The sequence below is a fragment of the Haliotis cracherodii genome, unplaced genomic scaffold, assembly GCF_022045235.1.
Source record: "Haliotis cracherodii isolate W230 unplaced genomic scaffold, xgHalCrac1.p SCAF_1, whole genome shotgun sequence".
Lineage (NCBI taxonomy): Eukaryota > Metazoa > Mollusca > Gastropoda > Lepetellida > Haliotidae > Haliotis > Haliotis cracherodii.
Genome location: NW_027266264.1, coordinates 41,657,404 through 41,727,623, shown reverse-complemented (window position 1 = coordinate 41,727,623; position 70,220 = coordinate 41,657,404). Strand labels below are relative to the sequence as shown.

At 38.2% G+C, this 70,220-nt stretch overlaps 3 long non-coding RNA genes across 3 annotated transcripts; 2 read left to right on the top strand and 1 right to left on the bottom strand.

Annotated features, from left to right (window-relative positions):
• Positions 1–13,267: 13,267 nt before the first annotated feature.
• Positions 13,268–33,668, bottom strand: LOC139464552 (uncharacterized). The gene is made up of 3 exons (XR_011653116.1): positions 33,579–33,668; positions 33,047–33,105; positions 13,268–13,339 (listed from the first exon to the last, which is right to left on the bottom strand). It is a non-coding gene; the product is annotated as an uncharacterized lncRNA (long non-coding RNA).
• On the top strand, positions 28,943–31,827 carry LOC139464544 (uncharacterized). Its single transcript, XR_011653113.1, has 3 exons — positions 28,943–29,025; positions 29,983–30,179; positions 31,738–31,827. It is a non-coding gene; the product is annotated as an uncharacterized lncRNA (long non-coding RNA).
• Positions 33,669–34,040: 372 nt separating the features above from the next.
• LOC139464537 (uncharacterized) lies at positions 34,041–47,679 on the top strand. The gene is made up of 3 exons (XR_011653112.1): positions 34,041–34,168; positions 34,423–34,504; positions 47,435–47,679. It is a non-coding gene; the product is annotated as an uncharacterized lncRNA (long non-coding RNA).
• Positions 47,680–70,220: the final 22,541 nt, after the last annotated feature.

The following is a 70,220-nucleotide window of genomic DNA, read 5'->3' as shown; positions in this document are numbered from 1 at the left end:
CAAAGCAATCTAATGTGATATTCCACAATGCCCCAGAGACTCAGCAATATACTGTGATATTCCACAATGCCAAGAACACACAGCAATATACTGTCATATTCCACAATGCCCCGGCCCCAGAGACTTAGTAATATACCGTAATATTCAACAATGTCCCATAAACTTGGCAATATACTGTGATATTCCACAATGCCCCAGAGACCCTAGCAAAATACTGTGATATTCCACAAAGCCCCAGAGACTTAGCAAAATACTGTGCTATTCCACAAAGTCCCAGAGACTTAGCAATATATTGTGATATTCTACAATGTCCCAGATACTTAGCAATATACTGTAATATTCCACAATGCCCCAGAGACTCAGCAATATACTGTGATATTCCATAATGCCCCAGAGACTCAGCAATATACTGTGATATCCCACAATGCCCCAGAGACTTAGCGAAATACTGTGATATTCCACAATGCCCCAGAGACCCTAGCAAAATACTGTGATATTCCACAATGCCCCAGAGACTTAGCAAAATACTGTGATATTCCACAATGCCCTACAAACTTGGCAAAATACTGTGACATTCCACAAAGTCCCAGAGACTCAGCAATATACTGTGATATTCCACAATGCCCAGAACACACAGCAATATACTGTCATATTCCACAATGCCCCGGCCCCAGAGACTTAGTAATATACTGTAATATTCAACAATGCCCATGAAAATCAGCAATATACTGTAATATTCCACAATGCCCAGAGACTTAGCAATATACTTTGATATCCTACAATGCCCCGGGGTCTTAGCAATATACTTTGATATTCAACAATGTCCCATAGACTTGGCAAAATAGTGTGATATTCCACAATGCCCAGAAGACAAAGCAATCTAATGTGATATTCCACAATGCCCCAGAGACCTAGAAATATACTGTGAAATCCCACAATGCCCCAGAAGACAAAGCAATCTAATGTGATATTCCACAATGCCACAGAGACTCAGCAGAATCCTTTCATTTTTCACAATGCCCCAGAGACTAAGCAATATACTGTGATATTTAACAATGCCCAAAGGACTTAGCAGTATACTTTCATATTCCACAACGCCCCAGAGACTTAGCACAATACTGTGGTATTCCACAATGCCCCAGAGACTTAGCAAAATACTGTGCTATTCCACATTGCCCAAGAGACTTAGCGATATACTGTGATATTCCACAATGTCCCAGAGACTCAGCAATATACTGTGATATTCCGCAAAGTCCCAGAGACAGCAATATACTGTGATATTCCACAATGTCCCAGATACTTAGCAAAATACTGTGATATTCCACAAGGCCCCAGAGACTTAGCAATATACTGTGCTATTCCACAATGTCCCAGAGACTCAGCAATATACTGTGATATTCCAAAAGGCACCATAGACTTAGCAATAGACTGTGATATTCCACAATGCCAAAGAGACTCAGCAATATTCTATGATATTCCACAATGCCGAAGAGACTCAGCAATACAATGTGATCTTCTACAATGCCCCAGAGACTAAGTAAAATACTGTGATATTCCACAATGCCCCAGAGGCGTAGCAGAATACTGTGATATTCCACAATGCCCCAGAGACTAGTAATATACTGTGATATTCCACTATGCCCAGAAGACATACCAATCTACTGTGATATTCCACAATGCCCCAGAGACTTAGCAATATATTGTGAAATCCCACAATGCCCCAGAGACTTAGCAATATACTTTGATATTCCTCAATCCCCTAGACAATTAGCAATATACTGTAATATTCCACAATGCCCGATAGACTTGGCAATATACTGTGATATTCCACAATGTCCCAGAGACTTAGCAATATACTGTAATATTCCACAATGTCCCATAGACTTGGCAATATACTGTGATATTCCACAATGCCCTAGAGACTCAGCAATATTATGGCATTTTCCACAAAGTCCCAGAGACTTAGCAAAATAATGTGATATTCCACAATGTCCCAGAGACTTAGCAAAATACTGTGATATTCCACAATACACCCGAGAGCTAGCAAAATACTTTGATATTCCACAATGCACCCGAGAACTAGCAAAATACTGTGATATTCCACAATGCCCAGAGACTTAGCAATATACTTTGATATCCTACAAAGCCCCGGGGTCTTAGCAATATACTTTGATATTCCACAATGTCCCATAGACTTGGCAATATACTGTGATATTCCACAATGCCCAGAAGACATAGAAATCTAATGTGATATTCCACAATGCCCCAGAGACCTAGTAATATACTGTGATATACCACAATGCCTCAGACACACGAAAAGACTGTGATATTCTACAATACCCCAGAGACTTAGCAAAATACTGTGATATTCCACAATGCCCCAGAGACTTAGCAAAACACTGTGATATTCCAAAAGGCACCATAGACTTAGCAATATACTGTGATATTCCACAATGCCAAAGAGACTCAGCAATATTCTATGATATTCCACAATGCCGAAGAGACTCAGCAATACAATGTGATCTTCTACAATGCCCCAGAGACTAAGTAAAATACTGTGATATTCCACAATGCCCCAGAGGCGTAGCAGAATACTGTGATATTCCACAATGCCCCAGAGACTAGTAATATACTGTGATATTCCACTATGCCCAGAAGACATACCAATCTACTGTGATATTCCACAATGCCCCAGAGACTTAGCAATATATTGTGAAATCCCACAATGCCCCAGAGACTTAGCAATATACTTTGATATTCCTCAATCCCCTAGACAATTAGCAATATACTGTAATATTCCACAATGCCCGATAGACTTGGCAATATACTGTGATATTCCACAATGTCCCAGAGACTTAGCAATATACTGTAATATTCCACAATGTCCCATAGACTTGGCAATATACTGTGATATTCCACAATGCCCTAGAGACTCAGCAATATTATGGCATTTTCCACAAAGTCCCAGAGACTTAGCAAAATAATGTGATATTCCACAATGTCCCAGAGACCCTAGCAAAATACTGTGATATTCCACAAAGCCCCAGAGACTTAGCAAAATACTGTGCTATTCCACAAAGTCCCAGAGACTTAGCAATATATTGTGATATTCTACAATGTCCCAGATACTTAGCAATATACTGTAATATTCCACAATGCCCCAGAGACTCAGCAATATACTGTGATATTCCATAATGCCAAAGAGACTCAGCAATATACTGTGATATCCCACAATGCCCCAGAGACTTAGCGAAATACTGTGATATTCCACAATGCCCCAGAGACCCTAGCAAAATACTGTGATATTCCACAATGCCCCAGAAACTTAGCAAAATACTGTGATATTCCACAATGCCCTACAAACTTGGCAAAATACTGTGACATTCCACAAAGTCCCAGAGACTCAGCAATATACTGTGATATTCCACAATGCCCAGAACACACAGCAATATACTGTCATATTCCACAATGCCCCGGCCCCAGAGACTTAGTAATATACTGTAATATTCAACAATGCCCATGAAAATCAGCAATATACTGTAATATTCCACAATGCCCAGAGACTTAGCAATATACTTTGATATCCTACAATGCCCCGGGGTCTTAGCAATATACTTTGATATTCAACAATGTCCCATAGACTTGGCAAAATAGTGTGATATTCCACAATGCCCAGAAGACAAAGCAATCTAATGTGATATTCCACAATGCCCCAGAGACTCAGCAATATACTGTGATATTCCACAATGCCAAGAACACACAGCAATATACTGTCATATTCCACAATGCCCCGGCCCCAGAGACTTAGTAATATACCGTAATATTCAACAATGTCCCATAAACTTGGCAATATACTGTGATATTCCACAATGCCCCAGAGACCCTAGCAAAATACTGTGATATTCCACAAAGCCCCAGAGACTTAGCAAAATACTGTGCTATTCCACAAAGTCCCAGAGACTTAGCAATATATTGTGATATTCTACAATGTCCCAGATACTTAGCAATATACTGTAATATTCCACAATGCCCCAGAGACTCAGCAATATACTGTGATATTCCATAATGCCCCAGAGACTCAGCAATATACTGTGATATCCCACAATGCCCCAGAGACTTAGCGAAATACTGTGATATTCCACAATGCCCCAGAGACCCTAGCAAAATACTGTGATATTCCACAATGCCCCAGAGACTTAGCAAAATACTGTGATATTCCACAATGCCCTACAAACTTGGCAAAATACTGTGACATTCCACAAAGTCCCAGAGACTCAGCAATATACTGTGATATTCCACAATGCCCAGAACACACAGCAATATACTGTCATATTCCACAATGCCCCGGCCCCAGAGACTTAGTAATATACTGTAATATTCAACAATGCCCATGAAAATCAGCAATATACTGTAATATTCCACAATGCCCAGAGACTTAGCAATATACTTTGATATCCTACAATGCCCCGGGGTCTTAGCAATATACTTTGATATTCAACAATGTCCCATAGACTTGGCAAAATAGTGTGATATTCCACAATGCCCAGAAGACAAAGCAATCTAATGTGATATTCCACAATGCCCCAGAGACCTAGAAATATACCGTGAAATCCCACAATGCCCCAGAAGACAAAGCAATCTAATGTGATATTCCACAATGCCACAGAGACTCAGCAGAATCCTTTCATTTTTCACAATGCCCCAGAGACTAAGCAATATACTGTGATATTTAACAATGCCCAAAGGACTTAGCAGTATACTTTCATATTCCACAACGCCCCAGAGACTTAGCACAATACTGTGGTATTCCACAATGCCCCAGAGACTTAGCAAAATACTGTGCTATTCCACATTGCCCAAGAGACTTAGCGATATACTGTGATATTCCACAATGTCCCAGAGACTCAGCAATATACTGTGATATTCCGCAAAGTCCCAGAGACAGCAATATACTGTGATATTCCACAATGTCCCAGATACTTAGCAAAATACTGTGATATTCCACAAGGCCCCAGAGACTTAGCAATATACTGTGCTATTCCACAATGTCCCAGAGACTCAGCAATATACTGTGATATTCCAAAAGGCACCATAGACTTAGCAATAGACTGTGATATTCCACAATGCCAAAGAGACTCAGCAATATTCTATGATATTCCACAATGCCGAAGAGACTCAGCAATACAATGTGATCTTCTACAATGCCCCAGAGACTAAGTAAAATACTGTGATATTCCACAATGCCCCAGAGGCGTAGCAGAATACTGTGATATTCCACAATGCCCCAGAGACTAGTAATATACTGTGATATTCCACTATGCCCAGAAGACATACCAATCTACTGTGATATTCCACAATGCCCCAGAGACTTAGCAATATATTGTGAAATCCCACAATGCCCCAGAGACTTAGCAATATACTTTGATATTCCTCAATCCCCTAGACAATTAGCAATATACTGTAATATTCCACAATGCCCGATAGACTTGGCAATATACTGTGATATTCCACAATGTCCCAGAGACTTAGCAATATACTGTAATATTCCACAATGTCCCATAGACTTGGCAATATACTGTGATATTCCACAATGCCCTAGAGACTCAGCAATATTATGGCATTTTCCACAAAGTCCCAGAGACTTAGCAAAATAATGTGATATTCCACAATGTCCCAGAGACTTAGCAAAATACTGTGATATTCCACAATACACCCGAGAGCTAGCAAAATACTTTGATATTCCACAATGCACCCGAGAACTAGCAAAATACTGTGATATTCCACAATGCCCAGAGACTTAGCAATATACTTTGATATCCTACAAAGCCCCGGGGTCTTAGCAATATACTTTGATATTCCACAATGTCCCATAGACTTGGCAATATACTGTGATATTCCACAATGCCCAGAAGACATAGAAATCTAATGTGATATTCCACAATGCCCCAGAGACCTAGTAATATACTGTGATATACCACAATGCCTCAGACACACGAAAAGACTGTGATATTCTACAATACCCCAGAGACTTAGCAAAATACTGTGATATTCCACAATGCCCCAGAGACTTAGCAAAACACTGTGATATTCCACAATGCCCCATAGACTTAGCAATGTACTGTCATATTCAACAATGCCCTAGAGATTTATCAATATACTGTAATATTGCACAATGTGCCATAGACTTGGCAATATACTGTGATATTCCACAATGTCCCAGAGACTTATCAATATTATGTCATTTTCCACAAAGTCCCAGAGACTTAGCACAATACCGTGATATTCCAGAAAGTCCCAGAGACTTAGCAAAATACCGTGATATTCCACAAAGTCCCAGAGACTTAGCAAAATACCGTGATATTCCACAATGTCCCAGAGACATAGCAGAATACTGTCATATTCCACAATGCCCAGAACACATAGAAATATAGTGTCATATTTCACAATGCCCCCGAGACTTAGTAATATACTGTTATATTCCACAATGCCCCAGAGACTTAATAATATACTGTTATATTCCACAATGCCCCAGAGACTTAGTAATATACTGTTATATACCACAATGCCCCAGAGACTTAGCAAAATACTGTCATTTTCCACATTGCCAAGAACACAGTCATATTCCACAATACCCAAGAGACTTAGTAATATTCTGTAATATCCAACAATGTCTCATAGACTTGGCAATATACTATGATATTCCACAATGCCCCAGAGACGTAGCAATATACTGTGATATTCTACAATGCCCAGAACACATAGCAATATACTGTCATATTCCACAATGCCCCAGAGACTTAGTAATATACTGTTATATTCAAGTGAGTGAGTGAGTTGGGTTTAACGCCGCTTTTAACATTTTTCCAGTTATATCACGGCGTGTCAGCTTAATGTGGGAGGAAAGCCCGAAGTGATGCAGGTCTCAGACGTTTACCACTTCGATGAAACCCACGAGCACGGGTATGGTGCTGACAAACCTAGAAACATAATCGGGGCGAACCGGGATTCGAACCCACAATCATAGGTTTCTGGCGTGCCCAAGGGACGCGACTCTGCACAGCGAATCACGGCGCCTTAGACGACTGGGCCACCAGTGCCCCCTGTTATATTCAACAATACCCAAGAGACTTAGCAAAATACTGTCATTTTCCACAATGCCAAGAACACAGTCATATTCCACAATACCCCAGAGACTTAGTAATATACTGTTATATTCCACAATGCCCCAGAGACTTAGCAATGTACATTGATATTCCACAATGCCCTAGAGATTAAGCAATATACTGTAATTTTCCACAATGTCCCATAGACTTGACAATATACTCTGATATTCAACAATGTCCCTGAAACTTTGAAATATACTGTGATATTCCACAAAGTCCCAGTGACTCAGCAATATACTGTGATGTTCCACAATGCCAAAGAGACTCAGCAATATACTGTGATATTCCACAATGCCCTAGAGACTCAGCAATATACTGTAATATTCCACAATGCCCATGAGAATCAGCAATATACTGTGATATTCCACAATGGCCCAGAAACTTAGGAATATACTGTGATATTCCACAATGCCCCAGAGACTCCGCAATATACTGTGATATTCCACAATGCCCAGAACACACAGCAATATACTGTCATATTCCACAATGCCCCGGCCCCAGAGACTTAGTAATATACCGTAATATTCAACAATGTCAAAGAGACTTGGCAATATACTGTGATATTCCACAATGCCCCAGAGACTTAGCAATATACTGTGATATTCTACAATGTCCCAGATACTTAGCAATATACTGTAATATTCCACAATGCCCCAGAGACTCAGCAATATACTGTGATATTCCACAATGCCAAAGAGACTCAGCAATATACTGTGATATCCCACAATGCCCCAGAGACTTAGCGAAATACTGTGATATTCCACAATGCCCCAGAGACCCTAGCAAAATACTGTGATATTCCACAATGCCCTAGAAACTTGGCAAAATACTGTGACATTCCACAAAGTCCCAGAGACTCAGCAATATACTGTGATATTCCACAATGCCCAGAACACACAGCAATATACTGTCATATTCCACAATGCCCCGGCCCCAGAGACTTAGTAATATACTGTAATATTCAACAATGCCCATGAGAATCAGCAATATACTGTGATATTCCACAATGTCAAAGAGACTTAGCAAAATACTGTCATATTCCACAATGCCCAGAACACATAGCAATATACTGTCATATTCCAGAATGCCCCAGAGATTTAGTAATATATTGTAATATTCCACAATGCCCTAGAGATTTAGCAATATACTGTAATATTCCACAATGTCCCATAGACTTGGCAATATACTGTGATATTCCACAATGCCCCAGAGACTTAGCAATATACTGTGATATTCCACTATGCCCAGAAGACATAGCAATCTACTGTGATAATCCACAATGCCACAGAGACTGAGCAATATATCGTGATTTTCCAAAGTGCCCCAGAGACTTAGCAATATACTGTGATATTCAAAACTGCCCCAGAGACTTAGGAATATACTGTAATATTCCACAATGCCCCAGAGACTCAGCAATATACTGTGATATTCCACAATGCCAAAGAGACTCAGCAATATACTGTGATATCCCACAATGCCCCAGAGACTTAGCGAAATACTGTGATATTCCACAATGCCCCAGAGACCCTAGCAAAATACTGTGATATTCCACAAGGCCCCAGAGACTTAGAAAATACTGTGATATTCCACAATGCCCCAGAGACTTAGCAATATACTGTGATATTCCACTATGCCCAGAAGACATAGCAATCTACTGTGATAATCCACAATGCCACAGAGACTGAGCAATATATCGTGATTTTCCAAAGTGCCCCAGAGACTTGGCAATATACTGTGATATTCAAAACTGCCCAAGGGACTTAGCAATATACTGTGATATTCAACAATGCCCCAGAGACTTAGGAATATACTGTGATATTCCACTATGTCCAAAAGACATAGCAATCTAGTATGATATTCCACAATGCCCCAGAGACCTAGTAACATACTGTAAAATCCCACAATGCCCCAGAGACTTAGCAATATACTGTCATATTCCTCAATCCCCTAGAAAATTAGCACTATACTGTAATATTCCACAATGCCCCAGAGACTTCGCAATATATTGTGATTTTCCAAATTGCCCAAGGGACTTAGCAATATACTGTCATATTCCACAATGCCCAGGGACTTAGAAATATACTGTGTTATCCTACAATGCTGCAGGGACTTAGCAATATACTGTGATATTCCACAATGCCCAGAAGACATAGCAATCTACTCTGATATTCCACAATGCCAAAGAGACTTAGCAATATACTGTCATATTCCACAATGGCCCAGAAACTTAGGAATATACTGTGATATTCCACAATGCCCCAGAGACCCTAGCAAAATACTGTGATATTCCACAAAGCCCCAGAGACTTAGCAAAATACTGTGCTATTCCACAAAGTCCCAGAGACTTAGCAATATACTGTGATATTCCACAATGCCCCAGAGACTCAGCAATATACTGTGATATTCCACAATGCCCAGAACACACAGCAATATACTGTGATATTCCACAATGCCCCGGCCCCAGAGACTTAGTAATATACTGTAATATTCAACAATGTCCCATAGACTTGGCAATATACTGTGATATTCCACAATGCCCCAGAGACGTAGCAATATACTGTGATAATCCACAATGCCCAAGAGACCCTAGCAAAATACTGTGATATTCCACAATGCCCCAGAGACTTAGCAAAATGCTGTGATATTCCACAATGCCCCAGAGACTTAGCAAAATACTGTGATATTCCACAATGCCCCAGAAACTTAGCAAAATACTGTGATATTCCACAAAGTCTCAGAGACTCAGCAATATACTGTGATATTCCACAATGCCAAAGAGACTCAGCAATATACTGTGATATTCCACAATGCCCCAGAGATCTAGCATAATACTGTGATATTCCACAATGCCCCAGAAACTTACCAATGTACTGTGATATTCCACAATGCCCATGAGACTCAGCAATATACTGTGACATTCCACGATGCCAAAGAGACTTAGCCAAATACTGTCATATTCCACAATGCCCTAGTGGCTTAGTAATATATTGTAATATTCGACAATGCCCTAGATATTTAGCAATATACTGTAATGTTCTGCAATGTCCCATAGACTTGGCAATATACTGTGATAGTCCACAAAGTCCCAGAGACTCAGCAATATACTGTGATATTCCACAATGCCCCAGAGACCCTAGCAAAATACTGTGATATTCGACAATGCCAAAGAGACTCAGCAATATACTCTGATATTCCACAATGCCCCAGAGACTTAGTAATATATTGTAATATTCCACAATGCCCTAGAGATTTAGCAATATACTGTAATATTCCACAATGTCCCAGAGTCTTAGCAAAATACTGTGATATTCCATAATGCCCGAGAAACTTAGCAATATACTGTGATTTTCCACAATGCCAAAGAGACTCAGCAATATACTGTGATATTCCACAATGCCCAGAACACATAGCAATATACTGTCATATTCCACAATGCCCCAGAGATTTAGTAATATATTGTAATATTCCACAATGTACAGCAAAAAAAGTGTAGGTTTCCGTCTTCCGGAAACCTTCCGGATACCTTCCCATTTTGGATCCGGCCCAGATACCTTCCGGAAACCTTCCAAAAAAATGTCTAAATTTGGGGGGTGCATTCTGTTCACTTAAAACTGTGAAAAAAATTAACTTGAAAATACCAAGCAATTTGAAGGTTGCTGAAGGCATCTGGAAGGTTTCCGGAAGGTATCCGGATGCAAATTTTCTTCATGACTTGCTTCTGGTAAAAAATGTTAGCCTGTGCATTACAGGTAGCTGTTGTAATAGTCTGGGTTACTTTAATGGTAAATATCCTTCTAAAACATTTTTGGAGAAGACAATTGTTCAATTTCATATAATATCCTTTTCAGATGTTCATGGTATTTAATGAACAAACATTAGTTCTCGTATAATGATATCCTTAAATTTCATGTCCAGACTTCCAGTTTGTACTGAGAAAAAGAAAGTGTCATTGACAATGTGCTCACATGGGCCTTTGGTCCTAGTGAGATGATAATAAGACTATTTGTAACGGTACATGTACAGTAAGCTCTTCCTCAGTTACTGTGAATTCTTTTATTAAAAGGGATTGAGAGTTAATTTGACACTGGAGTTGTAACCACTGCACAAATATAGATGTGTATTCAAATAATATAACAACTATGTGCTTAATACTTCACAAATATCTCCAGAAATAGGCATTTTAGTTATAATTGCAGAAATACTTTATGAATGACCCCTTCACTATTGCCTTGATCTTACACTTCAACCCTTCATGAGTTATCACTTTTGAGTGTGAATTTGACCTTCAATATCAGTGATAAATATTTCAAAAACATTTCAAAGAGCTATCCAGCACATAAACCAAATATGCAGTCCTTTGGTAGAATTCAACATATCATTGACCAAAATATGGAAGTAATGTAACCAGTATATGTATAAGAGTTACTAAGACTTCTGCAGAAAAGGCAATTTAGGGGAAAATGTAGTATATATAGATCACACACGACCTTTTTCCAACTTCGACCCCAGCCCAAAGGAAGAGTTGTGACTTTGACCTTTGACATAACAGATCAATGTGTCATCAGACGTTTTCAGAGCAAAGGAAACATGTGTTATTTATCTTGAGATGCCCAAGCAATGCATGCTTTCATAAGATAAGTGTGGCTATTAAACTGAGGCAAAATCATGAAACATCCCCATTTACACAGCTGGCAAATGAAACATAAGCAACAATCAAGTTATCAATTTCTTTTATTCATATGCCTATAGTATATCGCACATTGAACAGTGTTCACATGATGGTTCCTGATGCAGTATGCAATTTCATCCTATTCTTCAATACTCATAACAGAGTGTGATAACTGTTCGCTTGACAGTACCTACGGATTATGTTCACCCGTTCAGAGAACTTACTTTCCCTCAATCCTCCTTTCTTTCTATATTGCCATGGATGAACAGGAACCAGACTCTATCTCTGCTGCATTGTGTTAGTAGAATTGTGAACTTTCCATTTGGTGTTTGGGTCCACATTTAAAGACAATAAGTCTCATTTATCATTCCTTTCAAGTGTTTACCATATGGTTCAAGACAAGGATTTCCTAAATGTCCTGGAAGAATTCCACTCCAGCTTGGCATTGGTTGGTCTTCTCACATTAGCCAGAGCAGCCTTTGTGAGTGTGTCCCAGTACCATTTGGCATACAACTTCTCGGGCGGTCTCCATTGAAATAACAGGACCCTCGTCATCGCTGTCTGCAAATCACCTCTGATATCTGAAGGGGTGCAGCCTCTGTTTAGGACTCCCTTTTCTGGTCCTTCCAGACTGTCAACCTGGAGTACTCATCCAGGGATCTATAGCAGGACTTCAGTTTCTGCAGCATTATGTAAAAAGATTTTAGCAATCAAAAAGAATTGTTGCCACATGTACTTACAGATAGAAGGCAGCAAAATCACTTAAGTTGTCATATGTGAGTCTTGTTATATGCTAAACATTTAAGATAATCACATCTCAAATCTCAACCAGACAAACCAGTGACTAATGTTATGAACTCGGTCCAGACAAACCGATGATAACTATCATGGACAATATCCCACATCACTGTGGTATGATTACATGCGATCAATGAGCCTACTCAATCACTACCTTATCTATTAATTAGGCTTGGAATGCTGGGAATCTTTTTAAGAGATGTCATTTAGTGATTGTTTCAACTCACCAACATGGAAAAATATATATTTACAATCCTTGTCATATAGCCAAACTATTGCTGGATGCAATGTTAAATAAATGAGTTGGCTTTAACACTGCTTTGAACAGTATTCCAGATATATCACCGCATGTTAGCTTGATGTGGGAAGAAAGCCCTAAGTGATGCAGGTCTTTGATGAATCCCACGAGCATGTGTATAATGCTGACAAACCTAGCAACATAATCGTGGAGAACCAGGATTTGAACCCATGACTGTAGGTTTCTGCCAAGCCCAAGAGATGCAACTCTGCACAGAAAATTGTAGTGCCTTAGATAATAGGACATCCGTGCCCACAGTGATAAGGAACAAACTGAAGACATATTTGCAAAATAACCATATGAACCAAACATAATAATTTCAAAATATTTACCACTCACTGTTGCTCTTCTATGGTCTTTCTTTGCATTGAGTCTGCACGGATGGCTGTCTCTTTTATTCATCCGGACATTCTATAAACATAAGTAGCATTCACATCACAGAAATGTCCAAACTGTACATGTTGTACATTTGATCAAAAGAAAAGACCCTGGTTGTGATTACGACTTAGAACTACCCTATCATAATAATTCATGTCAAACATTCAGAGATGACATTTATCCCCACATTTAACAAATGTCAAAACAATATTTTGACAACAAAGTCAGGGTCATTCAACACATACATTACATAGGAAATAACTTGTTCGACAATGCAGAGAGATCCTCACCGAGATGAATATCATTCCATGAATTATTGCCAAATTTTCTTGAAATGCAGATTAATGCAATGCAGTATTTACTTTTATTTCTAGGCTATTTGTTTGGCTTTTCCATGGCACTGTTTTGACAGAGATCTAACCTTGATATGACACTTTGTTCATAAATGATATAAATAAGAGAATACTTTATTATTCCCAAGAAAATTTGGGTTATATTGTAAAAGCACAGAGACACAAGTATAAGATTCACGATTTAAGTTAAATACACTCGACCCGTGAAGATTCCGGGGTAGAATAGGTCTTCAGCAACCCATGCTTGCCGTAAAAGGCCATTATGCTTGTCGTAAAAGGCGATTAACGGGATCGGGTGGTCAGGCTCGCTGACTTGGTTGATGCATGTCATTGATCTCAATTCCGGGGCTCGATGCTCATGTTATCAATCACTGGGTTGTCTGGTCCAGACTCAATTATTTACAGACCGCCATCATATAGCTGAGTGCGCCGTTAAACAACAAACCAACCTAAATACACTCAAACATACACACACAAACACAACATCCAAACACCATGGTTAGAAATTGGCACTAGTCATTTTGACATTTTAAAGGTTTTGCTATATGCTATCATATTAGGACTAGTGGACTGAAAGTGTTAGTTTCAACCGCTGCAAAACTAATGAATTGAGTGGTCAGACTAGGTTGTCATCATACTCTGAGGGCATGGATCTTTGCTGATAATAACAATCACTAGATTGCCTGGTCCATGTTCAATTATTTACAGGCTGCCATCACAGAGCTGGACTATTGTGATTGTGGTGTTTCACATTGCATTGAAATATACCATGATGAATACATGTAGTTTGTATTTATCACAAACAAAAATAGTAGTATAGGTAATGGGGGTTCTGGACCACTTCCACTGGAGCCGGATTTATTACCTATACTGCTACTACAGGTGGCATTTTTTATGCCAAAATGATGATGCGATTCAACGATAGTTAAGAGATTAAGTTAAATTGGCCCTAGCTCACCAATACCTGGGGCCAATCATTGCTTTAGATGAGCCTAAATGGTAATAAAAATATTCTTCATTATTTTCATCGATAAAGCGATATTCAACATTTTTATTAAGTTCTTCGTTCATTTTACTAGGAGACCAGACTATATAACTACACTCTTCTTGTAAATTGATAAGAAACAATTGATAACCGTATTTGGTTGGTTTGACATCACTGATATAATAAAAACCTTGTGGTAATTCTCTCCATTTAATAGTTTTTTCGATCTCCATTATTATATATATTTATGTAAGCATTTGTCTAAATGCGATCAAACGATAGTAGGCAATCTATTTTTAATCTCCAACCAGTTCTTTGGTTTTGGCACGGAATAATTGACGCGCTTGTTGCCTCCCCTGTTCTATGAACTTTTTTTTCTCATCCTCACTATTACCACTGGTCTTACAAGATTTTGATCGAATCTCCTGCTTCATTTCGTTGTATTTGGTGAGTTCCGACAGCACTAAACGAAACTCATCCTCGGATATCTTACAATCGACCATTGCTGTCGAAATATGATCCTCAATGCTGTTCAACATTGCTTCGGCGAGTATCCGAATACTATCGTGTTTTAATGCTTTCTTTTGTAACCTACGAGAAATGAATTTTATCGCTATTCCTGCCAGTCCCGAGACTCCGGCGGCTATTTCCATGCCGAGCACGATAGGCGCGGCGATTATAGTTGATAGTAAACCGACACCAGCTACACCGAGTCCCATGCCAGCCGCTACAAGAGCGGTGTCAACTCCGTCCAGAGCATTCAATGCTCTGCGATACTTTTTATACAATCCAAGTCTCAACTCCCTATCCTTCTCTATTCGATGCTTATTTGATGTAATCGAAATCCATCAACAGTTTCCATCTTTTCAATTGCTTCATCGAGCGCTGGATATAAACTCATAGTGTATATTACGAATATATAATAGTCTTTAATTGGTCTTGCTTAAATGTTTTGAGAGTATACATCAACCTTATCAATTGTATATTATACGGCAAGAATATCTTAGAAAGAGAAATACTACCACTTTTAATAATTTGAACCCCCTCGAAGGTTGCAACGGGCGATGCTCCGATATGAATAATACTGCAACGTTGACGCTCATGTGTCTTGGGCCATTTAATCGATAGACCTGGTAATATTTTGAAGGCATCTACCGGTACATCTCCGAACAAGACTTCAATAATAAGAGTAGAAATATTAGGTATTGCACTCAAGTTAACTTTAATATCATCGAATTCAGCAACCAAATTTAAACTAACATTTTGGACTGCCGGACGACTATATAACATATGACCTGGTTTTTCTGGCAGGGGAGTGACTAACACACTTTTTCGTTTTGATGGGATATAGGCCGCGAGTACGATACCACTATCTATTATCTTAGTTAAATTATGTCCCTTACCCATCATCAGATCATAACATAACGTGGGGTAATGATATTCAATAGCCACTCGATGTTTGCTTCGACCAAAGTCCATTTATTCTCACTGTTGAGAATAATATTGTACGGAGTGTTTTTAAGGAGTCTACTAACGTCGACATCGCTTAAATCTTCTAGATTTTCCGGGAATGTAACTTCTTTCCGCTTGTATACATTATCGTGTAAGTGTAAAGCGTATAACTTACCATTGGTACCGGGTTTACCGAATCCTTCTGTGTCTCCGAGATCGTAAAGCGCAATTGTATTACATTGTCTGAGCGTTCCAGGGCCTGATGCATCAACCATTATTTATAATATGGAGTGTTACACTTAAGTATCCTATATGTACAGGTTGGTGTTTTACATCTAATACAGAAATTTTGAGGTCTGAAATAATACCACGCTTTAATTTTTTATATTGTAATGATGAGAAAGATTCCGTTCTACCGCTATTGTATTTTTCATTTTACTCTCTCTCTCTCTCTCTTCTGAGCAGAGTTGAAGGACTTTCTAGTTGAATATTATACGTCGTACTGATTTGATCAAGATGGATGAACAACTCTTTATAGGGAACTAAATCAGGTAATTTAACCTCCTGATCTGGTAACTTGTGTATTGTGCCAATTAAGCATGTAAATCCAAGTGTAGCTGATCGGTCCAATAAAATCATATTTGTTTCTTTATTGTCGAATTTCACTGTCCTAGTCGCCTCATTTTGTGTTAGACTAACTCCATTAGGCTTAAAAATTTCATCATTGAGTGAGCTTACGCTGTAATACCCATCAGGTATAGTAATGGATTTGCTATTACCATATGGGGATAATAGTACTATCCTATTATTTATCTTTTGCAACATTTATATTGGTCCACCCCGGGTAATATGTTACATCGCATAGAGCGACTTCGAGTTGTCCATCCGAGTTATCGATAGTACGAAGCAGTTGAATAGACTGACTATTTGTTATTCCCAGGAGTGTAACATACATATCAAATATACAATGATACTATATCATAACTTAAATATGGAATGAACCATTATTTATAATATGGAGTGTTACACTTAAGTATCCTATATGCACAGGTTGGTGTTTTACATCTAATACAGACATTTTGAGGTCTGAAGTAATACCCCGCTTTAATTTTTTATATTGTAATGTTGAGAAAGATTCCGTTCTACCGCTTTTGTATTTTTCATCTTTCACTGGAACACTTCTGAGTAGAGTTGAAGGACATTCTTGTTGAATATTATCCGTCATACTGATTTGATCAAGAAGGATGCACAACTCTTTATAGGGAACTAAATCGGGTAAATCGAGTCCCTGATCTGATGTCTTGAGTACTGTTATTTCTCCTTTCCATCCAAGTGTGTATGCTAAGTTCTCGTAAAGCTTTACATCCTTTTTTCCCGCGTTTAAAATCAGTAACCCATTCGACTCATTTTGTGTTAGACTAATTCCATTAGGCGTAAATAATTCATCATTGAGTGAGCATACGCTGTAATACCCATCAGGTATAATGTATTTTTTACCATTTATTTCTGTCTCATTATTACAACCCCTCGCAGCATTTATATTGGTCCACCGTGAGTAATACGTTACATCACAGATAGCTACTTCGAGTTGTCCATCCGAGTTATCGATAGTATGAAGCAGTTCAATAGACTGACCATTTGTTATTCCAGGGAGTGTAACATACATATTAAATATACAACGATACTATATCATAACTTAAATATGAAATCGAGACACATTACTAATCAATCGATTATAGTAACTGCCTCTGGTGCTGAAGTTTTCGTTAAATTCCCCGATATCTTTGAAAAGTACAGGGTCACGGCAACTAGCGATAAAATGGTGCACGATTGGTTTCACAATCCGATGCAATTTTGGCAGAATCAGTTAAACTTTGCCGTATGGTGTGCCACAACGGGATGTGGCGTATCTCTTTATGCTCCAGGATTTGAACTGAATAAGTCTGTTATAACATTTCACGTGTACTATCAGATTAGACGTATACTTAAAGAAATTAGTGCTCCATTGCCGCAGGATCGAGCAAGGAATTCCACAAATAATAATTATGATAGGTCCGCGTATGAGCGTATTTGTCAGGAATTTAATGTTTCTACGAGTAAAGATTGGCGTATTAAAGGAGCAAACCATGGTCTAGGTGTTCCTTACACAGAGGAAAAAATATCCGTCAAAGAAGAAAGCGATTATGTATATAAAGAACTTAATAAACTAAATGTTAATTTTGGTAAGTTGTATAGTACCAGCAAACTTTACGCAAGAATATATGATCATTGGCATAAAACCGGTGATTGGTATAAAGGCTGGGAACTTTATAGTAACGATTGGAGAGGGGATATTATGAGTTTTAAGAGTGGTTTAATTTATATTGCTACAAAATTTATACAAATGAACGATACCGCAAAAGCTTGGAATGAATTTCTTAATGATAAAACGGAAAATAATTTTACTAACCCCGGATTTGTAAGAGTTAATGAATCAATAAGAACTTTTGTATGGGCAATTCTCGGAGCACAATCGCAAACTCGAACGCCCATTATCGGTTCTGGGACGGCGCTCGGTGCGCAAAAACAGTTTGTCTCAAACGTGGAGGGCGCCATTAATTCACCAGTTGACATACCATCGTCTATAAAGCGTTTTCAAGATGCATTACAGTACGCTCAATCTAAAGTGGACTTCGTTTATGCGCCGGGACTATACATGTCTCCGAGTAATATGGAACTTAAGATCGGTCAAGTGATAGGTTATAATAATAAAATTGTTATCGCTACCGATCAACAAAAACCAGGCATAAATTCAGATATTAATGTCGAATTAATAACACAAACGATCACGGGCGAAAAGGGAATAGTCAAGCCACAAACACCAACTATCGCTCAACCATCTACTGATGCACAAGTACCACCGCATATTGCGGCTAAAAATCAACAACATATCGATGAAAAATCAGTGCTTGTAGTAGGTGGAGTCGCGGCTGGTTTACTCATGATTTGGTTAAATAGTTCTTAACGAATACGTACAACAGCCCTGCGATTGCTACGATCAGCCCCCACAAGTTTTGACTAAGTCAAGTGGTGGTCTTAGCTAATAAATTCAATAGCCAGGAAACAACACTCCCTATCATACCAGGAAGTGACGCCGCGGCTTTTTCAGCGAGCTTTCCCAGTGCTGAACCTAATGCTTTTAAATCCACTCTTTTATACCACCCCTATCATTAGGCTGTGTACCACCACCTGTACCACCTGTGTCGATATAATAAATCCCAACGCGGTTAAAATACTGGCAATTGTTATTCCCTGTTCTCTGAACAATGTTTTAATTTTATCGGCCAGTGCAGTGTCATCGTTGAGGACTTGATCGATAGTTTCTCGAATTCGACTGATTTGCGAACGAAGTGCCTTTCTATTACTGGAAGCTGCTTCGAGACGGGCCTATCTTTCATCTTCTAAGTTACGCAATCTTTCTGCAACGAGGCGTCTACTGATCTCATCGCGGGCCTGTTCAAGTTTTGTTTTCTCTTGAGCTATATGCTTGTCGATTTCGGATATCTTGGCTATATTATTTATCAGTTCTCCCCGCATTGTTTGCATTGCCTTGTCAAGACCTCGTAATTCCCTAATACTAAACTCTGAGGATGGTGGTACCTGTAACGTAGAATTATCGTAGTAGGTATCCAAGATTTCTCCAAGTCCGTTCGAGGCCACCATCGAGGCTGCTTCCAAATTATCTGTGATACTGAGTTCTGTCCACACAGTCCTAAGAACCTTAGTAGTCTTCGCGGAAAGCCGCGAGTAGTCTACAAAACCTAATTTATCACGAACAGTGCTGGTGCCGTGTTTACCGGCTATCGTAGACAAGGCTAGGGGCTTACGAGTACGAGAATTCATAATATCAATATGCGGAGAGTCACGCAGTCGCAATATTCCTTTACTATCTATCTCAAACTTTGAATAGTCACGACCTATTGGGATAACATAATTTTTATCTTCTTTTAAGGCATCGTAATAATCATTGACGGTTGATTGTAAAATTTCATCGTTAAGATTCGTACCACTAAAGCTGGTTTCATCAGTATCTTCGATTGGATTCTGGTTATCAAAGTCATCAAAGGTATCTAAATCAAAGTCATTAAGATCAAAATTAGTCATTTTTATATTAAACATAAGGTACATGTTTTCAATATAACAATGTCTTCGCAATACGGATGCAAGTTAAACCCACAACGTAGACTTCGAGATCCATTAGGGGTCAAGGCAATTCGTCAGTCTGTAACTATAACTAATAACCCTAGTACCATCGATCAGAATCAAACGCTTCTGGTTCGCTTTCCTAATCTCGGCGCACACGATGTGTTAGTTCCGGGAACTGTCCGACTAGCATTTACGATTAGTTTGACTTCTACCGACGTTAACAGGGAGCCCGTTCAGAACATAGGTCGTGCTATCGTTAAGAAAATCGCCATTAAAATTAGCGGTAATGAGGTTTTGAGTATCGACGATAACGATGTATACTATTGTTACATGGATCTCTGAAGAACGGATAAAGAGCGGGAAAACTTACAGTACCAAGGTATTTGTAATAAGAACACATTGAGACTGCGCATGGGCGCTGAAAATGGTGTTGATACCAACGAAAAAGATAAGGCTGTTGCCGACGCATTAGGTAACCGATTCTATGTTCCCCTAGACTTTGAATTACTAGATTCCCACATGCCCTTTTATCAAGCATCCCTAGGCGATAGGTTAGAATACAAACTCACTTTTAATGACTACGGTAGAGTAATCAGAGCTGCTGATGATGCTAGCTATTCCACTGACAATATCTCGCTCGAGTACGATATGATAACGGATCCCGAATTAGCCAGACAAATTCGTAACCATTATTCAGGAAGTTTAGCCATTTTGTACGATCGGGTGCTGCGACACTGAAAGATCACGAGGGACAAAAAAGATACGATGTGGAATATCAATCTAAACGTCCCGAAGAGGTCGTTGAAGGGTACTAATGTTGTTCGAGGACCCCTTAGATGCGTTAAAAAGAAATACCGAGAAGTTCTACAATCCCAAGATTACAAAAGTAGAATTGACTATCGAGGGCGTTCCTAATCAACTATATAGCCAAGGAATGCTAGCGTATCACCAGTGGGATGAGATTAAAAAACTTCCTTCTATAAAACGTTCTCCGGATGTTAACGCGGTCGTGAAAGATCTGTCTCTCGGGAGTGTATCGATGGGTGAATACCTCACCACGAAGTACGCGCTATGGCTCGACATGCGAACAACGGACGATGACCAACTACACGGCAGTGGGAGGAGAATAGAAAATGCTAGCGAGGGTGTCACCATACAGATAACGAAGCTCCAGGAATCGGCTGGTAAATTAAACATATATTTGTACATGATTATGGATGCGCAACTTAATATACAAAATGGGAGATTCGTGCAAGCAATCTTTTACCTAAAGATCCGCACTGCGCTATCATATGCGGGCAAACGGGCTGTGGAAAAACAGCTTTTATTCAAGATATTTTACAAAGTCATTATCGGGACGTTTTCGAACATATTATTATTCTGTGCCCGACTATAAGCATTAATAAAACATACTTATCGAGAGATTGGGTAATGAATGACGACGGGGTACACATAGTCGATCCGGGCGATCGTTTACAAGACTGTCTCCGAGTATGTCACGAAAAATACAAAGGAGAATCAACCCTTTTCGTAATAGGCGACTGCAGCGCTAGTAAAGAATTAACAAAAAAGAAAGATATGCTTTCGTATTTAGCATTCTCCGGACGGCATACTCAACATAGCGTTTGGGTACTTACTCAAAAATACAACTCTGTCCTGAAAGATCTCAGAGAGCAGACCAAATGGGTAGCGTTGTTTCATTGCAAAGGTCGAGATTCGTTTGAGGAATGTTTACGTGAAAATGATGTCATTTATACCAAGCTCGAACGAGATAAAGTCAGAAAACTATTAGCGGCAACGAAGCACTGTAAACTCGTATTAAAAACCGATCAACCAGCTGCTTATGCAATTGCTTAGCAAAATATAGCAAAATTATAGCAAAATGTAGCAAAATTATAGCAAAATGTAGCAAAATGTAGCAAATTGAACATTAGCGGTTAATATGACATAATGTGGTTCGAAATCATCATTCTTTCGCAACAGTTCATTATTATGATATTGGATATGTTATATTATATTATGTTAGACTTAAATATCTCCTTAGGTATTACATTATGGAATGCGACAAACTCATCGAATAAATGCTCAAAGAATCTGATGCAGATCAAAATGTAGATAAATCTTTAGATAAACATAGAGAAAGACTCGCGGCTTTGGTAGCCGGTGGAAAATGATCCCAATATTTGGGAGAAAATTATACCATCGAAAAAATTGATAACATGACCGACGAAGAGATTAAAAAACTGTGCGCACGTTACGAGTCTAGACTGGGGGCTACCATGACTAAAACGATAGGGTCGGCTATATTACAACTATACACAGTCGTAGCTAGTATGTTTCTCCCTATCCCGGCAGAACATCGTATGTATTTATGCGAATCTCTAGAGAAAGACCCATTCATCGAACACGCTATAAGCTCAGTGAGCTGTGAGTTTTATCATAGATATGGAATGTTCTTAGCTCCACTCACCACAGCTTTAATAACGGCTAGGTATTGTCAATTTAAACATACGTGCCCACTTAATAATATAAAGAACGAAGTTCAAATAAATAATGGAAACTCAACATGTGACACCACAGATTGTGAACGAAACTGCACAACAGATTGTGGAAACGCAACAACATGTGAACGAGGAACAACTAGTGAATGAGGAACCACCACAAACACAAAAACAACCCAGAGTTACTAAGAACCCCCCAAAAATAGCCGCAGGAAGAAAGGGAGGACTGGCGAGGAAAGCGAAATTAATAAATAATTCAAATATTTATCCGATTAAAACATGGGCACTAGTAGGAGTTGCTGGTATAGCGGCTGTATGGTTCTTTTATAAGACCGGAGAAGAGAAAACATCACCCTCAATACAACAACAAGTTCAATTAGAGGCTAGCCCCCATATAATGCTATAAGAAGCATGACTACTGCAGTTACAGATGGTAAAATGTTGGTAAACGCAACTTATCATTCAGCAGTGGTCACCGACTTGGCCATTGGCTATGCTCGTATGGCTAAAATGATTACTAAAGCCACACCTCCCAAGCTAGATTTTAATAGTTTTGACATCGGTATGATGGTTCTGGATATTGGATTGGCTATGGCAACGAAGGATATGCTCATCAAACAAGGGCTTATCCCGGAAGACATAATGAAGTAATTAAACATTTGAATATTTTATATTATTGAACATTTGAATATTTTATATTCATATAAAGATGGCAACAATTGCGATGATGGTCGGTGGAGCTATTTTTAATGCTCTAGCTTTTTCGGGGAGTAATTATTTATTTTCTAGTATGAGGGAATCAAACGCTAAAGAAGTTGAACATGTTGAAGAGGAGCGTAAACGACATAACGAAGCAATGGAACAACTCCAAGCAGCTCAGTCACAATATACGCAGCAGAGAATGAAGAGATTAGACTTTATTCGTGAAAAACTGCTTAAGGAAGGACATTCAATTCAAACGTTTAAGGATGTCGAATCTGCCATGCACGAATACTTCCTCGTTTATGGGAAAAAAATCGACCCAATACCGAGACCAACAATGAGTCAGTTTTATACACCGTCAGAGGAACAAAAGAACCGCGAGGTCACATTTGTGATTATGGGATTGACTGCTGTATTGATTTTCAGCTATACCATGACTACTCATAAATAACCACAGCTGTGGCTATGCATAAACCATGATCTATAAATAGCGTTGGCTGACTGCCTAATCAATAGTGTAGCTGTGATTTGCATTTAGACATGATATGATAGATGTATAACCATGAATAATTGCAAATTTACACTCATGGGGAAGACGACTCTATGTAACCGACGATGTGTTAATATTTACTGCGGTATACACAATTATTACATCAGGGGCGGAAACATAAACTATCCGTGTTCTGAATGCGGGATAGGGGTCAAAGGTCGTTATTGTTTATGTAAGAAACACGGTGCTGATAGGGTCAGGAACCAGATTATTTTTGCTAGGAAGAGAGATTACATCAATGAGAGGAATAGGTTGGGGAGAATACGTATTTAGATATATGAAAACAACCAATTAGACATTTGTCTCATTTTGCATATACCATTCAACCACAATGGTTTTTGTCAGAGAGTTAAAAGCTATGGCAAAGCAACGAAGTCTACGTGGATATTCTCGAATGAGAAAAGCTGAATTGATTACCTTACTCGGTTTGGAATACAACAAACCCCAGCTCGAGCGAGAAACAGTGGGGTGAGAGGTTATTCTTGAATGAGAAGAGCTGAATTGATCGCTTTACTAGATAATAATGATGATGTTGATAATATTGATACTGATGATGATGAGAATAAACAACAAGAATTAATATTTGTACCCATATCCGCCGGCGTTGGTAAATATCTAAGAGGTTGGAAGATGGATATTAATTCCAACATGGAAGTTAACGATATTAAGCCCATCATATCGAGTAAAATTAACGAGGAGTTAGATGATTTATATAGTATAAAATACTAGCTGACGATTAAAATGTCATTGAGTAAAAGTAGTGCAGACGATAGCACTGAATATACCGAACCATACTTCCGTAGCAATCAAGAAGTTATAACCGAATCCGATTCTTTAAACGCATCATTAGATACATCAATTCAGAGGATACAGAAACTTTAGAACGCTGGACTAACAGAGGTTCGGGTTGGGGTGTGGATAAAATCGATAGTTTATATTTAGATATAGCAAATTATATGCCCTTCAAAGGTGGATCTTATATAGATTTACCCCCATATTATAAGAAGAAAAAAGCCATAATTAACGTAAAAATAAATCAGATGACTGTTTAAGAATAATGATAAGATCTGCATTGTTCCCCGTAGACAAGCATCCGGATAGACCTTCTAGCTATCCCCAAAACGATGGACTCAACTTCGATGGTATAGACGAACCTACACCAATATCACAAATTGATAAGGTGGAAAAGCAAAATAATTTAGCTATAAATGTTTTCGGACATTCTAGAGGAATTGTTGTACACAGGATAAGCTCCACTCCGGAACATATCCCCAGAATCAATTCATTTCTGATCGAAAAAGATGGAAAATATTATACGTGGATAAAGAGTTTAAACAGGCTATTATACGATCAAACAAAACATAAGGAAAAGAAATATTTCTGCGAAAGATGCCTACATGGGTACAGCAGACAAGATCTATTAGAAGAGCATAAAGAAGACTGCAGAGGTGTTGGACAAACCGCTATCAGGATCGATATGCCTAAAGAGGGAAAAAATATATTAAAATTTGAACATTATTGTAATCAAATGCCAGTACCGTACGTAATTTACGCCGACTTCGAAACGCTTATCAAACCCATAGAAAATACCAACCAAAGCAATCAAGGTAGTAGTTTTACGTACAAAACTCAAGAACATATTCCTTGTTGGTTTGGATATATAGTTGTAAGGTATGATGGGAAAACAAACACTCCCGTGATTTACAGATTTCCCGATGCAGCGGGAAAGTTCCTAGAATATCTACAAAATGAAGAGAGAATAATCAGGGAAAATATATCGTGTAAGAAACCCATGCGAATGACGAGGGAAGATTGGAGGGCCCACAAGAAGTCAACCAGTTGTCATGTTTGTAATAAACACCTGGATGGGGATTCCGTAAGAGATCATTGCCACGTCACGGGTAATTATCGGGGAGCCGCGCATAACGAGTGTAACTTGAAACTAAAAATGAATTCTCAAACAATACACATCCCTGTTGTGTTTCACAACCTTAGGGGATACGATTCACATCTCATTATGCAAGCTATCTCAAAGACCGACAGCGGTTTAACGTGCATTCCTAATAATATGGAAAAATACATATTGTTCTCGTTGACTAAACCTATACATTATAGGGACAAGGATGGGAAATCTAGAATAAAGCAAAGTAATGGGCTTAGATTCATAGTTCTGTTATCTTCCCTGGACAATTTAGCTAATGCGAACAATCCCGATGACTTTGCGATAACAAATCAATATGCCGATAAGATAACTCGTCATTTGTTGCTGAGAAAAGGTGTATATCCTTACGAATATATGGATGATTGATATAGATTCAAAGAAACTGAATTACCACCCCTCGAATCATTCTATAGTAACTTAACAGAATCTAAAATAACAGATGCCGATTATGAACACGCTCTGACGGTTTGGGATAAATTAGGTTGTAAGAATTTAGGTGATTATCACGATCTATGCTTAAAAACCGATGTACTGTTACTTGCCGATATATTCGACATATTTAGAAAGACGTGTTTAAAACAATACGGCTTGGACCCGGCATGGTACTATTCCAGTCCCGGACTATCGTGGGATGCATTGTTAGAAGAAGAGCGGCGTAGAACTAAAACTACTCACAGATTACGATATGCACTTGTTTATTGAGAAAGGATTAAGAGGTGGTATATCGATGGCAGCGAAAAGGTTTTCTAAGGCTAATAATAAATTAGTGGAAGGATACGATCCGAGTAAACCCGACACGCATATATCATATCTCGACGCTAACAATTTGTACGGATGGGCTATGAATCAACCTTTACCCACGGGTGGTTTTGAGTGGGTCGATGATATTGATATCCATAATAATGATGCGAATAAAGGGTACATACTAGAAGTTGACTTGGAATATCCAAGTTCGTTACATAAAGATCATAACAGTTATCCGCTAGCTCCTGAAAGATTAATGATTAATAAAGATTGGATGTTGGAAAATCAACGCTCCTTGATGGGTAATAGTAGGTTAGCTAACGTAGAAAAACTCGTACCAAATTTGATGGATAAGACAAAATATATAGTTCACTACAGAAATCTCCAGTTGTATCTATCGTTAGGTATGAGACTAAAGAAAATACACAGAGTTCTAAAGTTTGATCAAAGCCCTTGGATGGAGCCCTATATAAGGTTGAACACAGATTTAAGAAAGATAGCTACCAGCGATTTCGAAAAGAATCTGTATAAGCTCATGAATAACTCGGTATTTGGTAAAACTATGGAGAATCTAAGGAAGCGTGTTGATGTTAAATTAGTCAGATCTAATGAGGAAGAAAGACTCAGGAAACTCATAGCCAGTCCGGCTTTTAACAGAAGCAAGATATTCGATGACGACTTAGCCGCGTTGCACATGCAGAAAAGTAATATAAAATTCAACAGACTGGTGTACGTCGGTATGAGTATTCTCGACTTGTCAAAACACTCAATGTATGACTTTTATTACAACGAACTTAAGAAGCAATACGGCGATAGATGTGGGGTGTTATATACCGACACGGATTCTTTGTTGATGGAAATACAAACCGAGATTGTGTATAAAGATATGGCAGAAAAAATAGATATGTATGACACGAGCGATTACCCTAAAGATAATCCACTGCACAGCGTTGTAAATAAAAAGGTGTTAGGTAAGATGAAGGATGAATGTGCTGGGACCCCTATAGCGGAGTATGTAGGATTAAGACCTAAGATGTATTCTATAAAGAAGTCTGATAATGGAGAGATAAGAAAAGCTAAGGGTGTTAAGAAGTATGTTGTAAAAAAGCATATCAAACACGAACAGTATAAAGAATCATTATTCAATGGTAGAACGTTCAAACACGAGATGAACTCTTTAAGAAGTTACGATCATAGGATATATGGATTAAGAATGAACAAGACATCATTATCCCCCTTAGATACAAAGAGATGGATTGATAATGATGGTGTAACTACCTATGCTTATGGTTATGGTGGTAATACCGTACCGTCGGGAACTATGAACAACTCTTCTCGTACAAATGCCCTACCCGGTCCATCTTGAAGATAATAAAGAATAGGCTCTCCTTCTTTCGTAACCAATCGACTAATGTTATACGTCTTAAGGGACCATATGGGATCGGTTGCGCGACGTAGGCCTCCCTCGAGTTCACCGGGCTGGTATAAATATCTTACCTTTACTCTATCCGGAAGTTTTCGTTCTTTGCCTCTCCTCAGTGCTGAAGATTCGGAACTCACGGATTTCATTTTAATAGCATCGGATGGTTTCTTCCCTATTAATCTCGTCACTTCATTATTCAGCACTGATCCAACGGTTGATAATCGTGTCACCCATTCGGTTGATCTCAATCGCTTGAATTTCATTTCGATCCCATACTGATAGCCAAACAAACGTTCCGTTAATGTCCGGTTAAATCTTTCGACGATAGCTTGACTACGGTGGGCCTCTCTTTCACCACGGACGATTTCGACATCGTGCTTTGTTAACAGTTTTGTTATCGATCCCATAAACTTGCGACCGGGATCTACTTGAAATAGCTTACGCCATTTTAGTGGTCCGCGTTTATATATACGGCTCGGTGCATTAGCTACCTCTGTTGAATCTTTTGAGGTTAATGGCTCTGCCTCTTTGTACCGACTAGCCACATCCACTACTGTTAAAGCGTATTTATACGTTTTGCGTTTTACCTTATCGTGGGGAAGAAACAAGAGGTCAGCCTGATGAACTTCATTCGTTGTAAAAATATCAAACTTCTTCCTCGGTATATACCGCGTTGCCGGTAAATATATTTGCCACAATGCTTGTTTCTTTAACCAATCCTTGGCTACATCTTTAGATACCTTAGCCGCGGTGGCTAATTTTTTTATTGATCCTACAGGTTCTACTACACCAAATCAGTACCAGTTTGGAGAGTGCGGTTTTCGTAGGGAGCCTTCAGTGCAGATCGAGAGATATCTGCAGGCTGTGATTGGAGGATATTCTGTAAGATTTTTATGTCTTTCAAATGTACATCCATCCAGTTATTAAAACTGACCATGTTTTTCTATATTTAGTACTGTCTTTTTCAACATGATGACTTATGCTGAATGTGACCACAGCTATTTTCAAGTAGGTGACATTTGGTGCGAAACTGGGGGTGGTGTGTTTAGCTTCCGGTACTCGGAAAAGGAGCTGACTAAGCTAGTCATTTTTATTTTTTTTATTGCTGCTCTAAGGCCAAACTGTGCACACACGTACAGGTAATAGCTGTTGAATGCTTAGTTATTTAAAAAAAAATCATAACGTTACTATAGAAGTCTATGGGAAAACATTTGGTTGTGTGTAACCTGTAGGGTGAGTGCACATTTCAGTAATTCATACTTTACATGCTTTTCTGTTTATATTTCACCATGGACACACCATGGAGGCAAATTTAAAAATAATGACAGTGAAGTTGGGGACATTTTGGGTTGAATGGAGCATTTGGATGGGCTGGAAATGAATGTTGCTTCGTATTGTGGTCGAACTCAGCACGAACCCCCCAGGGTACCTCTGTCCAACAAACCCTCCTCCTGCCTTCTGAATTTGTTGTAACTGATGAATTTGACAACAAATTAGGATAAAGTCACCACTGCCACAACAATTTCTGCCTTGTGTCAATCGCTTGCCAGTCAAGTTACGCGATGCCGTTATCTTGAATATGAAGCATGTACACTGCTGACAGCAGAATATGTCAAACATCCCCTTATTTATAGTAAACAATGTAGCATACCAATATGTCTTTCTGTTAGGTGCTCTTGTGTGAATGAATGATGCTATTTTTCTATTAAGTTTCTTAAAACAGACTTATTTTTCACTCATATAACTTTCAAATAATTATTTTGTCCCCTCAAGAACTGACTCCTGGCTGTCATATCCAAACTGGTTTGCCATTTGATATTGTCTGAACACTTTTTTCAGCTTTTCACATGCCTGATGTTGACTGGGGAGGTATATGTGCACTCACGCAGAAGAAGTAGGAGTTTCGACATCGTATTTGGCATTTGGAGAAGCTGATCCGAAGTCCGGTGTTGGCAGTGTGTGATCGACAACCCTTGTTTTGCCTCGCTGCGCTTTATTACCTTGTAGAAGTTGTGGAACTTGGACATGTAGGTACAGTAAGTACATTTAAGAACCCCAGTCCACTTGAGGCCCCTCTGTTGCTCACTATCAAGTGCCATAATAAGATCACCCTCATGCACTAGACATTTCTGACAGTGCTCCCTTAATGCCTCACTGTGCAGTTTTTAAGTTTGCAAACATGAAGTAAGGGCTATACACCAGTCCCAGAACCTGCTTAGATGAAAATAATATCCACTGGCTCTTTTGGAATGTAACATTATGGTTCTGAAATCATCTGTAAAGAATGTGATAGTGTTCGACAAAACTAAATTATCTCCCCTGTTCAGTAAAATGCATTGTATCTTTCATTCCCCTATAAACCCATAAATTATTGGAGAGAAACACTATTTTAAGCTGGTATTGCATGACACTGTTAATTGTGAATAAAAAGAATTACATTTATGTCAGGATAAGCTGTACATTTTCAAAACTATATGGAATTTTAACTTTGTTTCATTGAAACTGGCAAATAACTGAAATAAGCAAGTTTAGCCACCTTGAAACATTAAACAGTAAGAATGTTTGATGTCCTGTGAGTATTTTAAAGTCTTAACTAAATAAATCAATAGAGTTAAGTGTAATTTCCTTCCATGTTGTGGTTTCAACAAGCTTTTTTCTACTTGAGGGTCCATTTCAATTTCTCGGGTTTAATAGGCGGTATGGTTCACTGGTCAGTGTTTGAGATTGCTGTTAACAATGCACCCCTTTACTTCCTATTTTCTGGTAAAGTTCATTATCCAGCCTTACATATATGATGACTTTAAAGCTGCTTAATGTGTCCCTTGCTTATTGTTGGCCTGAATTCCATGCTCTCTGTCCAATTTTGAGATTTTTTTCTGATTCCTTTCCATGTGTACTTATGTCATCAGCCTATATCATAGAGGATTATACTTTTGATTTTTGGAGTATATGAAAGCACAAACATTTGTGATAGCCCCTCCATAGATGATTTACCAAATGCTGACAGCCATTTGAGTGTTTAATTATATAAACAATGGATGGTGTAAGTTCGAGCAATCTCAAACAATATCAATCGCATCATGTCATGAGTGTCAAAACCATATTCCATGAATGTAGCAGACTCTGCTATGTTCTGATGATGTCAGCAAAGGAAGGCAAACAACAGACCACTACTAATTTTTAAATATGTATTGTAACTGGTTTTGAGGTTTAAAGATTTTTTCAATTTTTTTAGTCGAAAAAATATTTTTGGGTGATATGATCTATGCAGCCTCAATCATTTATAGAATTGACCCCTGACCACCATCTTTTATGAAATATAAATGAACTTCCATGGTCAGTGCATGAAGGTAAAAACTTCTTTATTAATACAGAAATACCTTTTGTAAAACATTGATGAAGTGTACATCATTAAACTCTCACAACTCTTTCTGTGCATCAAAACTATGTATTCTGGTGCCATATAGACATGCTGGATAGGAACAAGTAGTGAAGTTTAATCCAATTTCCATTTTTTTTCTGAGAAGCTACATATATATACAATATATAAATCCCAGATTTGACAAGTGCAAATATATTCTGATTTGTCTACAGGTTCTACTACACCAAATCAGTACCAGTTTGGAGAGTGCGGTTTTCGTAGGGAGCCTTCAGTGCAGATCGAGAGATATCTGCAGGCTGTGATTGGAGGATATTCTGTAAGATTTTTATGTCTTTCAAATGTACATCCATCCAGTTATTAAAACTGACCATGTTTTTCTATATTTAGTACTGTCTTTTTCAACATGATGACTTATGCTGAATGTGACCACAGCTATTTTCAAGTAGGTGACATTTGGTGCGAAACTGGGGGTGGTGTGTTTAGCTTCCGGTACTCGGAAAAGGAGCTGACTAAGCTAGTCATTTTTATTTTTTTTATTGCTGCTCTAAGGCCAAACTGTGCACACACGTACAGGTAATAGCTGTTGAATGCTTAGTTATTTAAAAAAAAATCATAACGTTACTATAGAAGTCTAAGGGAAAACATTTGGTTGTGTGTAACCTATACCTTTCCAATATCCTCGTGGGCTATAGTAAATTTTATTCATTATTAATGAATATTGATGTTTCGTTTAATACAACTCATGACTATCGTTGAATCGCATCATCATTTTGGCAAAAAAAATGCCACCTGTAGTAGCAGTATAGGTAATAAATCCGGCTCCAGTGGAAGTGGTCCAGAACCCCCCTTACCTATATACTCGGACCCCATGGTACCGCAGCATTCATCGTACTGCGGCATTTGTGATTTCCGATAGTTCACGTGGGACATGCCTCTTAGCCGCTGTCTATTAATGCAAATCAGTAGCCAGGAAGTGCTCACTTCGTAAACAATTTCAATTTCCTCGGAATGTTCCGTCTGCTGTAAGTAAGGAGTTATTAATCCGTTGATACATATTTCTGGCATCTGTTGTAATATTGCCTTACCCCCATCTATCAGTGGCCAACGATATAACCCGCAGTTCCCCAAGTAAACTTTCTCTATCGACCTGAACTAGATCATCTGCATATTCATGGTGACTAATGAGGTAACGGAAGTTACGTAGTCCGCACATTTTTCCCCACACTGTGCCCAGAATCTTTTGGGAGATGATAAGGGCCATAATGCCAATCTTAGAAATACGTTCTTCACTAGTAACCAAAAGATAAATACATCCTTTGGGCATACTAGGAGTGCTTTTTATATATTTATTGTTGACATTTAACATTTTTCCATTTTGTGACAAATTATTGTCATCCAATTATTTTTAAACAATCTTAAAATATCATTTCATTATTGTTAGTGAAAGCATTTTGTTCCGTTTAGCATACATGACAAGTACCGCGATACCCCGAGGTTGCAGGCTACTACTAAAATACTCACTCAATACTTGGTATCCTCCCTGAGGATGTCTGTGAACCTCCCCACAAACCCTGAACATGCTGAAACAGAAAACAACTATGTTGTCTTTATCCTTTCAATATTTCAGTGTGAATTTGTTAAAGATTGATAAGCTGTCATTATTCATTGTAATCCAGATCTCACTTTCAGGTGGTTCAGGTGGCAACACATGATTGGAATTGAATGCCACGTTTTGTTTGACATGCACTTTGCCAGATTTATACCCTTGGTAACTAACCCTCATCATCAAATCCCAGCGTTATGTTGAGAATAAGGACACGACCCTTAAAAGTCCTGCACCTGTAGCTCTTATGCAAGCCCAAATAGAAATACCATGTGACAACAAACACTTGATCATAATAATAACAAAGGGTTTCCGAAAACAACAAAACAAAAAGGCCCTTGACGTTTACAGTAGTAACATGGAGATCAGGAAAATATCTAAATCAATCAATTCCATAAGATCTCTGTATAGAAATCATGGAACATTATGTCTCGAAGCCCTGCTACGTACCTGGCATCTGCAAGCTGCTCTTCCTTCCTTCGGCTGTCAATCAAGTTTTCGAAATACTTGACGTCCTCGTTGTGGATGGCTCAGGTGAATTTCGACCGGGATTTCCGTGTTAGAGGTGATTGAGAACAATGTATCGATACACGAAGTAAACATATCGCAATCAAGCATCACGGTGTACATCGATTACACGAGGTTTGAGTGTTTGTTTACATTCGTGTTCTAAAATGGCGCGCTCGGCCATACAGGGAATTATGGGTAGACTTGCTTGTCCCGGAATAACACGAGTTGGTCACGAATGACGAGCGGTCATTTCCGCAGCAGTTACGGAAAGAGACGAGGTTGGCCGATTACAGTTTATACTGGCCATATTGGGAGCGGCGGGGATTTCGACAGTGTGTATTTGGAAGTATGTCTATGTGGTGTATGCAATATGCGTTTGCCTACCATGCCAGGCAGTGTGACAAGGGATATCCCGGATGTAATATTCCTACAGCAGAAATGTTTCACAACCTCGATTGCAGGGAGCTGAAGACGTGACATATTCAGACAGAGACCATAATACATAGACTGTTATATGGTCTCTGATTCAGGTAAGGAATATGTTAATAATATTGATCACGTATTAAAGTTATTTATCTTCCGTAAGCCACTTATTCTGTTTTATATATGTTAGTAAATGTGTGATTTAATTTTTGTAGGATAAGCAATCTACCTAACTTATGTTAATCCTTGCTAATGTATATGATGTAGAAATATGTTTGCTTACTTATATTCCTTTATCTAGATACTCTAAAGTGATTCATTTTTATAGTTCATACGATACCGACTAAACTTACTTTTGCAGGTGTGAAGAATCAAGAACAAATTAAATGACAGGAGTTTTGCAACAGTGAACATTGTGAAGTGGAAGATAAGACATTTGAAAGGTATGGATATTTTCACTTGAACTTGTTGAAGAATACCGTGATGACAAATTTATCATGTTGGGAATTTTGGCGGTGGGGTAGCCTAGTGGTTGAAGTGCTGAAGACCAAGGTTCGATTCTTGTCATGGGTACAATGTGTGAAGTCTATGTCAGGTGTCCCTTGCTGTGGTATTGCTAAAAACAGCGTAAAACCATACCCACTCATGTGGGGATTCCGGGTTGGAATTGGTCTCCATCAACCTATGTTAGTTGTAAGAGAGGGTTATACTATAAAGGGAAATAGTACCTCGCCTACTATTGCCTGGTGAAAACAGCACCTTGTTATTTTTTTTACCTTGGGTCTGAATATGCCCGAATACATGAAATTAAACTTGCATGGTCACTTGTTAACACAAATAACTGAGAAATGTTCAAAAAGGTTTACATTAAAAACTAGCATCTACTTGCCGACTCTGATTTGGAGATGCAACTAAACTTATTGTGAAAATATAATATGCTTTGATTTCTTTGAAGTAATGCAATTAAACTTGCAAACACAAATAATTGTTAAATGTTAATCACCTAAAAATAGTTTACATTAGAAATTAGCCTCTGCTCAGATCACATGCTTTGAAGTTTTAAGTAGCTTTACTGAGATTAGCTCAATGTCAAGCTGAAACTGAGTCTGGCGAAAATGTCAAGAAACTTGACAACGGGTATACTATATATGTCATATTTATTTTAGTAAGTAGGAAATAAATAGTAATCTTATAGAAATTTCATTTATATATATTTGGGCCAGGAATCAACATGTCTCTCCAGATAACAGACAACAATTAGTAGCCCTTTTTGCCAAAACAAGGTGCTGTTTTCGTCCGAGAAATCAGTGACATTTTGCTGAGGTGCCGTTTTAGCCTCACCCATAAGAGATAACCTAATAGATCAGGTGATCAGGCTCGGTGACCTGGTTCATGGCATCTGACAGTGACCATCTAACAGTGTGGATTGATGTTCACAATATCAGTCACTGGATTGTCTTGAATTTTGGGCCTACCTTTAGAATACAGTACCTAACTTTTCAAACAGGTCACAGTACCCTGTGATGTAATTCGTAGTATTCTGTTGCCTGACACACTGGCAAATCAATGCCTTGTGATGTCAGGGGTCATTGGATGTGCATATGTATGCTCTTTTCAGTGGTCTATCGTCTCCACACGCTATGTTGTTGCATAAGTTTTAATTATTTGTTTACTAAATATTGTTTTAAACATATTTATTTCACAACTTGTGAACTGGATGGGTAAACAAGCAAAAACTTATTTGAATACCTCTCCAGAATTAGAATACAATAGGATATGACAAAAGTACAGTCAAGGAATACAATTATATACATGTTCTTATTATAGAAACTACGTTGTCGGCGCTGTCAGGTCGCATTTTGAGTAGTAATAGTGTACTGCAATATACGGCAAGGAAGAGTATTATAAAATTAAGATGCTATGTAAAATCACAAAACCTATTGGATAGCTGAATGTAGTCTTGTACTGATTTAAGAATTTCTAAGTTTATTTTTGACGTCCTTTCAGGATGACCTAACAGAATTGAATTTAGATCATATCCCTTAACATAATAGTACATATTCTGTCTTAAACCATTGTAATTTGGGTATATGAGAAAGAAGTGAAGTGCATCTTCAGTGTGATGGCCACAGCTACATGCGGATGCACATTTTATAACAAGTGCTTGTTTATTTTCTATATGCTTTTATTTCATTTTTTACTTATTACAGTGGTTAAAATGATTATAAATATAAATTGAAACTTATAATGTGCAATAAGTGGGTTATAGCTGAAACGACACCTTAGCAAAACAGCACTGACTGGCGAAATACTCGCCGAAAGCGAAAATGGCGATTATTACTTGACGAAAATGACACCTTATTTTTTTTTTACCTTGGTAAAATAAATGAAATTAAACTTGGATTGATAACTTGCAAAGACCAATAATTGTGAAATGTTAAAACAAGTTTACATTAGAAATTAGCCTCTATTCCAACTTATCCTATACCCGACTCAATTTATTGTGATAACATGCTTTGAAGTAAAATATATGGAATTAAACACACATCGTCTCATACAAACACAAATACATGTAGTTGTTAAACGTTGAAACAAGTTTACCTTCGAAATTAGTCCCCTACTCCAATTTACTCACCGACTCTGATTGGCAGAAACGGCTCACTTGTTGTGAATGTATTTTTCACTTTAAAGTTTAAAGTACTCAATGTCAAGCTGAAACTGTATTTAAGAATCCTAACATGGTGCTGTCAGATTACAATTTTTCACAATGGCCTTTCGATGTGTCATCTGAACATGTTGAAAGGTTTTACAAGGGATATTTGTCAGTAATAACTGATGCTATTTCTGCCCTTACATTACAACAAATAAATCAGCCAATATGGAACTATTTTATTGATATGTGGCAACAAACATACTTCAGGCTGTACAGTTTACAAATGGGTTAATATCTATGTCATCTTGTTCCTCCTTATGTCTGGGAAGTTGCTCGCTACAATTTCGGAACTTCTTTACAGTTACAGACAGAAAATACCAGAACCGTTAACTACTACAAATCAAATACTGTATCGGTTTCACCACAACTGAAAATCTTCAAATACCTGTATTTGGCTATAACTTTGACTATTTTTTTCTGTTCCTGCCTATTATCTATTCCTGCCTCAGGTAAGGATGCAGTGATTTATTTAAGTGCACACATATATCACAGATAAACTGAAGTCTATGAAAGTTATTTACAAGTTATACACATAAGGACTTAAAGGTGGAGAATGTATTGATGTCAACTTCTTTATTATGATGATCACAACATTTCGGAGTATGTACTTACTCCTTCATTAGGTGAATATTCACAATTCTGCTCCAAATGCTTAGATCAATGCTCATATTGTCAACCATATTGCCATTTTTATATCATATTCATGTGTATAATACATATTATTTCTAATAATGGCGTAATTGGGACACACAAATATAAAGTAACCCAATACTTTCCGTAACGGGCGACAATGCTCGTCTAAAGAGTTGACTAACACCATCAGGTGGCGATCAGGCTCGGTGACTTGGTTGATGCATGTCATTGATCCCAATTGTGTGGGTCGATGCTCATGATGTCAATCACTGGACTGTCTGGTCCAGACTCGAATATTTACATATAGCCGGAATATTGCTTGAGTGCGGCATAAAACAACAAACCAAATCATAAGTGCGGGATGAGTGATTTGAAATTAGCAAGGTTTATGTGACCTTCAATCACTACAACCTGATCTGAGTCTTGAAATGATATGACTTTGATTCAGTGAAAATTTGCATCATGATAGTTTCAACTGTAGATCTGTTTTTGTACAGTTTCTGTTTATTCAATGTATATGTTGTTCAAATAAGCTTTGCCTCTTCACCAACCCTATTCCTCTTTTGGAATAAATAGTGTCTAATAATTCAAACACCATCACCATCATCCTAGTGAACACAACAAAGAAATGCACATCAAAAACGTCATTATTATTATTTCTGATCTCTGATAAATTAGAAAAAACTGTTATCCAGCAAGATACATTTCCTTGGTCCCAAGAAGCATGTTACATAGTAAACTGACTCGATAAGTTGAATTGCAGTCAGCGTGGTTGTAAAGGCACAACTGACTAAGTTACTTACTTACTTATACTAGGAGATTTTACGTGCGCTTTCCGACTGAAGCGTATTTCGCACACGGGCCCGGCCGGGTCATTTAGTGGTTTGAAGAGGGAAAACGAAAGGTTTGCAACCAGAGAGGGGGGTTTTAGTGGTTGCTTATATAAGATTTTGAAATTTTGAATTTTGGAATGAATGCCTGGGGGTTGTGTTGGGGACTAAGGGAGTTTGTTAAGGTGTGTTTGTTGGTTTATGTGGTATGTTCGGGTGGTTGGGTTATTTTAGATGCGATTGATTAGGTCTGTTTTAGTTAAGTATACGCCTAGGGCTTTAAATTTTTCTATGTTATTTTGTGGGTTTAGGATTGCTTCTAGGGTAAGAGCCTTATTTAGATTTAGGTTTGTTTGTAATGTTGCTCGGTGGGTGTGGTAGTGGGTGCAGTGTTCCGGGGTTTCTAGGTGTGTGCAGTGTGGGCACTTCCCGGTTGTGTGTTTTTTCATTTTTAGGAGTTGGCTATTAAGTTTGATGTGGCCTGTTTGGAGTTTGGTGATAATTCTATCGATTTTTTGGGAGGGGTGGAGGATTTTTGGTTTGGTTAAGGGTTTTTTGAGGATTTTTATGATTTGAGTATTTGTTTTTAGATAGAGGTTATGCCATCTTTGAGTGATTTTACATTTGTTGATACTTTTGATCTCTGATTTAGATATTGGTAGCTTTAGGCTTATTTCGGGTATTTTGAGGGATTGTTTAGCGGCTTGGTCGGCGTTTTCGTTTCCGTATATTCCTACGTGGTCTGGGATCCAGATGAAAACTATTTGCTTGCCTGCCTCTGTTAAGTTATTTGCGCTTTTGAGTATTTGGTTTATGAGTTTAGGGCGATTTTTTTGTGTTTTTGTTTTGGAGGGCCCGAAGTCCACTCAGTTAGTCTGTGAGTATTCGGATTTTTTTTATGGTTTTTAGTGTGCTGGTTATGGAGGGCTGTGGCCATGCCCATTAGCTCTGCAGTGAAGATGGATTGGTTGTTTGGGAGTCGAAAAGATTGCGTATTCCTATTTGGTTGTGCTATGTGGACTCAAAAACCTGTGCGGTTTGTGATCGGATCAGAGGATCCGTCTGTGTAGATGTGACACCAATTTGGCCAGTTTTGATGTACGTAAGCTAGTGTGGTGGATTTAGCTATATTTGGATCGGTTTGCTTATTTATTGAGTTTGCTAGAGATGTGTCTATTTTGGGGATTTTATGTTTAGGAGTGAATATATTTGATTGTTTGCAGTTTTGTTTTTGGTTTCCTATTTGGTGTTCGTTAAGGTAGTTGATTATTCGTTGGGATATTGGAGTAAGTAGAGGGTGTTTCCTAGTTAGAGCCTGGTTTTGAGGGCGTATGTTTTGGTTCAGAAGGTTTTGGATGAGGGGGTTTGATTGGGATGCGGCCCAGAAGTTTAAGGTTAGGTGTGGCCTACGTAGATTTAGTGGCATTTCTCCTGTTAGGGCCTGAAGTGAAGTGAGAGAAGTGCCAAGTTGGGTACGTGTGACTAGTTTGAGAGCCTGGTATTGTATTGAGTCTAGCTTTTTAGTTAAGGTTTGGTTTAGAGTGTTGTAGATAGCACAGCCGTAATCTAATTTGGATCTAATTAGGGATGTATAGAGAGTGAGGAGGGTACCTTTAGAGGCACCCCAGTTGGAGCCGGTTAGACATCTTAGTGTGTTTAAGTCTTTGCTGCATTTGGTGATTAGGTTTTGGACGTGAGCATCCCATGAGAGATGTTCGTCAAAAATTAGGCCTAGGAACTTAGTTTGTTTTTGGAACTTAATTGGTTTGCTGTTTAGCTTGAGGATAGGCACATGATAGGGGTGGCCTGTCTCATATTTTTGTGTTTAAATACTATTCCTGTAGTTTTTTCAGAGTTAAGGGAGAAGCCCCATTTATCTGCCCATTGCTGAATTTTGTTTAGGGATTTTTGGAGTAGATCTTGGGATATTAGCATACTTTTGGAGCGGATCCAGAGGGCGCCGTCATCCGCAAATTTGGAAGTGTTTATTTTAGGGGATGAGCCATCAAAGAGATCGTTTATCATTATGTTAAATAGTGTGGGGCTAAGAATACTGCCTTGGGCGGTGCCGTTTTCTAGGGGACACTGGTCCGATAAGGCCTGGTCTATACCCACTGAAATTTTGCGTTTGTTTAGAAAGTTTTGGATGTAGTTTACGATTTGACCTTTTAGTCCTATTTTTTTTAGTTTTTGGATTAGCCCGTTGTGCCATACCATATCAAATGCTTTTGAAAAGTCCAGAAAGATGCCTGTTGTGTATTGTTTGTTGAGTTGTCCTGTTTTGATATCCTTTTCAAGACGGGCGAGATTATCTAAGGTTGAGCGGCCAGGAGTGAAACCGCTTTGGTCTGAGTTTATTATGTTGTTTTGGGTTAAGTAGTGTTGTAGTCTATTTTTGGCCATGGATTCCATTACTTTGCATAGGTTGGAGGTTAGAGATATTGGTCTATAGGAGTTTGCTTGGTTGGTTGGTTTGCCGGGTTTAGGGATGGGGATGACTAGAGCCTGTTTCCAAGGGTTTGGTACCTGGCCGTTTTGATAGATTAGATTATAGAGTTTTAGTAGTGCCTGGAGTAGTTTGGGGGGGGGGGGGGGAGTTTTTTTATTTGTCTAGACCTGGAGCTGTTCCCTTTTTCCTATTTTGGAGTACGTAGTTTAGTTCTTCCATTGAGTAGGGTTGGTTGATTTCGAGGTTATCATTATTTGGTTCTTTGACAGGTTTGGCTTCTGCTTTGAGTTTTTGTTGGAATTTATCACTGAAGTTGTTGTTACTGCTTATGGCTGAGAAGTGGTTTGCTAGGTTGTTTGCTTTTTCGATGGGATTGGTTGAGTTGTTTATGTTAGGTGTTTTTTTATGACGTTTTAGGCCTCTAACGGCGTGAATTTTACGCCAGACCGTTCTGGCGTCTGTGCGGTTATTTAGTCTCTCGCAGAATTTTTTCCAATCTCTGGTTTTGGCTATTTTAACTAGGTTTTGGACCTGGTGGTTTAGTTGGTGAGCTACTGGTATGTGGTTGTGATCGCGTTTGGCTTTATTGAAGGCTGTTTTACGTTTTCGTCTAGTTAGTTCTATTTCCTCGTTCCACCAGGGTACAGAGGGCCTGCCTGTTTAATTGGGTCTTCTAAAGGGGATTGAGGTTTTGGCTGCGTTAATTATGTAGTCCGTTTAGTTTTGGCAGTAGATTTCTGGGTCACTATTTTCTATCTCTTGTAGATTAGCTTGGTTGCAGATAGTTTTGAATTTATCCCAGTTAGCCTGGTTATAGTTAAACTTAGGTTCTGAGTTTTCGGTTTGGTTGGGGACGTTAGTGTTGCCTATGGTGATATTTATTGGGAAGTGGTCACTTCCTAGGGGGGCGTCGTGAACTTCCCATTGGGTACTTTGAGCTAGGTCTGCTGTGCATATAGTTAGGTCTCTATTGCTTTTATCATATCTGGTAGGTTGGTTGTTATTTAGTAGTACGAGATCATTAGCCTCTATCCATTCTGAGATTAGTTTGCCGTGGTTATCTAGTTTATCCCCCTTGCCCCAGGTGGGGTGGTGGGCGTTAAAGTCTCCTAGGAAGATAGTTGATTTGTTGCCTATTTGTTTGAGTATGTTTAGATCCTCCGGTTGGATTTTCTGTTGTTGCCAATGGTAGATATTTATGATGTTTATTTTTTGTTTTTTTAATGTGATTTGGATGCCATTGGCTTCTAGGTTTGGAGTATTTACTTTGATTTCTTCATAGCTTATATCCTCTCTAATTAGTATAAGTAAGCCTTCTGATGCTCTGGTGGATTTGGGTCGGTCTAATCTGACTATCAGGGTTAGAATTTAATTTTTTTAGGCACAAGCAAATTTTTGCTTGTGGTTTTAAAAGTTACAAGCAAAATAAAAAATCAACAAGCAATTATTTTTTCTCAACTCAAAACTTCCAAATATATATCACAAGATTGCATGATCATGATTTATGCTGCATATAAATAATGGCTGATTATGCATGTTATGACATTCAGATAACAAAGTAATTAAATTACACTCATAAAACATTTATCAAAGAAAATATCTGCATGTGTGTAAAACATCTTTGCTACCACATATTATACACCATTTCAAGTTCCAATCCTATTGTTTATAAAATATGTTATGTTTATCACATTATTTAGATAATGCATTTACAACTTAATTATGTTCGTTGTAAATAAAGAAAATGTAAGCTAACACATTCATAACGTCCAGATTAAGGACCAAGGAAGCGCAAAATTGACGATTTTCGCAAACAGAATCTATAAGATTTCATAAAAAACGCAATTGGAAAAATATTTTAAAAAGAATTGTAAATAGATCTGGTATCTGCCATCACCCATTTCCCGATATCTGCGGCTGTTCGTTCAGTAACATGAAGAGATACCTCCGTTTTCGAATAACATGGTCGTCGAAGACTGCCATGTGACACATCGCTAGAAAGCTTCGATAAAATTGGTTTCTAATGACGCTTTCTTTGCCGAAATCTGCTACAAGGTTCGTGACTGGTCAAATCTGAACACGTGACCTAAGTCAGCCAATCAAATTACATCTATGGTCTGATAAATTTCAGAATTTGACGAAAGACTTTTGTTAAATCATGTTATTCTGAACGTTTTAAGCAGGAAATTGCGATCTATATTAAAAATATGGAACTTCATAGATGTATCGTGCCAGGTTACGAGCTGTGACAAAGATTTTTCATGCTTATATTTTTGCATTAAACATCGTCTCCGAACCTAGGAAATTGAGACGACGAAAGCCGAGATGTCATTTGACTTACATTACACACGATCGCACGAAAAGATGGAAATAATAACTTAAATGTAAGTTTGACAACTTTAAGATATATTTTTAAAATTTTATCTGTTACTTTGTATAACATATAGCTTGAAACGTCTTTACATTGCTCTTTTACATGTTCGATGTGGACCCCGTTGTCGAAAAGCGTTTTCGAGATTTTATTTTCAATAACATTGCGGGACATAGTGAATAGTTTTTTAATTTATCGATAAGAAATGATAAATTGAAATGGAATACGTATTTCAGACATTATGAAATGTGATAGATTAAATAAATGAATCATAGGACAGGTAGGTTAATAAAATTATATACTATTTTGACGTGACTACGGCTTCGTCAGTCAACCGGCCTCCGGGTGTCGTCTGGGATTCGAGGATGGCATGTCATCTTAAAATATGAAACGACCTTGGGTCAATTGAATAAATTACCGATGACATAGTTTTTACGGCATTTGATTGGTCTCCCGAAAATAGACATACGTCATTTGCATAATATTAATCTCCGTGCTATATGTTCATTGGTCAAAAAGAGCTCGGAATAGTCCGTATTAACGAAAGTTGAAAAGAAGTAAAAGTTTTTCCCGGAAACGCGAATGGGGAGGTAACTCTAAATTGGAGGTAAACAAATCAAGGAAAATCTTCGCGAAATCAAATGTTATCACAGTGAATTTAGAAATTTAGGTATTTCTCAACCAATTGTTAAGCGGAAAAAAGCAAGACGCAAAAAATATCGTCTTTATTTTGATTTATAGACGCAAAATCATAAATTAAGACGCATTTTGCGTCTTACCGTCCCTTAATTTCGAACCCTGACTATGTTATAGTTTGGTAGGTTGAATTTGGATTTATTTGAGAATTTAGTTTCTTGGATACATGATACATGCGGTCCTTTGTTTAGTTTGAATTTAGCTTTGAGTTCGTGGCTGTGCGAGTTAAGCCCGTCGGCATTCCACTGAAAAATATTTAGGCCTGTCATTATTTGGGCTTTTAGTGTTTGGAGATTGGTTTTTGGTATTTTGGTTAAGTTATAGTCCTATGGTTGCTAGTGAGAAACTAGTTTGGAATTCTCACCCCCAACCCAATCACAACATCAACACCCGCACGCAAAACAAACCGCAACCCACACACCACTACCCAACCTATCACCATACAACATGCAGCCACCAGGGCACCAACAACCACGACCGAGCAAGCACAACCGAAAACCCAAACAGTAACCAACCCATGGACATGCCCAGCACGCACATGCATACACAAACAGACACTCAAACAACTCCCATGGAGAGTGAGGAAATTAACCAAAGTAACATAGACGAATGTGAATTCGAAACCGAGGATGATATTAACGAAATTACACGCTCAGCCCCCAAAAAACTCAAAAACCGTAAACGTAAACCCCAACCCCAACCCCAACCTCTCCAAACTTCCAAACTAAATAGTATAACAATCTTACTAGCCTACATGCTTAAACAAATCAGACCAGAGGCTAGCTCAAAAAACCTACATAAAGTAGCACAAAGATTAAAACTCACCACTCAAAATTACGAAGAATTCCAAACTGACTAAGCCGTCACTACTCAATTAAGTAATTAACAGACAATTGCAAGTACTAATACCCACCCGACACTAATTGCCCTGTTAATCCCTAGTCCACAATGTTTTATGTTTATTTAGGATTAGCTACATCCCTTGATGCTACCAAGGCAGCCCACGAAAACTTAATAAAACAAAATATTAGCCCTAGAAACCAAGCCCTAGCCCAGAAACATCCACTAATTACTCCAATTTCCCAAAGAATAACCAATTACCTAAACGAACACAAAATAAATAATCTTAAACAAAACAATAAATCATCCAATATCTTCACTCCAAAACTTAAAATACCAAAAATAGACACAACACTAGCCGATACACTAAATAAACAGACCGATCCTAACATCGCTAAAACCACCACACTAGCATACATACATGAAAATTGGCCAAATTGGTGTCGCATATACACAGACGGATCCTCAGATCCGATCTCAAAACACACAGGTTTCGGAGTCCACATCGCACAACCAACCAAAGACACACAATCTTACCGACTCCCAAACAACCAATCCATATTCACGGCCGAACTAATGGGCATGGCCTCAGCACTACACAATCAGCAATCTAAAAAACACCAAAAAATCCTCATCCTAACCGACTCCCTCAGTGGACTACAAGCCCTCAAAAATAAAAACACTAAAAACCGCCCCAAACTAATAAATCAAATACTCAATAGCTCAAACAACTTAACTAAGGTAGGTAAACAAATAGAGTTCATTTGGATCCCCGCCCACGTAGGAATCTTTGGAAATGAAAAGGCAGATAAAGCAGCAAAATTATCCCTTAAACTCCCAGAAATAAGCTTAAACTTACCCAGCTCAAAATCAGAAATCAAAAGTGTCACTAAACAAAAAATCAACAAAAAATGGCAAAATATATACCAATACTCAAATAGCCAAATCAGGAAAGTACTCAAAAAAAACCTAAATAAACCCAAAATACTACACCCATCCAAAAAAATCGACAGAATAATTACCAAACTACAAACAGGCCATACCAAACTAAATAATCAGCGTAAAATAGCTAAACTACACACAACAGGAAACTGCCCACATTGCAAACAACAAGAAACACCAGAACACGTACTCATTCACTGCACACACTACCAAACACACCGAACAACACTACAGACCACCCTAAATCTTAAAACCGGACTTACACTAGAATCAATCCTAAATCCACAAAATAAATTAGAAAAATTCAAAGCCTTAGGCATATACCTAATAAAAACAGGACTAATTAGCCGCATTTAAACCCCAAATAAAATATTAAAACCAAAACTACCTTATTTGATAACCACCCAACACACACAGCTCCCTTAGTTCGTCCCCCACCCACTCTTGGCATTCTTTCCAAATCTCAAAATTTCAAAATTACTATATAAGTAACCCCTAAAGCCCCCCTCCTGGGTTGCACAAACTCACTTTTCCCCTTTTTGGAAACACATTAAATGGCCTGGCCGGGCCCGTGTACGACATACGCTTGCAGTCGGAAAGCGCACGTTAAATCTCCAATATAAGTAAGTAAGTAAGTAGGCAGCCCTTGAGATTATCAGACAGTTTGGCTAGACACAAACTGATGTCTCCCTTGTAGCACACTATGTGTCAGACACAGACTTTGACTACTCTGTGCAGATGCATATCAATGCATAAAGAACATTGGGTGGATGATTCAACAATGCCACACAAGTCAAAGTTGGGTTTCACTGTATTTAGAAACAGACGATAGATCCAAAACTTTATAACAGTAATTATGATTAATTTAAACTTTGCCAGGCCAATATTTTGGCAGATTTGCATGTTATTGTTAATCTTCATTTAGTTAATTTTCAAAAAAGATAGGATAAATGATAAAATATGATAATGAGTCATGAATATTTGAATTCAGATCAGAACAAACAGGGAGGGTCCCCCCAAAATGTGAGAGTCTCTAGGGGAGGCTTTTGACAAAATGGACAATAAAATATAAAGTGCTTTGCATTTTCTTTTAGGGAGGGTTGTGTCAAAAATGAATGAGAACATACTGGTAATACATGACCAGCCCCTTTAATGTAATGTACATAGTTTTTAGTTGATGGTTCAGGTTGTACTTTTCAGTTGAATTTCTTATCACTGTCTATGATGGACTACCAATTAACGGTAGATATTAAATATACATAATAACTTAGATAAATGCTTCTACAGTCTCATCCTAATTTGTCAAAATTTGAATATCAATATAGCATCCATTAATGAATTAATGAATTTGGTGAGAATATCTATTGTCTGAATTCCTAATATACTTTCTTTTGTATTTGGTGTGCAAGCGTAGCCTAGTGGGTGAAACAGTCTCTGAAACCCGGGTTCAATTCACCACATGGGTACAATGTGTGAAGCCCATAGCTGGAATATTGCTAACAAGCTGCATGAAACTATACCAACTCACTCGCTCATTATGTTGTATTTTGAGATCACTTACATGACATGTGTTTTGATAATTATGGATAGTTGCAGTTTATGTATTTATGTATAAGAACCTATGTAACTTAGTTTTGCATAGCCTTGTTTACCATTCAAGCAAAATTCAGGTGAACCTTGTGGTATTGTTTTAGAAGACCGGATACATTTTTGTATTTTCTGAACACTTTTCTGTTTGCAATGGCTTATTTACATGTTCAAAGATTGGTTAAATATCAGTTGCAAGATAAATTGTCAATACCTCACTGTTCGAGAAAACAACTTTAAACATTTGTAAATATGTGTGTGTTTCATAACTTTTGACTAACAAGTTTCTAAAGATGTTATGAAATGTTTCAGGTACCTGGATTTCACAATCTGACACCAGCTACATTTAAGAAGATCTTGCTCACACAATTCAGACAAGGGACTCGCCGGATGATGAACAGTACTCCTGATAACAACCAACAGATTCACCTCAGAAAGTGATGATTCTGAATGAATAATGCCACATCAGTGTTATTGTAGGTGGTTTTATTATGACACTAATGAAGTCTGAATGAATTTATGCCAAAGCACTGTGACTATGTCCAGGTTGTGTACACCGATGCTGACTACAGTCAAGTCTCGTTAATCCGACATCGTTGGTTGCACATGATTGTGTCGGATTAACGAGTATGTCGGATTAACGAAATTCATTGATTTGTGATCGAAGATCGGACGTCTTCACGATAGATAATAACCGTGTGTAATGCTTTCTTGTTTACATACCAGTCGACCATGGTGAGTCGACCATGTTTTATATACCTGTTCGTATTTTAAACTGGCTTCATGCACATTAATCTGGCTTCAATTTGTAAACTACATTTGTATAGCTTTTCCTGTTAATTTTTAAGTTAATCTCTGCAGCCAGTGCGTGTCAAAACACGGGGTTGTGTACTCGCGGGCAGATGACCACGGAGTACGCTGACCACTGTGTCGGATTAATGGAGTGATTTCGGTAATTCGTTGCAAATTAGGTGTGTCGGAGTCGGTGTGCGAGAATGTCGGATTAACAGGACTAAATAGCACTGAATCAATCGGTTCCCATCATTTATGTCGGATAAAGCCGAGTGTCGGATTAACGAGTGTCGGATTAACGAGACTTGACTGTATACAAATCTGAATGACTTTTGTGGTTTACTGCAGAAACATAATTGACTTTAGATATTCTTCTTCAATAAAATTCTTCTGAGATTTGACTTATTTGTTTATTTAGAAAATGGCATTGAAGAGTCTGTTCTGTAAGGCCTTGCAAACACCACTGGTTACTTTATGCTAGGTCCTCTTCTTGCTTGATCAAATTTCAATTTGTGATATGTACCAATGAAATACCATATAATCAATAAATAAGATTTTTTGCCAAAAACATGATTTGTTTTGCTTCATTAGCATAAAGAAATATAATACTGATCAGCCATAACATAGGTGCTGAACAAATATAAAATGTACTAATGCCCTGAATGTTTTCCTACTATAAATACAGCTCACTTAACAAAAGTTGTAGTTCCACCTTAGTAGACAAATGACATTGATATTTTTTCTGTACTTTATTTAGGTGTTTTCTATGGATGCCATTAGTCTTATGCACCAATTTGGGACAATTGTATTCTGTTTTATATTCCCATGAAACTACACTGTCCCGATATAACAAGTACTGATACCGTTCCAAACTAATCTGTTAATCTCACCAGGGCCAAATGCCAAAGCACATAGCCAATGACTTTCCATTTTTTTCTGAGTGAGAATGCTGTTTTGCCACTTTTAGCAACAATGCAACAATGCAACAATATCATGGTGGGGAACACCAGCAATAAGCTTCACACATTGGACCCATGTCGCGAAACAACTTGTGGACAATGCATGCCCACATATCTCAGTTTGAGGAGGATATTTACAACTAAAATAACACAGAATATTACAACAGGTACCTGTAATGCACAGGCTATTTACCAGATGCAAGTCATGAAGAAAATTTGCATCCGGATACCTTCCAGAAACCTTCCGGAAACCTTCCAGATGACTTCAACAACCTTCATATTGCTTCGTATTTTCAAGTTAATCTTTTTATGTGTTTCACACTTAAGTGAACAAAATGCACCCCCCAATTTTTAACATTTTTTTGGGAAGGTTTCCGGAAGGTATCTGGGCCGGATCCAAAATGGGAAGGTATCCGGAAGGTTTCCGGAAGACGGGAACCTACACTTTTTTTGCTGTGATGCCCTAGAGATTTAGCAATATACTGTAATATTCCACAATGTCCCATAGACTTAGCAAAATACTGTGATATTCCACAATGCCCCAGAGACTTAGCAAAATACTGTAATATTCTACAATGTCCCAGATACTTAGCAATATACTGTGATATTCCACAATGCCCCAGAGACTCAGCAATATACTGTGATATTCCACAATGCCAAAAAGACTCAGCAATATACTTTGATATTCCACAATGCCCCAGAGACTTAGTAAAATACTGTCACATTCCACAATGCCCCAGAGACTCAGCAATATACTGTGATATTCCACAATACCAAAGAGACTCAGCAATATACTGTGATATTCCACAATGCCCCAGAGACTCAGCAATATACTGTAATATTCCACAATGTCCCATAGACTTAGCAATATACTGTGATATTCCACAATGCCCCAGTGACTTAGCAAAGTACTGTGATATTCCACAATGCCGTAGAAACTTAGCAAAATACTGTGATATTCCACAATGCCCCAGTGACTTAGCAAAGTACTGTGATATTCCACAATGCCGAAGAAACTTAGCAAAATACTGTGATATTCCACAAAGTCCCAGAGACTTAACAGTATACTGTCATATTCCTCAATGTCCCAGATACTTAGCAATATACTGTGATATTCCACAATGCCCCAGAGACTCAGCAATATACTGTGATATTCCACAATGCCAAAGAGACTCAGCAATAGACTGTGATATTCCACAATGCCCCAGAGACTTAGCAAAATACTGTCATATTCCACAATGCCCCAGAGACTTAGTAATATATTGTAATATTCCACAATGCCCTAGAGATTTAGTAATATACTGTAATATTCCACAATGTCCCATAGACTTGGAAATATACTGTTATATTCCACAATGCACCAGAGACTTAGCAATATACTGTGATATTCCACAATGCCCAAGAGACTTCGCAATATACTGTCATATTCCTCAATGCCACAGAACGTTAGCAATATACTGTGATATTCCACAATGCCCAAGAAACTTAGCAATATACTGTCATATTCCTCAATTCTCCAGAGACTTAGCAATATACTGTGATATTCCTCAATGCCACAGAACGTTAGCAATATACTATGATATTCCACAATGCCACAGAGACTCAGCAATATACTTTGATACTCCACAATGCCCCAGAGGCTTAGCAGAATACTGTGATTTTTCAAAATGCCACAGTGACTTAGCAATATAATGTGATATTCCACTATGCCCAGAAGACATAGCAATCTACTGTGATATTCCACAATGCCCCAGAGACTTAGTAATATACTGTGATATTCTACAATGCCCCAGAGACCTAGTAATATACTGTGAAATCCCATAATGCCCCAGAGACTTAGCAATATACTATGATATTCCTCAATCCCCTAGAAAATTAGCACTATACTATAATATTCCACAATGTCCCATAGACTTGCCAATATAATGTGATATTCCACAATGTCCCAGAGACTTAGCAATATACTGTGATATTCCACAATGCCCCAGACATTAACAAAATACTGTGATATTCCACAAGGCCCCAGAGAACCTATCAAAATACTGTGATATTCCATAATGCCCCAGAGACTTAGCAAAATACTGTGATATTCCACAATGCCCCAGAGATGAGCAATATACTGTGATATTTCTCAATGCCAGAGAACTTTAGCAATATACTGTTATATTCCACAATGCCCCAGACACTTAGCAATATACTGTGATATTCCACAATGCCCCAGACACTTAGCAATATACTGTGATATTCCACAATGCCCCAGAGACTTAGCAATATACTGTCATATTCCACAATGTTTCAGAGACTTAGCAATATACTGTCATATTCCAGAATTCTCAAGAGACTTAGCAATATACTGTGATATTCGTCAATGCTACTGTTACTCAGCAATATACTGATATTCCACAATGCCCCAGACACTTAGCAATATACTGTGATATTCCACATTGCTCCAGAGACTTTGCAATATACTGTCATATTCCACAATGTCCCAGAGACTTAGCAAAATACTGTCATATTCCACAACGCTCCATAGATTTAGCAACGTACTGTGATATTCCACAATGTCACAGAGACTAAGCAAAATACTGTCATATTGCACAATGCTCCAGAGACTTAGCAATATACTGTCATATTCCTCAATGCCAGAAAACGTTACCAATATTCTGTGATATTCCAAAATGCCCCCAAAACTTAGCAAAATACTGTGATATTCCACGAAGTCCCAGAGACTCAGCAATATACTGTGATATTCAACAATGCCAAAGAGACTCAGCAATATACTGTGATATTCCACAATGCCCCAGAGACTTAGCAAAATACTGTGATATTTCACAATGCCTCAGAAACTTAGCGAAATATACTGTGATATTCCACAATGCCCAAAACACTTAGGAATATACTGTGATATTCAACAATGTTCCTGATACTTAGAAATATACTGTGATATTCCACAATGCCCCAGAGACTCAGCAATATACTGTGATATTCCACAATGCCCCAGAGACTTAGCAAAATACTGTCATATTGCACAATGCCCAGAACACAGAACAATATATTGTGATATTCTACAATGCCCAGGCCCCAGAGACTTAGTAAGATACTTACTATCAACAATGTCCCATAGACTTGGCAATATACTGTGATATTAAACAATGCCCCAGAGACTTAGCAATATACTGTGATAATCCACAATGCCCCAGACATTAACAAAATGCTGTGATATTCCACAAGGACCCAGAGACCCTAGCAAAATACTGTGATATTCCACAATGCCCCAGAGACTTAGCAAAATGCTGTGATACTTCACAATGCCCCAGAAACAAGGCAATATACCGTGATATTCCACAAGGCCCTGAGACACAGGAAAATACTGTGATATCCCACAAGGCTCCAGAGACTTAGTAATATACTGTTTTATTCCGCAGTGCCCTAGAGATTAAGCAATATACTGTAATTTTCCACAATGTCCCATAGACTTGGCAATATACTGTGATATTACACAATGCCCCAGAGTTGTAGCAATATACTGTGATATTCCACAATGCCCCAGACATTAACAAAATACTGTGATATTCCACAAGGCCCCAGAGACCCTAGCATAATACTGTGATATTCCATAATGCCCCAGAAACTTAGTAATATATTGTGATGTTCCACAATGCCCCAGAAACAAGGCAATATAACGTGATAGTCCTCAAGGCCCTAGAGACACAGGAAAGTACTGTCATATTCCACAATGCCCGGGCCCCAGAGATTTAGTAATATACTATACTATTCAACAATGTCCCATAGACTTGGCAATACACTGTGATAATCCACAATGCCCCAGACATTAACAAAATACTGTGATATTCCACAAGGCCCCAGATACCCTAGCATAATACTGTGATATTCCATAATGCCCCAGAAACTTAGCAAAATGCTGTGATATTCAACAATGCACCAGAGACTTAGTAATATATTGTGATGTTCCACAATGCCCCAGAAACAAGGCAATATAACGTGATAGTCCTCAAGGCCCTAGAGACACAGGAAAGTACTGTGATATTCCACAACGCCCTAGAAACTTAGCAAAATACTGTGATATTCCACAATGCCCGGGCCCCAGAGATATAGTAATATACTATATTATTCAACAATGTCCCATAGACTTGGCAATACACTGTGATATTCCACAATGCCCCAGAGACGTAGCAATATACTGTGATAATCCACAATGCCCCAGACATTAACAATATACTGTGATATTCCACAATGCCAAAGAGACTCAGCAAAATACTGTGATATTCCACAAGGTCCCAGAGACTTAGTAATATATTGTGATGTTCCACAATGCCCCAGAAACAAGGCAATATAACGTGATAGTCCTCAAGGCCCTAGAGACACAGGAAAGTACTGTGATATTCCACAACGCCCTAGAAACTTAGCAAAATACTGTGATATTCCACAATGCCCGGGCCCCAGAGATATAGTAATATACTATATTATTCAACAATGTCCCATAGACTTGGCAATACACTGTGATATTCCACAATGCCCCAGAGACGTAGCAATATACTGTGATAATCCACAATGCCCCAGACATTAACAATATACTGTGATATTCCACAATGCCAAAGAGACTCAGCAAAATACTGTGATATTCCACAAGGTCCCAGAGACTTAGCAATATACTGTGATATTCCACAATGTCCCTGATACTTAGAAATATACTGTGATGTTCCACAATGCCCCAGAGACTTAGTAAAATACTCTCACATTCCACAATGCAAAGAACACACAGCAATATACTGTGATATTCTACAATGCCCGGGCCCCAGAGACTTAGTAATATACTATAATATTCAACAATATCCCATAGACTTGGCAATGTAATGTGACATTCCTCAATGCCACAGAAAGTTAGCAATCTACTGTGATATTCCACAATGTCCCAGATACTTAGCGAAATACTGTGATATTCCACAATGCCCAAAAGACTTATCAATGTACTGTGATATTTCACAATGCCACAGAGACTTAGCAATATACTGTGATATTCCTCAATGCCACAGAACATTAGCAATATACTATGATGTTCCTCAATGCTACAGTTACTCAGGAATATACTGTGATATTCCACAATGGCCCAGAGACTTAGCAATATACTATCATATTCCACAATGTTCCAGTTACTCAGCAATATACTGTGATATTCCACAATGGCCCAGAGACTTAGCAATATACTGTCATATTCCACAATGTCCTGAGACACTTAGCAAGATACTGTGACATTCCTCAATGCCACAGAAAGTTAGCAATCTACTGTGATATTCCACAATGTCCAAGATACTTAGCGAAATACTGTGATATTCCACAATGCCCAAAAGACTTATCAATATACTGTGATATTCCACAATGCCAAAGAAACCCAGCAAAATACTGTGATATTCCACAATGTCCCTGATACTTAGAAATATACTCTGATATTCCACAATGCCCCAGAGACTCAGCAATATACTGTGATATTCCACAATGCCAAAGAGACTCAGCAATATACTGTGATATTCCACAATGCCCCAGAGACTTAGCAATATACTGTGATATTCCACAATGTCCCTGATACGTAGAAATATACTGTGATATTCCACAATGCCCCAGAGACTCAGCAATATACTGTGATATTCCACAATGCCAAAGAGACTCAGCAATATACTGTGATATTCCACAATGCCCCAGAGACTTAGCAATATACTGTGATATTCCACAATGTCCCTGATACTTAGAAATATACTGTGAGAGATTTAGTAATATACTATACTATTCAACAATGTCCCATAGACTTGGCAATATACTGTGATATTAAACAATGCCCCAGAGACGTAGCAATATACTATGATATTCTTCAATGCTACTGTTACTGATAATCCTTAATGCCCCAGACATTAACAAAATACTGTGATATTCCACAATGCCCCAGATACCCTAGCATAATACTGTGATATTCCATAATGCCCCAGAAACTTAGCAAAATGCTGTGATATTCCACAATGCACCAGAGACTTAGTAATATATTGTGATGTTCCACAATGCCCCAGAAACAAGGCAATATAACGTGATAGTCCTCAAGGCCCTAGAGACACAGGAAAGTACTGTCATATTCCACAATGCCCGGGCCCCAGAGATTTAGTAATATACTATACTATTCAACAATGTCCCATAGACTTGGCAATATACTGTGATATTCCACAATGCCCCAGAGACTTATCAATATACTGTGATATAACACAATGTTCCAGAGACTTATCAATATACTGTCATATTCCACAATTCTCAAGAGACTCAGCAATATACTGTGATATTCCACAATGCCTCAGAGACTTAGCAAAATACTGTGATATTTCACAATGCACCAGAAACTTTGTAATATACTGTGATATTCCACAATACCCCAGAGACTTAGCAATATACTGTGATATTTCACAATATCCTAGAGATTTAGCAAAATACTGTGCTATTCCCCAATGCCCAAGAGACTTAGCAATATACTGTCATATTCCACAATGCTCCAGAGATTTAGCAATATACTGTGATATTCCACAATGCCCCAAAGACTCAGCAATATAATGTGATATTCAAAAATGTCCCAGAGACTTAGCAATATACTGTGATATTCCCCTATGCCGCAGAGACTTAGCAATATACTGTCATATTCCGCAATGTCCTAGAGGCTTAGCGAAATACTGTGATATTCCACAATGCCCCAAAGACTCAGCAATATAATGTGATATTCCACAATTTTCCAGAGATTTAGCAATATACTGTGATATTCCACAATGTCCGAGAGACTTAGCAAAATACTGTGATATTCCACAATGCCCAAGAGACATAGCAATATACTGTCATATTCCTCAATTCTCCAGAGACTTCATTATATACAGTGATATTCCTCAATGCCACAGATCGTTAGCAATATACTATGATATTCCACAATGCCCAAGAAACTAAGCAAAATACTGTCATATTCCACAAAGCCCAAGAGATTTAGCAATATACTGTCATATTCCTCAATTCTCCAGAGACTTATTGATATACTGTGATATTCCTCAATGCCACAGATTGTTAGCAATATACGATGATATTCCACAATGCCCCAGAGACTAAGCAACATACTGTCATATTCCCCAATGCCCAAGAGACTTAGCAATATAATGTCATATTCCACAATGTCCCAGACACTTAGGGAAATACTGTGATATTCCACAATGCCTGAGAGACTTAGCAATATGCTGTGTTATTTCACAATGACCCAGAGACTTAGCAATATACTTTCATATTCCACAATGTCCTAGAGACTTAGCAATATACTGTGATATTCCACAATTCTCCGGAGAGACGTAGCAATATACTGTGATATTCCACAATGCTCTAGAGATTTAGCAATATACTGTGATACTCCACAATGTCCGAGAGACTTAGCAAAATACTGTGATATTCCCCAATGCCCAAGAGTCTTAGCAATATACTGTCATATTCCTCAAATCTCCAGAAGCTTAGCAATATACTGTGATATTCCTGAATGCCACAGAACGTTAGCAATATACTATGATATTCCACAATGTCCCAGAGACTAAGCAAAATACTGTCATATTCCTCAATTCTCCAGAGACTTATTGATATACTGTGATATTCCTCAATGCCACAGATCGTTAGCAATATACGATGATATTCCACAATGCCCCAGAGACTTAGCAATATACTGTCATATTCTACAATGATTCAGAGGCTTAGCAATATACTGTCATATTCCACAATGACCCAGAGACTTAGCAATACACTGTGATATTCAAAAATATCCCAGAGACTTAGTAATATACTGTCATATTCCACAAGGCTTCAGAGACTTAGCAATATACTGTCATACTCCACAATGCTCCAGAGACTTAGCAATATACTGGGATATTCCACAATTCTCCAGAGAGACGTAGCAATATACTGTGATATTCCACAATGCTCTAGAGATTTAGGAATATTCTTTGATATTCCACAATGTCCGAGAAACTTAGCAAAATACTGTGAAATTCCCCATTGCCCAAGATACTTAGCAATATACTGTCATATTCCTCAATTCTCCAGAGACTTAGCGATATACTGTGATATTCCTCAATGCCACAGAACGTTAGCAATATACTATGATATTCCACAATGTCCCAGAGACTAAGCAAAATACTGTCATATTCCACAATGTCCCAGACACTTAGGGAAATACTGTGATATTCCACAATGCCTGAGAGACTTATCAATATACTGTGATATTCCACAGTGCCCTAGAGACTCAGCAATATACTTTGATATTCCACTATGACCCAGAGACTTAGCAATATACTGTCATATTCAAAAATGTCCCAGAGACTTAGCAATATACTGTGATATTCCACAATGCTCCAGAGACTTAGCAATATACTGTCATATTCCACAATGCCCCAGAGACTTAGCAATATACTGTGATATTCCACAATTCTCCAGAGATTTAGCAATATACTGTGATATTCCACAATGTCCCAGAGACTTTGCAATATACTGTCATATTCCACAATGTCCCAGACACTAAACGAAATACTGTGATATTCCACAATGCCCGAGAGACTTAGCAATATACTGTGATATTCCACAGTGCCCTAGAGACTCAAGTAGTATAGGTAGTGGGGGTTCTGGACCACTTCCACTGGAGCCGGATTTATTACCTATACTGCTACTACAGGTGACATTTTTTATGTGTAAATGATCATGCGATTCAACGATAGTCATGAGATTAAGTTAAATTGGCTCTAGCTCACCAATACCTGGGGCCAATCATTGCTTTAGATGAGCCTAAATGGAAATAAAAATATTCTTCATTATTTTCATCGATAAAGCGATATTCAACATTTTTATTAAGCTCTTCGTTCATTTTACTAGGAGACCAGACTATATAACTGCACTCTTCTTGTAAATTGATAAGAAACAATTGATAACCGTATTTGGTTGGTTTGACATCACTGATATAATAAAAACCTTGTGGTAATTCTCTCCATTTAATAGTTTTTTCCATTATTATATATATTTATGTAAGCATTTGTCTAAATGTGATCAAACGATAGTAAGCAATCTATTTTTAATCTCCAACCAGTTCTTTGGTTTTGGCACGGAATAATTGACGCGCTAGTTGCCTCCCCTGTTCTATGAACTTTTTTTTCTCATCCTCGCTAATACCATTGGTCTTATGAGATTTTGATCGAATCTCCTGCTTCATTTCGTTGTATTTGGTGAGTTCCGACAGCACTAAACGAAACTCATCCTCGGATATCTTACAATCAGCCATTGCTGTCGAAATATGATCCTCAATGCTGTTCAACATTGCTTCGGCGAGTATCCGAATACTATCATGTTTTAATGCTTTCTTTTGTAACCTACGAGAAATGAATTTTATCGCTATTCCTGCCAGTCCCGAGACTCCAGCTGTTATTTCCATGCCGAGCACGATAGGCTCGGCGATTATAGTTGATAGTAAACCGACACCGGCTACACCGAGTCCCATGCCAGCTGCTACAAGAGCGGTGTCAACTCCGTCCAGAGCATTCACGGCTCTGCGATACTTTTTATACAATCCAAGTCTCAACTCCCTATCCTTCTCTATTCGATGTTTTATGTCGCTTATTTTATGTAATCGAAATCCATCAACTGTTTCCATCTTTTCAATAGCTTCATCGAGCGCTGGATATAAACTCATAGTGTATATTACGAATATATAATAGTCTTAAATTGGTCTTGCTTAAATGTTTTGAGAGTATACATCAACCTTATCAAATGTATATTATACGGCAAGAATATCTTAGAAAGAGAAATACTACCACTTTTAATAATTTGAACCCCCTTGAGGGTTGGAACGGGTGATGCTCCGACATGAATAATACTGCAACGTTGACGCTCGTGTTTCTTGAGCCATTTAATCGATAGACCTGGTAATATTTCGAAGGCATCTTCCGGTGCATCTCCGAACAAGACTTCAATAATAAGAGTAGAAATATTAGGTATTGCACTCAAGTTATCTTTAATATCATCGAATTCAGCAACCAAATTTAAACTAACATTTTGGATTGCCGGACGACTATATAACATATGACCTGGTTTTCTGGCAGGGGAGTAACTAACACACTTTTTCGTTTTGACGGGATATAAGCCTCGAGTACGATACCACTATTTATTATCTTAGTTAAATTATGTCCCTTACCCATCATCGCATAAGGTGGGGTAATGACGATATTCAGTAGCCACTTGATGTTTGCTTCGACCATAGTCCATTTATTCTCGACGTTGCGAATAATATTGTACGGAGTGGTTTTAAGGAGTCTACTAACGTCGACATCGCTTAAATCTTCTAGATTTTCCGGGAATATAACTTCTTTCTGCTTGTATACATTATCGTGTAAGTGTAAAGCGTATAACTTACCATTGTTACCGGGTTTACCGAATCCTTCCGTGTCTCCGAGATCGGAAAGCGCAATTGTATTACATTGTCTGAGCATTCCAGGGCCTGATGCATCAACCATTATTTATAATATGGAGTGTTACACTTAAGTATCCTATATGTACAGGTTGGTGTTTTACATCTAATACAGAAATTTTGAGGTCTGAAATAATACCCCGCTTTAATTTTTTATATTGTAATGTTGAGAAAGATTCCGTTCTGCCACTATTGTATTTTTCATTTTTCACTGGGAGAGATCTGAGCAGAGTTGAAGGACTTTCTAGTTGAATATTATTTGTCGTGCTTATTTGATCAAGATGGATGAACAACTCTTTATAGGGAACTAAATCGGACAATGTCTCTCCATCAAATGTTGACTTGAATATTTCTAAAATTCCGCGTGTAAATCCAAGTGTAGCTGATAAGTTCCCTACAATCCGTACACCTTTTTCTCCAGATTCGAATTTCAATATCCCATTCGACTCATTTTGTGTGAGACTAATTCCATTAGGCTTAAATATTTCACCATTGAGTGAGCATACGCTGTAATACCCATCAGGTATAATAATGAATTTTTCAATAATATTTTGTTCATCTAATATCCATATCTTATTATTACCTCTCGCAGCATTTATATTGGTCCAACGTGGGTAATACGTTACGTCACAGAGGGCGACTTCGAGCTGTCCATCCGAGTTATCGATAGTATGAAGCAGTTCAATAGACTGACCATTTGTTATTCCCGGGAGTGTAACATACATATTAAATATGAAATCAACTTACATTACTAATCAATCGATTATAGTAACTGCCTCTGGTGCTGAATTTTTCGTTAAATTCCCTGATATCTTTGAAAAGTACAGGGTCACGGCAACTAGCGATAAAATGGTGCACGATTGGTTTCACAATCCGATGCAATTTTGGCAGAATCAGTTAAACTTTGCCGTATGGTGTGCCACAACGGGATGTGGCGTATCTCTTTATGCTCCAGGATTTGAACTGAATAAGTCTGTTATAACATTTCACGTGTACTATCAGATTAGACGTATACTTAAAGAAATTAGTGCTCCATTACCGCAGGATCGAGCAAGGAATTCCACAAATAATAATTATGATAGGTCCGCGTATGAGCGTATTTGTCAGGAATTTAATGTTTCTACGAGTAAAGATTGGCGTATTAAAGGAGCAAACCATGGTCTAGGTGTTCCTTACACAGAGGAAAAAATATCCGTCAAAGAAGAAAGCGATTATGTATATAAAGAACTTAATAAACTAAATGTTAATTTTGGTAAGTTGTATAGTACCAGCAAACTTTACGCAAGAATATATGATCATTGGCATAAAACCGGTGATTGGTATAAAGGCTGGGAACTTTATAGTAACGATTGGAGTGGGGATATTATGAGTTTTAAGAGTGGTTTGATTTATATTGTTAAAAAATTTGTACAAATGAACAATACCGAAAACGCTTGGAATGAATTTCTTAATGATAAAACGGAAAATAATTTTACTAACCCAGGATTTGTAAGAGTTAATGAATCGATAAGAACTTATGTATGGGCAATTCTCGGAGCGTAATCGCAAACACGAACATCCATTATCGGTTCTGGGACGGCGCTCGGTGCGCAAAAACAGTTTGACATACCATTGTCTATAAAGCGTTTTCAAGATGCATTACAGTACGCTCAATCTAAAGTGGACTTTGTTTATGCACCGGGACTATACATGTCTCCGAGTAATATGGAACTTAAGATCGGCCAAGTGATAGGCTATAATAATAAAATTGTTATCGCTACCGATCAACAAAAACCAGGCATAAATTCAGATATTAACGTCGAATTAATAACTCAAACGATCACAGGCGAAAAGGGAATAGTAAAAGGGACAAACACCACATGTTTCACAAACATCTACTGACGCACAAGTGTCACTGCATATTGCGGCTAAAAATCAACAACATATCGATGAAAAAACAGCGCTTGTAGCTGGTGGAGTCGCGGCTGGTTTACTCATGATTTGGTTAATGAACTGATTTGGTTAAATAGTTCTTAGCGAACTGATTTGGTTAAATAGTTCTTAGCGGATATGTACAACAGCCCCGCGATTGCTTCGATCAACCCCCACAAGTTTTGACTAAGCCAAGTGGTGGTCTTAGCTAATAAATTCAATAGCCAGGAAACAACACTCCCTATTATACCGGGAAGTGCGGCCGCGGCTTTTTCAGCGAGCTTTCCCAGTGCCGAACCTAATGCTTTTAAATGCTTTTTTATCCACTCTTTTATCCCGTTTTTATCATTAGGCGATGTGGGCGGTGTACTGCCACCTGTTAACGAGAGAGTCAAAGTCGATATAATAAATCCCAACGTGGTTAAAATACTGGCAATTGTTATTCCCTGTTCTCTGAACAATGTTTTAATTTTATCGGCCAGTGTAGTGTCATCGTTGAGGACTCGATCGATAGTTTCTCGAATTCTACTGATTTGCGAACGAAGTGCCTCTCTATTAGTGGAAGCAGCTTCGAGGCTGGCCAATCTTTCGTATTCTAAGTTACATAATCTTTCTGCTACGCGGCGTCTACTGAACTCATCGCCCGCCTGTTCAAGTTTTGCTTTCTCATAAGCTATATGCTTGTCGAGTTTGGATAGCTGGGCTATATTATTGATGAGTTCTCCCCGAATTGTTTGCATTGCCTTGTCAAGACCTCGTAAATCCCTAATATCGTTCTCTAAGGATGGTGATAAATGTAACTGAGGATCATTATTTCTGCGAGTCCGTTCGGGGCCACGTTCGAGGCTGCTACCAAATCATTTGTATTATCGATTTTATCACGCATGGTTCGAAGAACCTTAGTAGTCTTCGCGGGAGCTCGTCCGTAGTCTATAAAACCTAATTTATCACAAACAAAATCGGTGCCATGTTTAGTGACTATAGTAGACAAGGTAAGGGGCTTACGAGTACGAGAATTCATAAGATCAATATCCGGAGAGTCACGCAGTCGCAATATTCCTTTACTATCTATCGTAAACTTTGAATAGTCACAACCTTTTGGGTTAACATAATTTTTATCTTCTTTTAAGGCATCGTAATAAGCATCAACGGTTGGTTGTAAAAGTTCATCGTTAAGACTACTTAACCTGGTTTCATCAGTACCCTCCTCGGTTGTATTATGGTTATCATGGTTATCTAAATAATCTAGTTCAAAATCACCCATTTTTATATTAAACATATGGTTATATAATTTCAATATAACAATGTCTTCGCAATACGGACGCAAGTTAAACCCACAACGTAGACTTCGGGATCCATTAGGGGTCAAAGCAATTCGTCAGTCTGTAACTATAACTAATAACCCTAGTACCATCGATCAGAATCAAACGCTTCTGGTTCGCTTTCCTAATCTCGGCGCACACGATGTGTTAGTTCCGGGAACTGTCCGACTAGCATTTACGATTAGTTTGACTTCTACCGACGTTAACAGGGAGCCCGTTCAGAACATAGGTCGTGCTATCGTTAAGAAAATCGCCATTAAAATAAGCCGTAATGAGGTTTTGAGTATCGACGATAACGATGCATACTATTGTTACATGGATCTCTGGAGAACGGATAAAGAGCGGGAAAACTTACAGTACCAAGGTATTTGTAATAAGAACACAATGAGACTGCGTGTGGGCGCTGAAAATGGTGTTGATACCAACGAAAAAGATAAGGCTGTTGCCGACGCATTAGGTAACCGATTCTTTATTCCGCTAGACTTTGAATTACTAGATTCCCACATGCCCTTTTATCAAGCATCCCTAGGCGATAGGTTAGAATACGAACTCACTTTTAATGACAACGGTAGAGTAATCAGAGCTGCTGATGATGCTAGCTATTCCATTGACAATATCTCGATCGAGTACGATATGATAACGGATCCCGAATTAGCCAGACAAATACGTAACCACTATACCAGAAGTTTAGCCATTTTGTACGATCGGGTGCTGTGTCACCGAAAGATCACGAGGGACAGAAAAGATTCGATGTGGAATATTAATCTAAACGTCCCCACGGGGTCGTTGAAGGGTATTTTAATGTTGTTCGAGGACCCCTCCGATGCGTTAAAAAGAAATACCGAGAAGTTCTACAATCCCAAGATTACAAAAGTAGAATTGACTATCGAGGGCGTTCCTAATCAACTATATAGCCAAGGAATGCTAGCGTATCACCAGTGGGATGAGATTAAAAAACTTCCTTCTATAAAACGTTCTCCGGAAGTTAACGCGGTCGTGAAAGATCTGTCTCTCGGGAGTGTATCGATGGGTGAATACCTCACCACGAAGTACGTGCTATGGCTCGACATGCGAACAACGGACGATGACCAACTACACGGCAGTGGGAGGAGAATAGAAAATGCTAGCAAGGGTGCCACCATACAGATAATGAAGCTTCAGGAATCAGCTGGTAAATTAAACATATATTTGTACATGATTATGGATGCGCAACATAATATACAGAATGGGAGATTCGTGCAAGCAATCTATTAATAATCTTTTACCTAAAGATCCGCACTGCGCTATCATATGGGCAAACGGGCTGTGGAAAAACAGCTTTTATTCTAGATATTTTACAAAGTCATTATCAGGACGTTTTGGATCATATTATTATTCTGTGCCCGACTATAAGCGTTATTAAAACATACTTATCGAGAGATTGGGTAATGAATGACGACGGGGTACACAGAGTTGATCCGGGCGATCGTTTACAAGACTGTCTCCGAGTATGTCACGAAAAATACAAAGGAGAATCAACCCTTTTCGTAATAGATGACTGCAGCGCGAGTAAAGAACTTACAAAAAAGAAAGATATGCTTTCGTATTTAGCATTCTCCGGACGGCATACTCAACATAGCGTTTGGGTACTTACTCAAAAATACAACTCTGTCCTGAAAGATCTCAGAGAGCAGACCAAATGGGTAGCACTCTTTCATTGCAAAAATCGAGATTCATTCGAGGAATGTTAACGCGAAAATGATGTTATTTATACCAAGGGTGAACGAGATAAAGTCAGAAAACTTTTATCGGCAACGAAGCACTGTAAACTCGTATTAAAAACCGATCTGCTTATGCAATTGCTTAGCAAATTGTAGCAAAATTATAGCAAATATAACAAAAATATGGCAAAATTATAGGAAAATTATAGCAAATATAGCAAAAATACGATAAGTTGAACATTAGCTTTTAATATGACATAAAATGTGGTTCGAAATCATCATTCTTTCGCAACAGTTCATTATTATGGGTTGTATTGGATATGTCATATTCCATTATGTAAGACTTAAATATCTCCTTAGGTATTACATTATGGAATGCGACGAACTCATCGAATAAATGCTCAAAGAATTTGAGCCTGATGTTGATAAATCTTTAGATAAACATAGAGAAAGACTCGCGGCTTTGGTAGCTGGTGGAAAATGTTCCCAATATTTGGGAGAAAATTATACCATCGAAAAAATTGATAACATGACCGACGAAGAAATTAAAAAAATGTACGCGCGTTACGAGTCTAGACTGGGAGCTACCATGACTAAAACAATAGGGTCGTCTATATTACAACTATACACAGTCGTAGCTAGTACGTTTCTCCCTATCCCGGCAGAACATCGCATGTATTTATGCGAATCTCTCGAGAAAGACCCATTCATCGAACACGCTATAAGCGCAGTGAGCTGTGAGTTTTATCATAGATTCGGAATGTTTTTAGCTCCACTCACCACAGCTTTAATAACGGCTAGGTATTGTCAATTTAACCATACGTGCCCTCTTAATAATATAAATGGAGATTGCGGAAACACAATCACAACAGATGACACCACAACAGATTGTGAACGAGGAACCACAACAGATTGCGGAACATGTGAATGAGGAACCACAACATGTGAATGCAACCCAGAGTTACTAAGAACCCCCCAAAAAATAGCTGCAGGAAGAAAGGGAGGACTGGCGAGGAAAGCGAAATTAATAAATAATTCAAATATTTATCCGATTAAAACATGGGCACTAGTAGGAGTTGCTGGTATAGCGGCTGTATGGTTCTTTTATAAGACCGGAGAAGAGAAAACGTCACCCCCGATGCAACAACAATTTCAATTAGAGGTTAGTCCTCATATAATGCTATAAGAAGCATGACTACTGCAGTTACAGACGGCGCGTTACGAGTCTAGACTGGGAGCTACCATGACTAAAACAATAGGGTCGTCTATATTACAACTATACACAGTCGTAGCTAGTACGTTTCTCCCTATCCCGGCAGAACATCGCATGTATTTATGCGAATCTCTCGAGAAAGACCCATTCATCGAACACGCTATAAGCGCAGTGAGCTGTGAGTTTTATCATAGATTCGGAATGTTTTTAGCTCCACTCACCACAGCTTTAATAACGGCTAGGTATTGTCAATTTAACCATACGTGCCCTCTTAATAATATAAATGGAGATTGCGGAAACACAATCACAACAGATGACACCACAACAGATTGTGAACGAGGAACCACAACAGATTGCGGAACATGTGAATGAGGAACCACAACATGTGAATGCAACCCAGAGTTACTAAGAACCCCCCAAAAAATAGCTGCAGGAAGAAAGGGAGGACTGGCGAGGAAAGCGAAATTAATAAATAATTCAAATATTTATCCGATTAAAACATGGGCACTAGTAGGAGTTGCTGGTATAGCGGCTGTATGGTTCTTTTATAAGACCGGAGAAGAGAAAACGTCACCCCCGATGCAACAACAATTTCAATTAGAGGTTAGTCCTCATATAATGCTATAAGAAGCATGACTACTGCAGTTACAGACGGTAAAATGTTGGTAAACGCAACTTATCATTCAGCGTTGGTCACCGGCTTGGCCATTGGCTATGCTCGTATGACTAAAATGATTACTAAAGCCACACCTCCCAAGCTAGATTTTAATAGTTTTGACATCGGTATGATGGTTCTGGATATTGGATTGGCAATGGCAACGAAGGATCTGCTCATCAAACAAGGACTTATCCCGGAAGACATAATGAAGTAATTAAACATTTGAATATTTATATTCATATAAACATTTGAATATTTTATATTCATATACTATGGCATCAATTGCGATGATGGTCGGTGGAGCTATTTTTAATGCTCTAGCTTTTTCGGGGAGTAATTATTTATTTTCCAGTATGAGGGAATCAAACGCTAAAGAAGTTGAAGAGGAGCGTAAACGACATAACAAAGCTTTAGAACAACTCCAAGCAGCCCAGTTACAATATGCGCGGCAGAGAATAAAGAGATTAGACTTTATTCATGAACAACTGATTAAGGAAGGACATTCAATTCAAACGTTTAAGGATGTCGAATCTGCCATGCAGGAATACTACCTCGTTTTGGGGAAAAAACTAGACCCAATACCTAGACCAACAATGAGTCAGTTTTATACACCGTCAGAGGAACAAAAGAACCGCGATGTCGCATTTGTGATTATTGGGTTATCTGCTGTATTGATTTTCAGCTATTCACTAGAGTAGCTGTGATTTGCATTTAGACAAATGATATGATAGATGTATAACCATGAATAATTGCAAATTTACACTCATGGGGAAGACGACTCTATGTAATCGACGCTGTGTTGATATTTACTGCGGTATACACAATTATTACATCAGGCGCAGACACATAAACTATACGTGTTCTGAATGCGGGATAGGGGTCAAAGGTCGTTATTGTTTATGTAAGAAACACGGTGCTGATAGGGTCAGGAACCAGATTATTTATGCTAGGAAGAGAGATTACATCAATGAGAGGAATAGGTTGGGGAGAATACATATTTAGATATATGAAAACAACCAATTAGACATTTGTCTCATTTTGCATATACCATTCAACCACAATGGTTTTTGTCAGAGAGTTAAAAGCTATGGCAAAGCAACGTGGTCTACATGGATATTCTCGTATGAGAAAAGCTGAATTGATTACATTACTCGGTTTGGAATACAACAAACCCCAGACTGTTAGAGAACTCAAAGCTCGAGCAAGAAACAGTGGGCTGAGAGGTTATTCTCGAATGAGAAGAGCTGAATTGATCGCTTTACTAGATAATAATGATGATAATGATGATAATGTTGATATTGATAATGATGATGATATTCAACAACAAAAAGAATTAATATTTGTACCCACATCTGCCGGCATTGGTAAATATCTAAGAGGTTGGAAGATGGATATTAATTCCAACATGGATGTTAACGATATTAAGCCCATCATATCGAGTAAAATTAACGAGGAGTTAGATGATTTACATAGTATAAAATACCAGCTGACGATTAAAATGTCATTGAGTAAAAGTAACACAGACGATAGCGTCGAATATACCAAACCATATTTCCGTAGCAATCAAGAAGTTTTAACCGAATCCGATACTATAAACGCATCATTAGATACATCAATTCAGAAGATACAGGAAACTTTAGAACGTTGGACTAATAGAGGTTCGGGTTGGGGTGTGGATAAAATCGATAGTTTATATTTAGATATAGCAAATTATATGCCCTTCAAAGGTGGATCTTATATAGATCTTATATATTATTAAATCTTATATATTATAAGAAGAAAAAAGCCATAATTAACGTAAAAAATAAATCAGATGACTGTTTAAGAATGATGATAAGATCTGCATTGTTCCCCGTAGACAAGCATCCGGATAGACCTTCTAGCTATCCTCAAAACGATGGACTCAACTTCGATGGTATAGACGAACCTACACCAATATCACAAATTGATAAGGTGGAAAAGCAAAATAATTAAGCTATAAATGTTTTCGGACATTCTAGAGGAATTGTTGTACACAGGATAAGCTCCGCTCCGGAACATATTCCCAGAATCAATTCATTTTTGATCGAAAAAGATGGTAAATATCATTATACGTGGATAAAGAGTTTAAACAGGGTGCTATACGATCAAACAAAACATAAGGAAAAGAAATATTTCTGCGAAAGATGCCTACATGGGTACAGCAGACAAGATCTATTAGAAGAGCATAAAGAAGACTGTAGAGGTGTTGGACAGACCGCTATCAGGATCGATATGCCTAAAGAGGGAAAATATATATTAAAATTTGAACATTATTGTAATCAAATGCCAGTACCGTACGTAATTTACGCAGACTTCAAAGCTCTTATCAAACCCATAGAAAATACTGAACGCAATACTGATAGTAGTTTCACGTACAAAACTCAAGAACATATTCCTTGTGGGTTTGGATATATAGTTGTAAGGTATGATGGGAAAACAAACACTCCCGTGATTTACAGATTTCCCGATGCAGCGGGAAAGTTCCTAGAATATCTACAAAATGGAGAGAGAATAATCAGGGAAAAATTATCGTGTAAGAAACCCATGCGTATGACGAGGGATGATTGGAGGCCCCACAAGAAGTCAACTAGTTGTCATGTTTGTAATAAACCCCTGGATGGGGATTCCGTAAGAGATCATTGCCACATCACGGGTAATTATCGGGGAGCCGCGCATAACGAGTGTAACTTGAAACTAAAAATGAATTCTCAAACAATACCCATCCCCATCTCAAAGACCGACGGCGGTTTAACGTGCATTCCTAATATTATGGAAAAATACATATCGTTCTCGTTGACTAAACCTATACATTATAGGGACAAGGATGGGAATGGGCTTAGATTCATAGACTCCGTACAGTTTCTGTTATCTTCCCTGGACAATTTAGCTAATGCGAACAATCCCAATGACTTCGCGATAACAAATCAATATACTGATAAGATAACTCGTCGTTTGTTGCTGAGAAAAGGTGTATATCCTTACGAATATATGGATGATTGGTCTAGATTCGAAGAAACGGAATTACCACCCCTCGAATCATTCTATAGTAACTTAACAAAATCTAAAACCGATTATGAACACGGTCTGGGATAAATTACGTTGTAAGAATTTAGGCGATTATCACGATCTGTACTTAAAAACCGATGTACTGTTACTCGCCGATATATTCGAGATATTTAGAAAGACGTGTTTAAAACAATACGGCTGGATAAGACAAAATATATAGTTCACTACAGAAATCTCCAGTTGTATCTATCGTTAGGTATGAAACTAAAGAAAATACACAGAGTTCTAAAGTTTGATCAAAGCCCTTGGATGGAGCCCTATATAAGGCTGAACACAGATTTAAGAAAGAAAGCTACCAGCGATTTCGAAAAGAATCTGTATAAGCTCATGAATAACTCAGTATTTGGTAAAACTATGTAGAATCTAAGGAAGTGTGTTGATGCTAAATTAGTCAGATCTAATGAGGAAGAAAGACTCAGGAAACTTATAGCCAGTCCGGCTTTTAACAGAAGCAAGATATTCGATAACGACTTAGCTGCGTTACATATGCATAAAAGTAATATAAAATTCAACAGACCGGTGTACGTCGGTATGAGTATTCTTGATTTGTCAAAACACTCAATGTATGACTTTTATTACAACGAACTTAAGAAGCAATACGGCGATAGATGTGAGGTGTTATATACCGACACAGATTCTTTGTTGATGGAAATACAAACTGAGGATGTGTATAAAGATATGGCAGAAAAAATAGATATGTATGACACAAGCGATTACCCTAAAGATAATCCACTGCACAGCGTAGTAAATAAAGGTGTTAGGTAAGATGAAGGATGAATGTGCTGGGACCCCTATAGCGGAGTATGTAGGATTAAGACCTAAGATGTATTCTATAAAGAAGTCCGATAATGGGGAGATAAGAAAAGCCAAGGGCGTTAAGAAGTATGTTGTAAAAAAGCATATCAAACACGAACAGTATAAAGAATCATTATTC